The sequence below is a fragment of the Mauremys mutica genome, chromosome 16 (genome assembly GCF_020497125.1).
Source record: "Mauremys mutica isolate MM-2020 ecotype Southern chromosome 16, ASM2049712v1, whole genome shotgun sequence".
NCBI lineage: Eukaryota > Metazoa > Chordata > Testudines > Geoemydidae > Mauremys > Mauremys mutica.
In genome coordinates this window covers 6,269,596-6,330,658 of record NC_059087.1, presented here as the reverse complement: position 1 = coordinate 6,330,658, position 61,063 = coordinate 6,269,596, and the positions used below count along the sequence as shown (strand labels likewise).

The window sequence follows — 61,063 nt, the reverse complement described above, 5'->3', positions numbered from 1 at the left end:
TATAGATAACCAGCACTCTGAACTACTCTTAGAAACAATCAGTAGCCAGTCTAATAGCAAAGATTAAGCTGCCTGTAGCAGTCTGCATAAAATAAAGTTTCAAGAGCACTTGGGACTAGAATGAATCATACGAATTGAGCCTGGAGATGACAAAAGCATGAACTATAGTAAGGTCTGGATAGGAGGTAGCCTTTAGAGCATATGTAGATGGAACTAAGTATTACAAGCCACCAGTGTGACCTGCAAATCCTGAAATAATTAACTTTGTAATAGTTAGGGCCACTGAAATCACAATTGTCCCAAGGTGAAGGAAACTCTCACACACAGAGTGGTAATATGTATCTTTAAGTACATTTTAAAACTCTTAATACAAAATGACATTATTTACCCTCACTGTCAAAGAACAGAAAATTTGTATTTTCAATCTCCAACTAATTTAGGATTTTAAAATTCAGTTACTGATGTTTAGAATACATGGATTGTCTCACATTCTAGATCGGTACAGATATACTCGCTCTTTAAGATGAACTTGGAGAGACTGTTCTATGTGGTAAGCAGCATTGTTACTTATTTTAGTTCCCTTATTAGGCATCATATATCCTTGTTTATAGATTTCTTCCCTCTTCACCCCGCTCATTTTCAGTAGTGCCTTTAGCAAAGAATAATTTATCTTCATTGTTGCTGTTGGTGGCAGTAATCCATCAGTCAGCCTAGACACTAAACATGAGCCAAGTGACCAGTTCTAGGCAGATGATATTACAGAACAGTTTTCTTCATAGTAGGAAAAATGTAATTTCCAGGAGATATAGAAAGTTACTGTTTGGGGACTGGAGTTTCCAGTAGTTATAGTTCCCTAATTCATAGTTTAATAGAATTTAAGGCCAGAAGGGACCATTAGATGAGGTCTGACCTCTATCACAGACTTGAATTTCACCGAGATAACCCTGTATTAAGCCTATTGACTTCAGTTAAGATTAAAGCATTTCAAATCCTTAAGAGGTTAACTGTTCAGTGTACCACAGGCAGAAAACAGGAGACACCAAGGTGTCACCATTGCCTTAGGCCCCTGCAATAGCCGAGAAAACTGATTAGGTGAAATATGCCCAGATGATCCTAGCAGTCAATTCATGCTCCAGAGGAAGACAAGCAACTGCCAACATCTGACCTGGGGGAAAAATTTCTTCCAGAATCAAAATCTGGCAGTCAGTTTAAGACAGACTATTTAGGGGCTGTCACAGATTCACAGGGTCAGTGCTATGCCCCAGCCTTTGAACAGTTGCCTAGGAGTACCCCTTTAGTGGGGGCAAGGGGGGGGGGAAGGTTAGTCACACCCTGAGCAAGATTCACCAGGCAGGCATCTACATAATAGGATAAGATTTGTTGTACTCACCTCAAGGCAAGGCCCACCACATCTTTATCTGTGGAAAATTTGTTTCTTTCAAGGAATGTAAAACACACCCTGGATACATGTTGCCAATTATGCATAAAAAATAAAAATCTTTCAAGACTGCTGCAGGTAACCAGCTGAAGCCTAAGTTTTGATTATAGGGATTGTCAATGCAGAGGTGCCAGTGTTGTAAGCGTACTGAGGGCAATGCAGGCAATCCTGTTCTCCCCATGGGTCATGAAGGAAAGGTGATGGGGAGGACCTCATGGCCTGAAAGGACAACCAGGACTAGCCCAAGCCCCTGGACATACAAGCTGTAGGAAAGTACATCTTTTAGAAAGGTATCTAATTTTAAAAACTTCCTAGTGATGGTGATGACTCCACCTCTGCTGTAAGATATTCCCATGTTTAATTATCCTCACTGCTAGGACATTGTGTCTTATTTCAAGGCTAACTTCCAACTCCCAGCCAGTGGGCCTGGTTATATCTGTCAACACAAGTGAAGAGCTCCCCGCATTAGATATCTTGCATGGGTCAGTACCTACAGTACTTAAGTCACCTCTTAACCTTCTCTTTGGTAAACTGCATAAATTGAGCTCCTTAAGCTTCACATCCTAAGACATGTTTTCCAGGTCTTGGATAACATTTGTTATCCTCCTTTGAACTTTTTCCACTATTTCCACATTCTTGCAGTTGTCTTGTAGCAGTCTTACCAGTGCTGTCACAGGCCTTCAAGAAGTCCATGTATACATCAACATAACTGCCTTTATCAGAGTTGTAATTTTGTCCAAAGAGACAAAATGGATTTATTTTCTACTCCCCTATTCAATGCAAGTAGAAAATAAGTTGTAAATATTACAAGGTTAAAACACATATGGTATGATAGGAACTTCACCCTGAGATTTTCCTAATCAAATCTCCATTCTGACTTACATTAAGCCAGGGCTACATGACCCAACTCTATTGGAGGAAATATCAGGCAAATGGTTCCCAGCTGTGATGTAGTAAGGCTGTCTCTGATAGGAGCAAGAAGCCTCCATTCCTGGTTCCCATGTGCTCTAGTAAGAGACAAGCTGAAGTCTGAGTAATACTCAACAGGGACATGCAATATTTAAGACTATATTTTAACTGTCTTAGCTAGTTAGTGCTCACCATATTACTCCAGTATTAGCACTGTATCCCATTAGATGGGCATAACAGGGAGAAGAGATGAGCCTCAGTAGATGCAGAGACTTACCATGATGGGCATGGAATAAGAACCGTGCCTTGCTGCAAGTTCTCTTATACAAAACTGATAAGGGGAAAAAAAAACCTGTCACTACTGCTTCTTATTCCCCTTCATATGAAGAAGGTATCTGGTACTAAAGGGATTTTTTAACCTATCTGTAAGGCCGAACAAGAGCCAATGGCTAGAAGTTACAACCAGACAAATTAAAGTTAACATTTTTTGCCTTATTGCGAACAGCTAGGGTGATTAGCTATTGGAACAAGCCACCAAGGAAGTGGTGGATTCTCAATCTGTTGGAGTCTTCAAATCAAGATTAGAGGACTTTCTCAAAGATATGCTTTACTCAAATGCAAGTTATTGGGCTCATGGATCCCTTCAGTCCTATCTGCTGAGTCCAGTCCCCTGCTATCACAGCCAACCCTACTCATATAATCCCTTTCAGATTGGAGTAACAATGAAGTTCTTCAGTCTCACTCTTGTATCACACAGGCTAATGATCTAATGGTTCCTTCTGTCTTTAACATCTATGAATCTAACATTCACAGTGATGGAGACTTGTTCTGTAATTACACAGCCAGATAACCAAAGACTTATATAGGAGCTAAGAGTTCTTCCTGACAAAGCTGTTTGAAAGAAGGCTGGTGGTACTGGACAAACTAGTTTATTCTACTTTTTAAATCCTACTCTGCAAGGTCTTTCAGAAAAAATGTGTGGTGTATTTTCCCCATTAGCATTCTTATCAGGGAACTTCATCACCAGGAATTTACTATCATTTAAAGCTTTGGGCTTTAACTATAAACCTCCACTCCCTCTCAGATTATACTGCTACTAAATGGAAATACACTATACTAGTAAAGCCTACTGAAGATATGAGGCCAAGTTTTGGGCTGCAAAGGTGAAACTGGGGGCGGAGTATCAAAGTTTGAGGGGAAAGCAAAATAGCACAGTTCAAGGCTGCAGGAAGATCTTACAGCACATTCTTTCCCCATTCCACTGGAAGGCAAACAAAACTGTCTAGGAGTTGTGTTGCAGCTATCTTGATCTATGGAAGACATTATAAATGTTTAAGATGCCTGTATTTTTAGTGACAAATTTAGAACTTAAGATTTACTTTTATACTATACTGGATCTACAGGAGTGTGTCTAGCAAGTTAGTCTGACAGCACAACTCTCCCATCTCGCTTTTAATTGGGAGGCACTCAAGTTTTACATATAAGCATGATGGATCTATAGCAAGACCTTCCCTTTAGAAACATACCGCAGGTGTGTGAAACTCAGACATAATTCCAAGTTGAGTTTGTGGGTTTCCAGATCAATTTATTGATCTAATTTAACCAAATCTTCTGATAACTCTGGTGTGTATTGTGCTGATAAACAGACACTGAGAAGATTTAACAATTTCTTCATTTAATAAGTGAATTATTTTCACTACATGGTATTGTACACTGTCATCTGTTCAAAAAAAGATTAACAGTTTTGTTTTTAAAAACAAGAGAGACTTAGATTTGTATAAACTGGTGAACAGAAATAACTCCTGTGCTTGGCTGGTTAGCAAGTTATTTTCTACGCTTCTTTGCAGAAGCAAGTCTTTAGGCCAGAAATGGACAAATTCTCAGGCAGATCTAGAACCATTTCCACACGTTACTGCTTTCTGGAACTGGCTGCCCCAGGACAGCTGCAACTGTAAGAAGGTTCACTCAGTAGAATATATTGAAATTGTACAAAATGTCTTTACCTTTACCATTAATAGCACAAACAGCACAGCATTACAGCTTGCTATTGAAAGTCAAAACTTCCTTTTATGTCCAAGAGAAAGGCATGAATGTAAAGTCCTGCCAATTCATCTTGATGTGTTGTGTAGATACAGCTTTTTAAACAGAAACTTTGGCTTCAGGAAAGAGACACAAACATTTAAAATAATGGCTTTAATTTTCATTTAAAGCATATGGGAGGGGAAGTGTGCTTTAATTAAATATACATCATACCAGTGATGCTGGTCAGGTTGAGGGTTATTTCTTATGTTGACAGCAATAAAACTAATGTGTACATGACAAGACATTAAAAGAAAAGCAATCCCTTTAAAACAAATTTTTAAAGTAAAAAAAGTTCACAGTGGTTTGTATAAACAGTATGTAACTTCAGACAATAACAAATTTCTAATCTCACAGCACACTAGTGCCCTCTTTAGTTCCTAAAGAAGAAAACAAGCATTTACACTACGCATTGTACAGATTCAAAAAAGTCAGTTGTACAATTACCCATAATGACAGGATAAGATGCTGTGGAGTGTACAGCTGTAACACCGACATAAGGGAAGTTTTAAAAACTCTTCTTGGGAAGGGAGAAAAGTCTTTCATTTGCTGTTACAACCAGCAAATGCCATTCATTAAATCAAAATGAAAAACCACAACACGTTATCTATTTTGAGCAAGCCGAACAGTACACGTTACAGTTTTAAAAATGGAGGTTATATACTATAATACAAGTCCCAACTAGGCAGTACCAAATTTACTATTTCTTCGCTTGTTTTGTGATCATACCCCTTGGTGGCGTTACAGGTCTGCTAGCATTAGGCTTCTTTTTCTCTGCAGGTTTCAAAATCTGAAAAGACAATTCAGCCATTTACTATGGTGCTTTAGCCAGCAAATAACTAGCCAATCTGCTAATCTGCTTGTAAAAAACATCATACATGATGAGTAAAGTCAGCCAGCAGCTCTGCATGCTCAATGCTAGGAGTAGTGTGCTCCTTGCCCACCTAACAGTTATGCTAGTACTAGACCAGACGATCTAGAATCACGTGACAGTAAGAGTCAGGAAACAGACGAGACTTCAGTTGGAAAATCTAATTCAAGGTGAGAAGTGTGCTCTACTTTATGCTAATGTGGACAGAACCTAAATCCTTTCTGAGAAGAGAAAGGGTAACTGAACTGAATGTAGCCTTTCCAGCCACCTTTCACTTTTGTAAAAAGTCTATTTGCAGTGAGAACTATTTCTATAATAGTGGGTTTTTTTGTGGGTTTTTTTTTTAAAATAAAAAAGCAAATTCACTAAAGGGCAAAATCTTAAGATACTGTACCTGAAAAGAGCACATTAGAGTTTCATCCACACTCATCATGGCACCAGCATTGTCAAATTCTCCACAGTAATTTGGGGCAGAAAACAGAGTTACCAATTGCCTTTTTGCAAAGAACTCATACCCATCTTCAACCACCTTTAAGAGAAAATTAGCTCTATTAGAGTAGAACAATTTCTTACCAGTCATGTAATTATTTCTCAAATGACATGCATCTAAGTTAGCCCACATACAGCTGCGAGATGGTATGACTGTCTAGCACAGACAACTGTAGAAGAGCCATTTAAGCCAAGACAACAGAAGTTTTAAATTAAGTAGATCAAAACAGAATTAGGAATGGATACTGGGCCCACTCTTGGGGTGTGATCTATTAGCAATGAAATTGTGGGACTCTGCTGAAAAACTAGGATCCCACTGGTAGAACAGGGCCATGGATTGTACTTGTAAAATTAAAATACCTGATGAGCTCTACATATAAGATCCAAATCATGTTTATGGAGAAACTTTGCAACCACTTCAGCACCAAATGTGAAGGACACTCCTCTGTCATTTTCACCCCATCCTAAGACGTCTTTGTCAGGGTCAGACCATAACAGATCACAAAGAAGACCCTGATCTGGTACATCAGTGGGGCGCATAATTCGCCGAATCTGTTCCATTGACTGAAGGTCTGGCGACAGGCCTGTTAGGAGTTTTAAGGTGTATAAATGGTTAGTGTTTTACTCAAAGTATGTTCCACACATTAATAAACATTTTGACTCATCTATTAAGACACAAAAAGCCTTAAAGTCCATCCTGTTGATTTGCTGGTGGCGATTAGTATCTATCAAGTTTTATGGTGATTCTTGATTTTTATCAAATTTTAAAAGTTTTCTGTAACAGGGTGGTCTGTCACCATCAAGAAGCAGTGGGGCGCAGGGCCAGCCAACCCTATTCCATGACATGGCCTCATTAAGGAAAAAATGCAAAGGAGTAGCATGCAAGCCAGCAAATGACCACCAAGTGTTATACAGTAACTAACTCTTGAACATGACAAAGCCCAACTGTTGGGGGGCAGGGGAACAAGAGAAGACGAGGGTGAAAAGCCTGGTGAGGAGAAGCCTGACTGTTGAAATACAGCACAACCCAACAAGGAAGGCTAAAACTTCTTAACTAAGGGGAAGGAACTGAGTGGCCTACAAGCATGAACTGGAACTCTCAAGTTGGACAGGCTGGGTCTGAAGGGCTAAGAGATACACTATTGTATAACAACTTAATAAATTAGACTCCAAGGAGGGGGACATTACTTTATGTACCCCAGGCTTTAAATGAATTATTGGGAAAAATCAGGAAGGGAACTGAGTGCAGGGTACTTTGAAGGGCCACACCATGCCACAAAGAGGTTTAAGTGACTTGTCTTCACAGCTTTACGATTTAGCAGAAACAGTGGCCTATTGTGCATGTTCATATATTTAAGTATAAGGATGAGAAAGGTCACTTCCACATTTTACAGAATACTTCATTCTCACTGCTTAATATTTGTGAACACCTACAAAGTGTGCCTTTAAGACACAAACTGAAAGATATTTAAATAGTAGAACGAATACTGTACTTGTCAGATTGTTCAGGCATAGTAACATGAAATACTAAGATGGGGAGATATACTAAGTTACTGTAACACTAAGTAATATTCATACTATTTTTCACTGTAGTGTCTAGGTAAGCTATAATTGTTGCAAATTATAGACAGATACCAATAGGCCACATGTCACTGCTAAAATACTTGGACTGTTTTACACATTAGACCCATTCAGTTATTGAAGTGGTATAAACAGCTGTAAAAAAACCTAGCTTAAATACACTTCAAAAAGGGTAAGACTGACTTTTAGGAGTAGACTAACCCCTTGGTATGTCCTGGGGGTCCCCTCAATGACCAGGAATTTATTGTCCTTTGTAGAATCTATATAGGACTCTGAGTCCATCTATTTGGCAAATTACATAGATTCTCTATCTGAAAGGAGAGGTGAGTGCAGATGAACTTCTATAGAACAGGAAAAGCAGACCGCCATATATCCCCAATGATACTAAACTACTTGCTCAATTAAGTATTTCAATGCCTAAAAATAAGCGCTCTGGAACTTGCTGCATGACAATCTATTTAGGGTTCATTTACTTAACTTACCCTTCAATATCCAGCTCAGTGCATGAATTGAGCCTCCTATATTCCCCCCGGGAGAACAGGTGTTCCAGAATTTCAGCAACGAGGATTAAACCAACAGGGAGTCATTTTCCAACTATGCAAAATGCATAAACACAAATATGGAACTAGCACACCTAGAAGTAAGAGATTAGCAATCACTTGAATAACCACTAGAGAAGCACTACATACCTCCATGACAGCAGAATATTTTCTCATCCACAATGGCTGCAATTGGTAAACAGTTGAAACAGTCTGTAAATGTTTTCCACAGCTTAATATTATATCTTCTTTTACCTACAAAAGTTTTAGGGGGAAAAAACCCAATTAATATGGTCTCCGAATGAGAACTAGAAAGGATCCAACAACATTACAATACTACTATTGCTGTCTTAACTTTGCCACGGTGTAGAAATGAAGCCTACACACACACACACACACACACACACACACAGCTCCTTTTAGACGCAATGCATTTTACTGCTGATGAAAAAAAGTTTTAAGGGGTCTCAGACTGTAGCGAATTCAGAAAAGCCAAGTGGCTCTTAAAGGTTTCTTTTGGAGTGGTAGGAGTTTCCATGTGTAGAATGAGACTGACCTTTTATAGATTAGGGCCAGATTCTCTGGCGTGTTGCACTTCCATTGCATTGCTCATACCTTCTCAAACAGGCACAGAGCCAGTTCAACCAACTCCTACTCTCCACCCTCATGCAGCCCCAATATAGAGGCATTTTGGGAGTATGCTGCACTCTGGAAATACATAACTGAAAGACTGTCCCTTGGAAACCACTGTTGACTAGTGTTCAGAGCAGCCTTGAGACTACTCTAAACTTAGCAGGGACTGTACCTGACCAAAAAAACAGTCAAGAGAATCAGAGCTGCAACTGTCTCCATAACACCCCTCTACTCTACTGTACCCAGTTGAAGATAAGCTTAGAAAACCTGGACCTAAAATTTAAGCACACAAAAAAACCAAGAAGTTGTGTTTATACAAGTTATCCTAAGCAGCACCACAGAGGTACATGGTGTTTTATATAAAAACATCTCAGACTAATCTATGTTGTCCAACAGTGAGTTTGTAGAAGATTTAAAAGTCTCATTAATTCATCCAAATAATGTTCTGGATGAATCAATGAGAGAAAGTTGGAAGAGACCCTCACTCCCATATGAAGTCTATTGTATTTTGCATTAAAAGTATCATGTAAGCAACTAGCAAAGCAAATAACCCACAACACAAATAAGTTTAGGGCAAGATAGCATGTTTTCCCCATATTTTCATTCAACTCTTTAAAAGTGAAGTTATCCAGCTTGTTAGGTTTTTGTTTTGTTTTTTTAATTACACCCCTGAAGCCTTTTAAAATGTAACTTTAAGTACATTAAAGTTATGATTAACCAAGCACTTGTTTAGAGACATTCTTAGCATAGATCAAATATATTCAGAGTTTATTTTGCGTACTGACCCCCTAAAGTTGGGCAACTTGTGTATGGAATTATGTTAATATTTACATTGTATACTTACATAGTCTTTGTCCTAAAAGAGCCTAATTAATATAAGAATCAACACTTTCTCCCAGTGGCAAGTGATAACAGTATACAGCAACACTGTATGTGGTTCAGAGTTTACCAAAAGCTACCCTCAACACTATGGTGAGATACTGGGTCCACACCAACACTCATCGAGAAAGGCCGCCTATTGAATTAGCAATCTAATTTCATGGGCCACCTAGGTTTTCCATCCATACACATATTGTCCAAACTGCTCAGCATGCAATATCAAATCAAATCACAGCACAAGATAATATAGGACAAGGTACTCCCGTCATACTAACATTTTGGTATATAAACCTAAATTATCTTTTTCCGAGTTCAGAGGACACCAGTACGCCTCAATTGTATCAAAAGTAGGGGGTTCTTATGACTTTTAAAGTGTTTTAATAATGAAGAATCTAAGTTATGAAGCCAGCTCTATGAAGTGGGGCGAAACAAAAAACCTCTATTTTCTGCACAATTTGTATCCTGCACAATTTGTAACCTTATTCTCCCCATAGTATAAAAAGGGCTAAGGGATTTTAAAACTTAGAGGTAATGGTTCTCCGAGCAAAGTTTATATTTTGAAACAGCATATCACTTTAAAAATCAAATGTATATATTGTGGACAGCACAGAGGAAAAAAATTGTCTTTATGCGTGCTTTTAGTCCACACATAGCCAACAGTTAAGGTCACAAGACACAATAACTAGGAAAGCTGCACTCATTTAATCAATTCCATTTGAAAGGTTGTGTAATTACTGATCATGTTCTGCTTGAAAAATGTTAAAGTAACAAGCACATCACAGTTTCTATCCTACTTTCATATAGTTTCCATGAACATTCTTTTTAAGAGTATTGTTGCTGGTTGCCAAATTTACCACCAAGATCAAACTTGCCAATCTGATAGATCTGAACAAGACATGAAAGATTCCACATTCCATTGCCAATCTATGAATATTTAAATCTTAAGAGTTTTCTTTTAATAAGCCAGTAGTGAAGTGGAATCAAAACCTTTCCAATCAGATTTCCCATAAACAAGTCACTTGTCAGCAAGATTATTTTCACCAGGAGACAAGAATGCCAGTAACAATTTTAGTTTAGAAGTAAAACTGCAAGCCAAAGACAAGTCAATTTTAGTATTTATTGTTCCATTAGGATGCACAAAGATAGCTTCAATTCTCCCCCTGCCTCCAAAATATATACAATATTTGAAATGTATCAGATCCTTACTGTCTTCCAAAGATCACAATCAAGGTCTTCCAACAAAGGGAACAGATGAAACGTGTCAATCCTGTAATCTGAGCTGCCTCTGTCTCCTCTAATGAGAGGGGCAGCAGAAGGTGGATAAAATCTGATGACTTTTTTAAAGTCGACTTATTTGAATTAAATACAAGTTCATTTAAAAAAATTACCTTTGAATTTAATAATCTATTAAAATTAAATACAAAAAATATTAAGTATTTCCTGCCAAGTTTTAAAGAAAGCCAAACCACTAAAGTGGTGGAAGTCACTGACTAAGCAACTGGAACCAGATATCACTGAAGTGCTAAACCAGCTTTTGGACAGCAGTAGCCACTTCTACAGGGTGCAGAAAGATTTTTCCCTTCATTTCAGTTTATTCTGCTAATTGAGTTTTATGATTAGTTCATTTGAAGTTAAGAAACCAACTGGAAGTTGAAAAAGCTGGGAAGCTTGTTTTTGTCTTCCAATCTATGAAAAAAATAGGTGCGAGGATGAGTCTACTAGGTTGAATCTCGAAAAACATAGGATAGGATTGGACCCAGTATGTTTTAGCTCCACTACAATCCACAAAACTCCCGCTGAACCCTATAGATGCCTACATTCATTTGACGCCTATGTTTTTGCTGTAAGAGTTCCCTAGGAGCTTACTGTTTCTGTCTCTGGGAATGCCCACTACTGCCTCGTTCTAGGTGTCTGGAGTCCTAGTGCCTGCCAAATTCCCAAAGCGATTCCTGAACCAGGTAAAGACAGGTATTTGGCCACCTAAATTGTGTATACGGCCCAATCTGGTAGGCATGCTCAGAGGCTGTTTATAGGATTGGACTTATTCAAAATCCAGATGGAGGAGAAAATCCAGCCAACAGAGGTGGCACCTATCTTGTAGGTTTTAGCTAAATAGTTAGTGCACTTGCCTGGGTTGTGGAAAACCCAGATTCAATTCCCCCATTCTCTGCCAGGAGATAGAGGATTTGAACAGGGGTCCTCCCACCTCTCAGGAGAATTCTTTAACCAGTGAATTATGAGATATTCTGATGTGGGGCTCCCTCAGTCATGCTATTCAACTGTAGATAAACAACAAAAGTGTCTCTGGAGCATGGAGGGGGGAGAATTGAACCTGGGTTTCCCTCATCCCAGGCTAGTACTCTGGGCTAAAAGTTATTAGGTGGGCAGCACCATCACCATGTATGTTAAGTTATATCATTGCTTAAATACATTTTTATAGATATAGTGTACCCTACTGGTTCATGAAAGGAAGCATCAAATTTAGTGTAAAGGCTATATTTAGTTACAAATGGTTACCAAAGAAAACCCAACCTTTTTAGTTATTTTCCTAAAGAAAGTACAAATGCATATCATGCTGTATCACTATTCAGGTCCTCCTGAAAAGCGGAAATAAGGATCAGCTATTTCTAATATAAACAGTTTTGTAAAAAGTCAAATCTTGTATTTATTATATGATAAGCAGGGTATAAGACAGGGGTCCCCAACGCGGTGCCTGCGAGAGCCATGGCGCTTGTGGGGGCATCTAAATGCGCCCGCATCCTGTCCGGCGGTCGAGCATCCACCGAAATGCCGACGAATTTCGGCAGCGATGCCTCTCTGACGCCGCTTGCAGCTGACAAGCGGCATCATTGAGAGGCGTCGCCACCGAAATACTGCAGAAATTCGGCTGCATTTTGGCGGATGCTCGACCACTGCCACGGTCCTTCATCTGGCGCCCACCAGACAAAAAGGTTGGGGACCACCGGTATAAGATAAAGGACCATTCGCTAAAGGATTTACAATGTAATTACACACAAGTTTTATACTTCAGAGAAAAGGTAAATATTTTTGTGCTGCAATTTAGAATTTCTATCTAATACAAGATTAGATAGGCTTACAATTTGAACTTTAACACAGTGTACAGAAGTGAGAGCTGTGATCAAATAGGAATAAAATTATACCAGTCATTCTACTTTGCTGATCAGACCATAATTAGATCATTGAGGGTACACATTTCCAAGAGGCCACCTGAGCTATGCAAGAGAGAAGCTGTAAGTTAGTACACAGTTCAAATAAAACCAGACTGGGAGAGAATTTTTGTAAGCTAGCATAATTAAGTGCATAACAATCCTCCTTCTCCCATCCACCAAAAAATAAATGTTACTTACATTCATCATAAAATCCATAAATTCTATTAATGCTGGCACATTCATGGTTCCCTCTAAGAAGGAAAAAATTCTCAGGATATTTGATTTTGTAGGCCAATAAGAGACAAATTGTTTCTAAAGACTGTTTTCCTCTATCAACATAGTCACCAAGAAATAGATAGTTGCTTTCTGGTGGAAAACCTCCATATTCAAAGAGTCGAAGTAAGTCATAGTATTGTCCATGGATGTCACCTTAAAAACAAAAGCATTCATAAGCGATGGTACATAAGTGAGACCTTCACTACAATCACCAACTGACTTGCTAGCCAAATAAAACTTGAGAAAAGCTATATCTATTTCTGATATCTCATGTAAAGCTACATGCTGCCCACCACAGATGTCTGAAGAATCAAATGGTCTCGTCTATTAGTATGAAAATTATGCACATTCAGCAGTATACAGAGTCGTTGAAGTTGCGTAACCCAGCAAGTTGTGCTGAATGACCAATGAACTGCTATTTAAGAATATCCATATATATTTTTTAATACCTCAACCCAAAAGTTAAAGCTCTTTGTGCCCAATCCTATAGTCTTTACTCAGGTAAACTCCCATTCGACTCCACTGTGAGTTTTGCCTGAGAAAAGATTCTATGATCAAGACCCTTTATTTTGGTCTTAATGCCTCCTGATGGCATCCATCTGCAGCTTTTCATTTCAGAATGCTGCATATGTAAGTATTAGAAGATCCCTCCTAGATATAAATCTTAACATATCCATAAATGGCACTCAAGAAAGTAACAAGATTATTCAAATCCTAGCTGCAAAGTTGGCTTGGAAGTGAATGCTACTTTCACTTCTGGTCTAGAATTTTTTTAAAAATAGAGCATGCCCAACAATCATACTTATAAAGACTACTAGATTTTAAATCAGATGTGCAGTTATAAGAGATAATGGACAAATTACTCTAAATTGAGGTAATCTTCAGTCTTAGAAAAGGATTTAATAAAACAACCTAATTTAAGAGCTGTAGTTACATATTCTTACTGGAGTGGTTTCTATTTTGCCCTTTATCACAATATAAATTACTTAGATAGGCTAGGAATCTATGCCTCAAATACCTTGCCTAGAACTATTATGGGTCTCTGTTCTACCCCTAGATTCAATCAGGGCGGTGCTGAGGGCAGGGCTTTCTTCACACAAGGTCTTCTGTTCTGGGACTCCCCCGGGCCCCCAACCCAGAAGTAGCCCATTCTTTTTTGGTAGTCTAGTTTCAGCAAGCTTATCTTTGTCATTGGGGTTACTGCTCCTCATCCCCCACTTTTTTACTTCTGTATTTGCTACCCTCTTCATTACTATTCTTTATATTAACCAGACATTGGTTTGTTCATGCCCTCATGCTATAGCCTTTTGTTCAGATCGGCTGATTAGAACTAATATAAAACAACAATTGTACTGTATTTAGATTTAAGACACCTATCAATAGGTATGTAATAAACAAAATATTTCCAAGTTAATGCCTGTTCACTGAAAGCCAAGTGTCAACTGACCAATACACAGTAAGTCACAATACTTACCACATATTTTAAGTGGAGCTTCAAGTTCTAGTAGAATAGGCTGACTGAGAAAGATTTCTCTGGATTTCAAGCACAGTCCTCTAATTTCATTCTCTTGAAGTTGGACGTTTTTACCTGGTTTTGAACCCCTCACTGTGGGAAGAAGTTAAAACTGGTTAAATGAATCAAATGACTTGCTAAGCACTCCTGTCACTGTTCTTTTATTAGTTGTCCCCCGAAATTAGTGGGTTTGAGGGTCCGTAGATCCTCCCCTTAGGCTGGGGGGATCCTTTAGCATTGCCCACCCAGTTCCCAGAAACCCAATACATACTCCTAACCTCCAAGGCTGCAGTGCTGTTCAAATTTAGTCTGGTCCCACTGAGGAGGGAGCCATCCAGGCCAAATCAGAGTGGCATTGTGACTAGGTTTATGGGATTGCCGCACCACTCTCTCAGATTTGGCCCAGCCAGCCCTGTCATTATGACAGAGAGGTGGCTGGCCAAACCTGAGTAAGAACATAACATAAGAACATAAGAAAGGCCGTACCGGGTCAGACCAAAGGTCCATCCAGCCCAGTATCTGTCTACTGACAGTGGCCAATGCCAGGTGCCCCAGAGGGAGTGAACCTAACAGGCAATGATCAAGTGATCTCTCTCCTGCCATCCATCTCCATCCTCTGACGAACAGAGGCTAGGGACACCATTCTTACCCATCCTGGCTAATAGCCATTTATGGACTTAGCCACCATGAATTTATCCACGGCACAATGCCGGAGCAGAGAGCCCAGCCCCGCGGGACTGAAGCCTTTGTAGTCGATGCTGCAGGGAGAGCTCTGCATCCCTCCAGTGCATTCCCCCCCCCTCCATTTTACGCATTCTGGTGACAAACTAAAGTTTTTCAAAGTGATCATCAAAATTCATTCTGAACGAGACTGACCGACTCAAGATTACAAAGAATTTAATTTAAATTTGAGAGGGAATCTACTCTACTCTTTTAGACAGCAGATTTTCTAGACTTTCCATTTGAGTTTCTTGGCTACATGATTGATAGCCCAGACAAACTCTTAAAATCCTCTCTAACACAAAAACCAACAAAAAATACAACGTACCATTGTTTTTCCTAGCTTCCACCCTAACCCTTTTGGATTTGGGTTTCTCACTATCTTATTTCTTACCACCGGCTCCATATATCCCATCCTCAGTTCTTTTCCTGCTTTTCCCCCCCATCCTCTACCCCTTCTGTTACAAGCTTCCAGTATCGACAATATTCTCCTCATCCCTTGCATCCCAACATTTCTGCACTACCCCAAATGGCTCCCTCCCCAATCTGTCAATAATACTTCAGTTATTGAAGGGTGTTGAAAGTTAAAAATAAAGGTGTCCCCAACCTTTGCTAATTTAACAGTAAGAACCCCAGCTCAGTCCAATTCTGTTCTGAATAACTATGCCACCAGTTCAGCTTTCCCTTCAGTTTTACTGCCTCCCAGTGCTCTTTGAAAATAAACATTAAAATAACACTATGACAGTACGATAGCTCCTGCTAGGGATATGCCCTGTGCAATAACAGCAGAGTGAAGACAATATTTGTCTCCTCCTTGCCCTGTTAAATAGAAAAAAAAGGATGTGTGTTGTAAATGTCCCTCTTAGGCAAAGTGTTTTACCTCAACAGTTGACTCATTACAGGCCCATCCCTCCAGATCTCAAATGGCATTCCAGAGTGTCCTGGGGATTTAAATACCTTAAGTCTAACAGTGGCAGTATCCAAGGCTGTGTCTTCGAAAGAGAAGTTTACAAAAAATCCTATTCACCATTCAAACCAGCTCCATAGTGTTGATAAAACTCAGGTGGTTTCTAAATTTTTAAATCACTATTTTAGTCAGCAGGTTTAGCTAAAACATAAGCTGCCATTAGAACTTGTCTACATTACTGCTCCCCTAGTTCAGCTGAACCAGTGAACACGGTTAGGATCAACCCCCAAACACAATCAAGGCCAAAGAGGTCTAACCTTCATGGATTAGTTTCTCAATGGGGACTAAACTTTTAAAGCCTAAATTTCAGTAAATTAAAAGCTACTATCAGTGGCTAGAATTGTATTAGAGGGAACTCAAAGAACTAACTTGTCCACTATAATTACAGCCCTGCATGGATACAAATTTATATCCGTGGACATAAATCGGTATCCGTGGAACCGCAGGGCTCTCCTGGGAACCGCAGCAGTGAAAGGAACAGAACGTGGGGTCACTGCTCTCAGAAGCCAGTGCCCCATGCCAGCAGCTCCTCCAGCACGGCTGTACCGGCCCCAGCCCTGCCTCCAGCCCTTCCACACAGCTGTCTGAGTGTCCTGTCCAGGGGCATGCGCACTGCACAAACACAAGAGCGCGACCAGGGACAGTTGCCGGTGAGCCTGGTGCCTGCCCCAACGGGCTGGGTTGGGGGCAGTACAGCCACACTGGAGGAGCTGACAGTGTGGGGCGCTGGCTCCATGTTCTGCTCCTTTCGCTGCTGAAGTTCCACAGATACTGATTTATATCCATGGATATACGAATTTGTATCTGCGCAGAGAGAGAGAGAGTTTGCATAGAAGAGGGTCTTCATCTGGGCTGCAGCGTGGCCATAGAGAAGTGGGTTTTTAGCAATGGACATCAAAAGACTAATTACAATTCTGAGTTGTGAAGAAGGCTCTAGTAGTCTTCAAATGCTACTCTCCTGTGAGCGCATCTCTGATCACACACTAGATGTCGGTGGTGTTTCTGAGCAATCAGAGAGGCACTTAGGAGCAATCTACCTCCATTACATAGAGAAGGAAGTAGCTAGGTGCTCTGACAGTCTGCAGAAAAATACATCAGCTGGCAAATGGCCCAAGTTGTATATAAGGCAATCCTTACAAGAGACTGAGTTGCTGTCCTATAGCATCTGAGTCTTTAGTGAACAAGTGGAGCCTGTTGACGTTTGTCTTCAACAGACAAATACGCAACACTGAGTATTGTAGCAGAAACTGGTGCCTGAAGCTGGTGCTTGAAGCAACTAGAGGACGCACTTTGAGATGCAGTCTCCAACTGTATATAATAGGACATTAAATATTACTTCATAGTCCAATATATTAAACAAAACATACTAGGTCAGTGGTATCAACTACCCAGGCCACTTGATGCACCTGTGGCCCACATGGCATTCAGCTTATGCAGAGTGTAAAGTTCTTCTTTAAAAGTTTTTTGCCCTCAGTTGCAAGGAATCTTCCAAACATGAACCTAATGAAAACTGATACAAATGTTGTCCGAGACTGCAGACAGCCTGAGATAGCGACTCAGACGTTAAACTCCTCTACCCCCTTTAACCTCGCTGGAGTGTAAACTCTAAAGGCCAACAATGATACAAATATCAACTTTCTCATTGCTGACTACTGTAGTGCAGGAAATGGAGAACGGATGGGAGATGAGAAGTTGCGGTAGGAAAGGAAATGCAGATGGAAGAACAAGAGAAACAAAATGCAGAAACAGTCGAGGGCCTAAAGGTGAGCGTATTTTACTATTGGGTGATACTGTCTCACAATAAAGGGACCACACCAACAAAAGTTTCATTAATACATAGAAGTACATACCTATAATCTTTGTGCAAGCCTCCCACTGACATTGCTGGGCATTTTGCTGTGACTGAGGGGAGTATTCAGCCCTAGATTTATACTACAGACAACTATAGTTAAAAACTGAATTAAATCCTTTCCTCTGAATGAGCTTAACACTGTCCTGTTTTAGACCATGTACTTGTAGTGTGGTAACAAACATTCTATAACCATGGTTCAACTGAACTGCTCAAAGTAGCGGGTACGCTTTTTGGCAAGAGTTAAGTGAAAAGTTCCTTCTGACTATTGAAGTAAGATTACATCTATCCTGCAGTATACTTGTGCAAATTAGACATTGCCTGAACATTTAGTGAGAAGTTGTAAATCAGTTTCAAACACCTTAAACAGGTGGGATAAGATTAACAAGTAAAGAATAATGCATGCCAATCTGTATCCATTTTAAATAGAAGAGCAAATAAGCATCCAAGTATAACAAGGTTATTATTACATCAATGGTGACCTAGAGGCAAAGAAAAAAAATCTGCTTCGTTGAACCCCTTGTATTCACAGAGATAACTTTTAAATTAATTTTTACTAAAGCTAAAATTGGAACTACTATCCAAGAACCAGAGTGTCATAACACAGAAAGTTTAACAAATAAATTTGACAGTGCTTAGTCTTTAGGTGTGATGTTTTCCAATTTGAAAATAAGTAGCACAAAGTCAGGAATTTAAAAAAAGGTTTAGATTTTAGTCCAGTCAAGGTGCCTATACTAGAAAAGAATACCCATATTATAGCAGCCAGCAAGCATAATATGGATACTCACTTTTCTATATAGACACATATAGCCTGTTTAACTCTTAATGGACTAAAACATACCATTCTTTGACCCTAGCGCCCCCACCCCACTTGTAATTTTTATAATGAAGTTCAGTTTCAGAACTTTAAAAAACTAAGTTGCCCAATTCCTTTCCGGAACACCTTTTAAAGTATGTTACTTGTGATTCTGCAGCCTTGTCTATTCTAGAAAAATTAGGATCTGTGTGACATCAACTGTCATACCAGGTACAGTCGCAATGGTAGTAGCAATAACCTAACCACTAGTGTAGACAGAATTCCAGCATACGAGGCTTGCCTACACTTGTGGTTTAGTAGTATCAGTTGATGTCACAGGTACTAATTTTTCCTACTGTAGACAAGGCTGCAGAATCACAAATTGAGTTTTTTGAAGTTCTGAAATTGAACAGGTAGTGGGGGCCCCAGAGCTCCCAGCCTCCCCACAGTTGCCCAGTCCCTTCTCATTTTATCATTTTTAGTAAAAGTCAGGGACAGGTCATGGGCTTCCATGAAATTTTCTTTACACGGGGTCCCCAGTATATGTCGGGGTTGTGTTCTGAAAAGGATGACTGATACTGAAACAACGGATACCGGGGAATTTTTCCCCATAAGAAATAGTGGCCTGGGTCACCTCTTCCCGCCCAGTTCCGCCCCCTCCTCCAAGCATGCCACATTTCCACTCTTCCTCCTCCTTCCCAGCGCCTCCTGAACGCTGGGGGAAGCACCCAAACAAAAGTCATGCAAAAGGTGAAGCGATGAATATGCGGATCAGGACTGATGTGAATCAGAATACGTTCCCCTACTGATGAGCGATGGGATACATGAAACGATAAATAAGGCGGAGACGTATACCAGGGACCCCCTGTATTGCCAGTGACCTGCCCATGACTTTTACTAAAAATATCTATGACAAAATCTTAGCTTTACCCATAATCAATGAGGACCCCATCCTGAAATAAAGTTTTCCTTAACCCCTTCTTCTGGCCTTCAAACATCCCCTCCAACCTCTCAAAGCTCATCATCAGAAGCCAGCTCCCCACAGACCTGGACACCTACTCAAAATCGGCACCAGACCCTGCCAGAACAGATACAAAAGCTGCAGACATATCTCCACTGCTACAATGATCAATAGCCCCCGTAACATAGCCTTCAAGATCCATGGGTTCACACATGCCTATCACAACACATGGTGTACCTCATCCAGTGCACTAAATGTCCCAACAACTACGTGGGTGAAACCAGATAATTACTATATCTTGAATGAACTCACAGGAAAATGATGAGACAAAAACACCACATCACCGGAGGGTGAAAAAGACATCACTCAGTATTTGACTTATCAGTCCTCATCCTCAAAAGATGAGATTGGTAGCTTAAATTCATAACTTTGCTGGATACTAAAAAACATGGACCGAATAGAGACACTGGATGTATGGCTTATTTTACAACAATCTATAACACACACACTGCCCGCCCTAGCTGCCTTGCCCACCTTCCTTTCTCCCTTATGGGCAGTATTAACAGGCCACTTCACCTGGAATTGCCCTTTGAAATGCGTTAACTACTATGATAAACAACTGATTCACTCTTGTGTTTAGCTGTGACACTGAGGGCTTGTCTACACTGGCAATTTACAGGGCAGCAAGTTTCAGCGCTATAAAGTGTCAGTGTAGACAGTGCGCCCAGCACTGGTAGCTATGCCCCCATGGAGGTTTTTAAAAGAGTGTCGCACCCACACAAGCCACATTAGAGCGCTGCCACGACAGCGCTTTAGCATTGCCAGTGTAGACTAGGCCTGAGCATGTTTCCCAGACCTGAAGAAGAGCTCTATTACTCCCAGAGGAATTCTGTGCTACTGCATATGCACAGAATTAATGAGATGTACCTATTTTTATTTTTTTGCACAGAAAAAAGCTTCTGCTGAAATTTTGCTACAGTTCTTCCTTTTTCCCACCAGCGGGCAAAGTAGCAATAGTACCACACAGCTGCTCCCGGCCAGCAAGGGAAGAGAAAGAGCCTGTAGTGCCTTCTTCACAGCGCCTGTCAGGCCAGGTTAGGAGACATGAGCTATGGGGTGCTGGTCACACAGGGGCTCATAAGGGCTAGTGAGTGAGGACAGACTGGGGCAGAGGCTGAATGGGAGTGGAGGCACAGGGCCACAGGGGGGTGCAGAGCTACATAAGAACAGGGGAGTAGCTGGGGGGGGGGGGACAGAGCCACATGGGGATGGGGGGATGGAGAAGGGGGATGGATGTCTGAGTGGGAGCAAAGGAACACATCTGGACAGGTGGTGCAAAGACACATGGGGGTGCAGGAATACATGGGAACAGGGGCAGATGTGCCTGACTGAATAGGAGAGGCTAGGGGTCAGCCAGGGTCTGCATGGGGGAAGCTCCCTAACAATCCCTTCCCCCCCATCCCCCTCCCCCCCAAAAAAATGTTCCATACTTTTCCCACCCATACCCAACAACCCTCCAAGTTCACATCCAGGTTCCTTCCCAGCAATTTACTTCCCTCTCCCTCAGCTCCTCCATTACCCCCGACTCCCCCAAGCCTTTGCACTGCTTCTGAGGGGTGTGAGGGAAACGGTTCTGTATTGTAGTTTAAATGAATTATTACTCAGAGTTCTGTATGCCTAGTAAGGAATCTATTTGTCAAAAAAACATTTCCTGAATCTTTTTTGTTGTCTGTATTGTTACAGACATACTTGCTGACAGGTATTTTGAAATAAATGACCAAAAATAATTGAAACTGGTGTGATTATGTGGTGTTATTTTGACAAATAAAATATGCAGAATTTTAAAATATTGTGTGCTTATTTTTTAGGCACAGAATTTCCCCAGGAGTAGCTCTACGTAAGCTTGAAAGCATGTCTCTCTCACCAACAAAATTGATCCAATAGAAGATCTGACCTCACCCACAGTGTCACTAATATCCTGGGACCAACATGGCTATAACACTGCATATCTATATCATCATACATCATTGACATTATATGGCATTACTGGAATTGCCACTAAATTTCAAGTGTTGCATTAAAATGTTAAAAGTCATGAAGCATGGAAATGAAAGTTAAATCTTTATTTCATAATAGTTTATTGAGCATGAAGCTACTCAGCCATATAGCAATTTTCTAAACACTTTGAGCTGAGCAAGTTGTCCAAATTGCCAAATATCCAGCAGCAAATTAACAGAAATTTATAGAAAAAGTGATCAAACTTAATTGCATTATAAAAGAGAGCAAAATTAACATTTAAATATTAAAATTAAACTTTGCTTTAAAAAGCTTAACAAGTGTCTAGTCTTATCTGTAATTTCTGTAGAGAGGAAACAGATTTAACCTTGCATTAGTCAGTCTTATAGGTACTACTACTACTACACTGAAACCCTGCATCCCACATTCTAAAAAAGCAAGGAGATTAAAAAGGCTTAGAATGAGCAATAAATATGCTATCCACAGGCTCTCAATTATATTTGTAACTAGACCAAACAAAGATGGCACAAGTCTATTTTTGCTAGAAGTTACGTGATAATTTGAAACTGAAATCAGTATTAAATTTTCAGGGATTTTTCTCTCCACTGAAATGCCAGAATCTTTTATTTTCATGTAAGAACAAGCAATTTCTAGTCCTTTGGATGCCGACTGTCTTGAAAATAGAAACTGATCACTCTGTTGCCAGTGCACATTAAATTCATTGCCATAAAATGATAGACTGAAAGAGAGAAGTGGGGAAATCTCTTGAAATTCAGTGAGGTACTTTTTTTTTACATGACCTTTGGAATGCTTTGGTCCAAAGGTGAAACCAGGCCAGAGAATGGAAATTTTAGTTCTCTGTAGTCTTAATGCTTCCTAAACTAGCAAATATGGTTAATCTGCTTGAATTGCTGATGGCGATATGATACTTCTGTCTTGATGTGTTGGAAAGGTACTTCCTGACTCCTGCTGAGTTGGCTATTTCAGATTCAGAACTGGAACTGAAAAGCTACTCCTAGATGCTTGAGTCTCTATGGGTATGTATACACAGCAATTAGACACCAGTGACTCAGGCTCACGGAGCTTGGGCTAAATAGCTATTTAACTGTAGTATAGATGTTTTGAATTGGGGTGCAGTCCAAGTTTTGGGACCCTCCCACCTCACAGGGTCCTAGAGCCCAAGTCAGCTGGCACAGGCCAGCTGTGGGTTTTTAACTGCAGTGTAGGCAATCTAAGGGTATGTCTATACTGCAACATAAGCCCAGGATTAGCAGAACTCAAGTTAGCAGACCTTGGGTTTGTTAACCAAGGGCATGAGTATCTATGCTCATTATAACCCCATGTTAGGGACTGCTGAACTGTTGATCCCAACCTGAGGCTCCAGCATCTACATTACATTATGCAGGCCCAAGTCCAACCATCCATATCCCAGGCTTCCTAGTGCAATCCCAAAAAATGTGGCTGCTCTAGCCCTCTGTTCATGGTGCAATGTGGGAAAACTTAACTGCTCACTAAACTTGACTGTCCAGAGGACAAAGTGTCACCTTGTGAGATTTGTGGAATACTTTTGGCAGACTCCTAGAGCATGAGTCCAGTAGAGCAGCATCTACACTGCAAAACAGTAAGGCTTGAACTCTGGGTTCTGGCCTGACTCAGGCCCGGACCCTCCTCCCCCATGGGGTCCTGGGACCCTTTGAGCAATTTGTGTGTAGACAAAAAGAGGGTTAGGTTTGAGTCTGAGTTTGAACCCTGGGCTTACACTGCAGTGTATACATACCACAAGAGAGAAAATTCTAGAGCTATTAACTTTGATAAGACTAAAGCTCACAGTAGCACCACCAAATTGAAAATGTGTACTTCGCATACGACTGCAAAACAAAATAGCATTTTATGTAATATTTACTCAGACTGTTATAAGTAGTAATGTGCATTCACTGAGGTAGAGGTTAAGTGACTTGTCCATATCAGTGATAGCGGCAGAAATAGAATCCAGGTCTTCCAACTTTTAAGTACCTAATTCTATTAGACACTGCTGCATCCCTGCAGAATGTAGTCCACTAAAGGGTATGATCCATTCCAAACTAGAGGTTTCCAAACTAGTGAGCACTCCTTGTTAATTAGGAATACCACGTGTACCACATGCACCAGGCTTGCCCAGTGAGCTTTGAAATAGGGTTACTTAAATAGCTTGCTTAATAAAATGCTCCTACAATTCTGTCAGCAGCATGGGATTTAAAAGAAAGCCAGAGAAGTCTCAGAACAAGTTGCCAGATCTGAGTGCAGTGAACTTTTAAAAAGACAGATGAGTTCATATTCAGAAGTTAACGCCTGAGCGCTCCATGCAGCTGACCTAAATGCTACAAATACAAGATTAGTTGGCAAGAATATGTCTCCAAGCTCATCTTCAACAACAGCTTCACCACGCTAGCTCCTTTGTGAAACAAGACTGACTATGGAGCAAACATGGAGACACCTCCACACAAACACTGTTGCTGTTTCAGTGATCACCACTAACCACCTCAACTTGCATCCCTAGCATTATGACCAGCTACAGGAGCACATGGGCAGTGGTTCTCCTTAGAAGAACATGGTGGAGTGGCTGTATTTGTGAAAGACAACAATGATTGAACTTGGTGGCTTGTTTTGAGGAAGACTGCACTTTCATTTCCACAACTGCATGAACTCTATAAGGATCTTCACAAAAAACAATGAAATGCTTGAAATGTTAGATGCAAAAGTATTTAGAACTCTGTTTTTTGAAAAACAATGAAAAATATTTGCATTTACTTCTAGAAACTAAAGGCTTTTTTTTACCTAAGGATGAGTTAGGAAATAAGAATTCCATGTAATAACTTTTTGTGGGAAAGGAAAAGTTTCTTCCCAAAGACAGACACCTTAGAGTGCTTTGTAAGGCTAAAACATCAATTAATAAGTTATTCTATGTATTGCAGTAGCACCTGGAGGCTCCAACCAGCACCAGGGCCATATTGTGCTAGGTACTGTACAAACATAGTAAGAAACAGTTCATGCCCTGAACACCTTTTTATTCTAAATTGACAAAACATGGGAGAGCAGTGTTACACATTCAAGCAGAAGCCTGGGAACAAGGCTCAGAGAAGGGAAATGACTTGCCCAAGGTCACACAGGATGTAATAGGAGGCTGGGTTGAATTTCTGGCTCTAAGTCCCAGCTCAATGCACTAAACCACTAGAAAATGCTTCCTACCTAACCAGAAGTTTAAGGAATGAGTAGATGCAGTTTTAAAGAGGGAGGGGGAAAAAAAACCAACAACAAAAATGTACAAAATCAAATTATTTGCTTTAGGAAGAAGGCAAAACTTTATAAACACTGCCTATGCAAGTTTATCCATTTTCCCCTCCCACCTAAGGCCTCCCTTTCTAAGGCCCAGGAAATCCTTTTCCCCCATTTACAGAGATAGATGGATGTCTCCTCAAACCAACATGTAAGAGGCATTACTAGGAACAGAAACCTGGGTGTAGTAAATGTGCATATTTGATTTGGAGTCTTTCATGTATTAGCCGGGATCTCAGCACTCTCTCTAAAAAACAAAAAAAGTAGAGTTTTAGCTTTCATTGGCTGCATCTACACCGGCAAAGTTGGGATGCATAATTTACAGCTCCCTTTTGGTAGTAACTGTGGAAGCTCTAGCACAGAGAGAACCAAGATTTTCAGAAACAAATGGTTTATAATAGGTTTAGGAGCCTACCCTTAGGCACCCATTTAAGATCTTGGTCATCTGTTTTAACGTGTCAGTTAATCCTTTTTCCTCTGATTGTTTTATTTTCTTTTGCCACCTCAGTAAGCTGAGCAAGTTTCAATCTCATTTTCAAGATATTACTGTGGAGTCCAGCTGCATGAATAACCAATTTCTCAGTTTGCTGACCATTCCATAAAATTGAAAAACTCATTCTAAGTCAACCCAAAGCAATGTTTGGATTTCTCAGCAAATGAAAGAGTAAAAAGATTTGTTCCAGGTCAAATGAAATGTTTTGTTCAAAAAAGCAGTTTCATTTAATCTTTAAGGTGTTTGGTTTTTTAAAATAAAGCAAGTACATTTTGAAACAAAGCCATTTTGAATCAAAAAATTATTGTATTTGATTTAGAAAGTGTCAACACAAACTACGAAGTTCCCTTTTTGATCAGCATCTACTTTTATATTGTATGTAATAAGATTAGTGATATGCACTAAATGCAGAAAGCAGTTAGAAGGCTAAAGTTATAAAAACAAAATATCAGAAGTGCACGAAGACTGGTATTTCAAAGCCATGCTTCAGCTTTAAAAACCCTGGAATGTCTTGATTAAAAATCTCTGGCCTTAAGAATGGGAGTTTAGGCATTTCCTAGAACCCCTTTTCATTGCTGTCTGATCACTACTGACTCTTCCCAGTGTAGGCGTCATTCTCTCAGAGGCATCTTTCCTAGAAACATTCTTGTAACTAGCCCTTTTAATTTTACAGACAGGCAACTGCAACCTTGAAGTGGCAATTTCAGAAGCTGACTAAAACTCCTTTCTTATTCTTATACAGCTGGTATATGCTCAGGTATTGCTGAACATATTTTTGTACATCTCATTCTATTACTAAGGGGAATTTTAAGAAACGTCTTTCTTCCACGTAGTGTTCCTGTTACTTACTCCCCACTTCAAGTCTCGTTCTTCTATCAATGTATGCTGTGAAAGTTACTGGAACATTCTGCAAACGGGAATAAGCAGCAAGAGTATATAAACTCTAAGTGCCCTCAGAACAAGGGAAGAGAAATAAAGAGTCGATTACAGGCAGAATTATCTATAAAATAAGTATTATATTTTCATTGAATTGTCCTTTAAGGTTGTGACCAGTCAAATGGCTTTGTACTATACATGTTTGGAGGAATAAAGGAAGCGTCAAATATTTACATTACAATGAGAAGAAAGTTTAAAGTGTGTGCGCAAGTCTTTAAAATCCAATCATACAGATTCATTTTTTAAAGTGTCAGCTACTTTGAAATGTGGTCTCCATAAAACTACTATATTGTGGGTGTACAACTTGTTAAACATTGTACTCAAGTAGTTATCAATGGTTTGTTCAATCTAGTAGGGCACCACAGGGGTCAGTTCTGGGTCCAGCACTATTCAATATTTTAATAAATAGCTTGGATAATAGAGTGGAGAGTATGCTTATAAAACCTGTGGATGACACCAAGATGGGAGTTTGCATGCACTTTGGAGGACGGGATTAGAATTCAAAAAGATCTTGACAATCTAGAGAATTGGTCTGAAATCAGCAAGAAGAAATTAAGACAGACAAGTGAACTACTTTGCACGTAGGAAGGAAAAAAATCAAACTACTAAATGGGGAATAAGTAGTAGTACTGATGAAAAGGATCTGGGGGTTATATTGGATCACAAATTGAATACGAGTCAGTGTCATGCAGAGGCAAAAAAGGTTAATATTCCAAAGTGTATCAATAGAAGTGCTGTATGTAAAACACAGGCGGCATTTGTCCCACTCTGTTCAACACTGGAGAAGCCTCAGCTGGAGTATCATGTCCAGTTCTGGGTACCACACTTTAGGAAAGATGTGGACAAACTGGAGTGACTCCAGAAGGGAGCAACAATGATAAAAGATTTAGAAAACTGGCACTACGAGGAAGGTTAAAAAATCTGGGGCATGTTTAACTCTTGAGAAAAGAAGGGGGATGGGAATGGACTCGATAAGTGTCTTCAAATATGTTAAGGGCTGTTTTAAAGAGGACTGATCAATTGTTCTTCAAGTTCACTGAAGGTAAAACAAGTAGTAATGGCCTTAATCTGCAGCAAGGGAGATTTAGGTTAGATATTAGGAAATTTTTTCTAACTGTAAGAGTAGTCAAGCTCTGCAATAAACTTCCAAGGGAGGTTGGGGAATCCCCATCACTGGAGATTTGTAAGAAGAGCTTAGACATAAATTGGTCAGGTTTACTTGGTGCTGCCTCAACACAGAGGGCTGGACTTGATGACTTTGAAGTCCCTTCCACCACTACATTTCTATGGTTCGATGAACATGGGCTAGATTACATTTATAAAAAAAAGGGGGAGGTGGTATACCAGTAACTTTTTTTTAAACTGTCTTTAAAAATTTCAGCCCAAGAACTACAAATTTTAACTGAAATTAACCATAATCTGTTTAGATTTGAGTTTATTAATTTAACACATTTCACACTGACTCTTTCCTAGGTATCATATTAATGTGATGCTTCAAATGGGTATTAAGAATTGGATATTCAAGACAAAGTATATTTCTGTTTTACACGTGAATCCATGTTTTGTCACCGCAGTCTTTTCCTTTATATTTTGAATGTGTGACTATAATCTGACATTAAAAGTTATAGGTAACTGCACAATCACTATATTCAATTTCTACACTGAATTTTTAACATAACTTTTATCCTTTTTATGAAAATTCAATTACATTAACATTCTATTATTAAAACAAAGTAATTTACTCTTTACCATTAAATCACTTCATTCTGAGTGGACAATGAAAACAGATTTTCTGGTTAGTTTCACTTTGAGTCTTCCGCAAAGAGCACAAGACTAAAAACTATGTTATAAATAATGAAGCAATTTTTAAATCCCAACACCTTCTCATTGATTTGAAGTGTTTCACAAAGATATTTCCATTGATATTAGGTTCTGTTAGCTCCAAATTACCTGTCCGGATGCTTTAATTTTATTAGCAAAACATTTAGAAATCTGACTATTACCTACAAAATGCAGGAGTATGTAGTTTCTAAGGACAGGTATACTGAAATACAAGATAGCTCTAAAGATTAAGCCTTCACTAAAGGGTTTTAGGATTAAATTTGAGAGATGTGGTAATCCATCGGAACAAACTTTTAATCAATGGAGAACCCAGTCTGAAGTGTTATTCATTTGAGGGGAATTTGATTGAGATATAATTATATGAAGTTATGCAATAGTTTCAGATATATGCATGTGCGCACACCTAAATATTAGCACATTTTAATGGAAGTAAATGTTTGGTCATGCTACCAGTGCTACTGTAGTTATGGTTGAGGAGGAGCTTTATCCAGGGCCTCTTTTTAGACGAGTTATAATCCAGAAATCATCATTTGGGTTTCACTCTCTCAAATTTGCTCAGCAAAGCCCAAAGAACATTTACTGAGTGGAAGAAGAAAAGAATGGTAGTGAGGCTTTTGGGATGAAATACACTAAGAGAATTTGAGCATAAAAACATTTTTGTATTTAGATGAAATGCATCTGTTCAAGTTAACTTTTAAAATGTTACCTACATAGTTAATGGGGATGTCGGCTTTCCCAAGTTTGGAAAAAAGGGTTGGGAAGTTGTAAGAACTAAAATAGTATAGTGGGTTTTACATGTTATTTCCCTTTTAAGATACACAATCACACCTTAACACTTCTATTCAAAACACAGCTATTTACTTGAATGCAAAAATGGGTCTTTGGCCTTAGTTTATTAAAAATGGTATTAAATACAGAAGGCTACATTAATCCAGTATCACTGAGATTTATAACAAAATTAAGTTTTTACTCCATGTAGCAACTGATTGCTATAGCTCATATTGAAAATAGGAGTAAATATATAATACACTAAATAAATATAAAGGGGCAGAACTAGCTGTTGTGGGAACAACTGTTAATATTTGTAAACAGTGTTATATGTAATTTAAAATCTAGAAAAATAATACCTGCCCCAAGCAGTTTAAAATCCTCTCTTTAATTTCTTGATATTATATAAAGTTTCAATGTTAAAGCTTTGGCATTTAATCAATGCAACACTAGTTAATACTGCTAATTTTTGTAGTGATAAGTACAGTGACATGGCCATATCCTTTGAGTACCTTGTTGGTGAGTTCTTTAAAGTACTATTTATGTAGTATTTCAAGTAGGGTTGTCGATTAATCGCAGTTAACTCACGCAATTAATTCAAAAATTTACATGCCAGATATGCTAAACATTCATATACCCCTTCATGATTCGGCCACCAGTCAGAGGACATGCTTCCATGCTGCTGATGCTCATTAAAAAAATAATGCATTAATTAAATTTGTGACTGAACTCCTCAGGGGAGAACTGTATGTCTCTGGCCATTTTACCTGCATTCTGCCATATATTTCATGTTATAGAAGTCTCAAGTGACTCAGCACGTTGTTAACTTTAAGAACATTTTCACTGCAGATTTGACAAAACACAAAAGGAACCAATGTGAGATTTCTAAAGATAGCCACAGCTATTGACCCAAGGTTTAAGAATCTGAAGTGCCTTCCAAAACCTGAGAGGGATGAGGTGTGGAGCATGCTGTCAGAAGTCTTAAGAGGACCACGCTGATGCAGAAACTACAGAACCCAAACCACCAAAAAAGAAAATCAATTCTGCTGGTGGCATCCTGACACAGATTATGAGAATGAACATGTGTCAGTCCACTCTGTTTTGGATTGTTATCAAGCAGAACCTGTCATCAGCATGGATGCAAGTCTTCTGGAATGGTGGATGAAACATGAAGGGACATATGAATCTTTAGCACATCTGGCATGTAAATATCTTGCGATTCCAACTGCAACAGTTCCATGCGAACGCCTGTTCTCACTTCCAGGTGACATTGTGAACAAGAAGCAGACAGCATTATCACCTGCAAACGTAAACAAACTTGTTTGTCCAAGCAACTGGCTGAACAAGAAATAGGACTGAGTTGACTGGAAGGTTCTAAAAACAGGGGTCAGCAACCTTTCAGAAATGGTGTGCTGAGTCGTCATTTATTCACTCTGATTTAAGGTTTTGGGTGCCACTAATACATTTTAACGTTTTTAGGTCTCTTTTAGAAGTCTATAATATATAACTGAACTATTGATGTAGCTAAAGTAAATAAGGTTTTTTAAATTTTTAAGAAGCTCATTTAAAATTAAATTAAAATGCAAAGCCCCTCAGACTGGTGGCCAGGACCTGGGCAGTGTGAATGCCACTGAAAATCAACTTGCGTTGCCGCCTTCGGCACACATGCCATAGGTTGCCTACCCCTGCTCTAAAGTTTTACATTGCATTCAAAAATAAAAACAATTCTACATTTGTAAGCTCAACTTTCATGATAAAGAGACTTGTAGTAGGTGAACTGAAAAATATTTATTTTGTTTTTTACAGTGCAAATATTTGTAATAAATATAAAGTGATCACTGTACACTTTGATTCTGTGTTTTAATTGAAATCAATATATTTGAAAATGCAGAAAACATCCAAAAATATTTAAATGGTATTCTGTTATTGTTTAACAATGCAATTAATCACGATTAATTTTTTTAATCGCTTGACAGCCCTAATTTCAAGATAGCAACCTTCACATTCCCATCCAATCCCAAAAAGTCTTAGACAGCAAACAAACATTATATAAAATATCAAATAAATCTTACTACTTGTTCTACCTTTTAACATTTGAACTACATACTCCTCTACCCCGATATAACGGTACCCGATATAACACAAATTCGGATATAACGCGGTAAACCAATGCTCAGGGGGAGCTGTGTGCTCTGGTGGATCAAATCAATTCAGTATAACGCGGTTTCACCTACAACGCGGTTAAGATTTTTTGGCTCTCGAGGACAGCGTTATATCGAGGCAGAGGTGTACTTTTTCTTGTTAAAGAACTTTGACATATTTACGTTCTTTTCCTGGAAAAAACTACTGATAGTTATGCTATAGCAAGGCAAACAAGAACTACAGTAAGTAGTCACGATACAAACAACTTTTAAAGACCAAATGCACTGAAACAAGGAGCTGACACCTGCAAAAAAGCAGCGATGTTTCAGGAACACTTCTGCCTAAGCTTGTCAAAGAAAGGCAATCTATATCTATATATATCTATATATCTATATATCTATATATATATAAAAACAAAAACCCTCCCCATTAAGGAGAGAAAAAACAAGAGATGAGAAACACTCTCTCTCTCTCTATATATATATACACACACAGCACATTCACAAACCAAATCCGCTGGATTTGTAAATCCTAAATTTCTATAGCAGCACAACTGTCCCTTTGCCCTGGCCTTTCATTATCCAGGTCAAAGATACCTTACAATAAGGAAGAGATGAAAGGCATTTATCTAGTATCTGGCTAAGCAAAGTCTTAGATTACTTTGTAACAAATGGGAAAAAAATTAAAATCCTGGCCAAGCTCTTCCAGGGTAAATTCATACATATGAGTGCATGGACGGACTTGAGACAGGCTAGATAAATCCAGTTTTCTTCTTTAACCAATTATTTTGCTTTCTATTCCAAGGAGAATATCCATTGGCTACTTTGCAACCTTGTACCCTAGTCAAAGATTAATAAACCATTTTAATCAGATGCTGACCAAATAAAAAAATTAAACCCAGCACAACCCCCGTATTTATTTAGGAAAGTCTAGACACTGGATGCACCTCCCTATCGCCTACCCTCTAATGGAATACAGATGGACAGTAAGACAAACCATCTAAATGCCATTTTATTTAAAACTGCAAAACCAGCCCACTTTCACTTTAAAAAAAAATCAAATATGAGTTACAGTTTATAAAGCCTTATAATTACACACCCATCATCAGAGGCTTGTATTCCTACAAGTAACTGATTACAGTGTTTTAATTAAAAATTATAACCCTTCCCACCTGAACAGAAAATCTCCCAGATTATGCTAAAAAAGGCTGCCACAACAGACTCAGTCTCTGTCCTTTAGACCAGGGGTTCTCAACCTTTTTCTTTCTGAGCAACCCCCCCCCCCTCAAAAAAGGCTATAAAAACTTGCGCCACAACCACCGTTTTTCTGCATACAAAAGCCAGGGGATACATTAGTGGGTAGCAAGCAGGGCAACTGCAATGGGTCTCATGCCACAGGGGACCCCACAAAGCTAAGATGCTTTGGCTTCAGCCCTGGATGGCGGGTCTCGGGGCCCCGGGTTTCCACCCCATACCGTTGGGCTAATGTCGCCCCTGCTTGGCAGAGCCCCTGAAACCTGCTCGTGGCCCCCCAAGGGACACCAGAGCCCTGGTCGAGAACCAGGGCTTTATACAGAGACAAGCTGCACTTGCACACACACCCCCCCCCCGTGACTGCCCAGCCACTGCGCATGTGTGCGGCGGGCAGGCTGCTGGACATTCAGCTTCTTAACCTCTCTCTACCCCCCCACCCCCCAAAAATCGCCCCCCGCTTGCAAAGAGGTGGGGGGAGGGGAACGCACCCAGCAGCCCCACGCAGGACCCTGGTTTTCCCGCGGGCGGGCGCTGAAGGAAAACCCGGCGTTAACACGCAGAGGCCGGCCAGGCAAAGCCGGGGGGGGGTCCCCGGGGCACACACAAAGCGCCTCTCCGCTGCGGCCAGCCCTGTTCGAGCGGGGCCGGGCACCAGAGGCCCCCTCACCGCCCGGGCTGCCCCCACACACCGCGCCGGCCCCGGCGTCCCCGCCCCCTGCCGCGAGCCTCCCACAGGCTCCAGCCCCACCGGACCCTCCCTCTGCTGCAGCCGGCGGGGCCGAGCGCCTCCCCTCGGGGACCCCGCCGTGCTTACCCCCAGGCCCCCCGCTCCCTCACCCTCCAGCAGCCGTTGGATGATGCTGTCGATGTTGAGCTTGTCTATATCCGCCATCGCCTCTCAGCGGCAATGCGGACCCCGCAGCTCCCGCTCCCGAGTGGCCCGCCTCGCCCTGCTGCCCGCCGGCCCGGCGCTCGCTCGCTCGCCTGCCTGCCTCCCGCCCGCCGCTCTCAGCAGCGACCCAGCACCGCACAAAATGGCCGCCGCCGTCCCCTCTCAGGAAGCTTTGGTGGCGCATGAACACTAAGTGCTACGGCTCGGCAGCCGGGAACCGTTTATAGGCAGAGCGCCGAGCGCGGGTTGCTTTACCAGCGTCCCGCACTCACGGAATCCTTCCGCCGCGAGGGGGCGGGAGCAGGGAAATAGATCCGACCTGAGCTTTAAAGGCGGCATGTGCCCGTAGCATCGCACGGGGATGGTGTGTTCGGAAAGCCCCTCGCAGCCAGATTCCCCAGGTGTGCAAATCTGGTTCCTAATCGACTAGATGAGTGAAGATTATTATTACTGTCAATCCTGCATAATTAATAGAATCAATAATAATTAACAATCCATAAATATAATACATATAACATTAATATCAATCGTAATTTGCCAAACAATGCTAACTGAAAAATGATCAATAACTATGTCAAGTGATTATTAAGTGCTGTTATTCAGACATCATATTTTGAGACTATTTGCTCTATTGCTTAAAGGCTCCCACTTTTTTCTTTTAAACAGACCTGCCCAACCACTTAGAACATCTGGATTTACCCTGGAAAGCAGCTGCCTGACAACCACAGATGTGGGGAGTTTGTGTAAGAAATGTAGTCTGTTGGTTATAGGGTGACCATATGTCCCAATTTTATAGGGACAGTCCCGATTTTTGGGTCTTTTTCTTATATAGGCTCCTATTCCACCCCCCCCCCCCCCATCACGATTTTTCACATTTGCTGTCTGGCCGCCCTAGCTGGTTAGAGCACAGACTAGAGCCTCAAGAGATTAAAGTCCTGGTCCTGCAAGGTGCCCAATATGAATGAACCCCAAATGGAGCGCCCCATGTCTTCAGCAGGGCTCTGCATGGGTGCAGGGCTCTGACTGTGCAGAGCATATTGCACAATTGGGTCCACAGATTCTATTCCTGGCTTTGGCAATGACTCACAGTGTAGTGCTGGGGAAGTCAATTTCTCTGTTTCTCAAACCCTTATCCTCCAATGAACTCTATAAGAGTGTAGAGGTGTGGCCCTGGGGCTCCCATGGCACAATTGGGGTCTCGGTTGCTCCATCAATAAAATGGGGTAAATCATACTGACCTACCTCCCAAAGGTGATCTGAAACTTAATTCAGTAATGGCCTCAATCCTGCCAATACTTCTGCAGATGAGTAACTATGCATGCGAGTCTCCCTGTGCCTCTAGTTATTTCCAGGATGTTTGTTAAGTGCTTTGAAATTCTTGTAGGAAGGCACAAGACATTAACATATCCTTTAAAAAATATTTTATTTTAATCCATATTTAAAATTATTTTATTCTATATGTAGTAGAAACACATTGGAGGCAAAGTCAAAAACAATTAAAATCAGCTGAGTTTCTGACAAATTAAATTGCATTGGCAGTGAGATGGTCTGTGCTGGCCTTTACTGTTGCTCACTGCTTTGCATGTATGATTGAATATTGTTTAATGGGTTTATTTACTCCTAGTTTAATTTGCAGGGACGTCTCTGCCAATCCAGTTTCCTCCTCCCCTCTCCAAGATAAATTGCTTCCACTGTACACATGCCGCATTCTTCACACAGCAGTTATATAATAATCATAACAACTCATTATCATGGTGGGGCCAGAGCAGAGTTCAGGGTGATCATGGTGATGAAGGAAGAAACTTGCAATCTCAGCACATTTTAGAGCCAATAACGGAGAAGCAGTTGAAAGGAAATAGATGTAGAGACCATAGGTAACCACAGGCATTTGCTGATTACAAAATGCACCTTCAAAATTAAGCTCTGGAGTGAATGTCTATCCTAATGGGTACCCCAGAGTCAAATGCTAATCTCAGAACACCAGTGTAAATCCAAAGTAACCCCACACTGATGTAAATCTGGAGTAACTTTATTGTCTTCAGTGTGACTGAGATCAGGATCTGGCCAGCCACGTGCAATGAGTTGCTATGAGAAACTCAACTTTTGTATTTTCCAAATTTGTGTGTTTAAATTCAAACCTCATTTCCACCTACTCCTCCTTCACTCCCTACACTTCTTCCTTCTTCTTCGTGCTCTATTTCTCTCCATCTTCCATTTACAGCTTTGCATCTGTTTTCATGCTGCCTCTTCCCTTGGAACAGCTTCCCAGTTCTTGCCCACCGAACACCCTTTCTCTCTTTTAAATCTCTCCTTTAATTCCATGGGTCAACTTCTCTGCCAGCTGACTCCATTGAACTCAGTAGAGTTACATCAGCAGAGAATCTGGCCCCCTGTTTCCAAGGAATTTTTCCTGTCTTCTTCTCCTTGCCAATAAGGTCTCCATCCGCTCTCATATTTCAACTGCTGTTCCACATCTTGTTTCTCTTAGAGGCCTAATCCTGCAAGGTCCTGAGCATCTCCTGTGAGGTGCTGAGTACTTTCAACTCCTGTTGATTTCTGTAGGAGTTGGAAGGGCTCAGCACCTTGCAGAATCAAGCCTTTAGGGTTCAATCCTGACAGCAAAGATGTCAGTGGGACCACTCACCTGTGTGAAGTTACTTGCGTGAAGCAGGATTGGCCTTTACAACATAAACTCTTCTGGGCAGGGACTATGCCTTGCTCTGAATCTGATCATGCAAAGTGCAGAGGACTAACAATTCCCAGTGGCCTCAGCAGGGGCTGAGGGTGTTCTGCACCCTGTTTAGGATCAGGCCCTTTTTTGCAAAGCTCTATGTACACTGACAGTGCTACATACACTCTGACTGTTCTAACACTAAACCACAATTCATATCCATAAAATACATTGTTTGCAAACCACAGTCATTACTGTGACATTTTAAAATGAATTTTTCTGAAATCAACTAATTGTTCTTTGCAGAAAATAGCAGGTATCACTTGGCAACAACATCGTTGCTTTAAAAAAAGGGCACAGCCAAAGTATTTTTAATAGTTTTAAATTATTCCCCTCCGTTATTTGCTTCAGGGTGTTTGTGGGAGAAAGAGGCAGGGAAATTCCTCCATCCTTTAAACTCTCAGCTTGCTGGTTTCAAGCATTCAATAACTTTCCAGCCTAGAGAACATATCTCTCCCCTCCTCTCTGTTTTTCTGAGGTTTTCATTATACTTTGCTAAATACATGATGACATGCTATTTGTCTCACTCCACAGCTTCAAGACCTTTGGGTTGCTTCCTCCCTCTCCTCTAGGAACTAAACCAGTAATTTATTTATTCCATAAATAAATCACTGGTTTAGAACTCCTTGGCAGCCTGAATATGAAATGCCCTTTTCTACCCATTTTTCTCCTCCATTACAAGCATATAAACTGCATTATTTTTAGTAGACTGTCTCAATCTGCGCTGTTGGGGCTAATTGTTTTTAATTAATGCTCTTTTTTATTGCCGTGAATGGGTCGATCATAAGAAATGTGAATTATCCACAGTCCCCATTGACTTAGGTTACATATTTGCTAAATCTACAAAATTCCACGTGTTTTAAATGAAGAATTACCTGGATTTTGCAAACATTCTAAAAATAAAACTGAGTCAGTGTTGGCTTTCCCAAGCTAGACTTTCAAACTAGTGAGGAGGGATAGCTCAGTGGTTTGAGCATTGGCCTTCTAAACCTAGGGTTATGAGTTCAAGCCTTGAAGAGACCACTTAGGGATCTGGGCTTGGGGGGAAAAAGGAAAAAAATTGGTCCTGCTAGTGAAGGCAGGGGGCTGGACTAGATGACCTTTCAAGGTCCCTTCCAGTTCTAGGAGATTGGTATAGCTCCAATTATAAAAATAAAACATGGCTTGTGTGTTTCCATGGCAGCTGCTGTTTCCATCTAGGGAAAATTTCTCCACATTTTTATTCAATCTTGATGTCTAAAAAAAGTTTGCTGACCCAGAAGCCTCGGATTTTTAAAATAAATAAATAAATAAATAATATATGGAGATATACCCATCTCCTAGAACTGGAAGGGACCCAAAAGGTCATTGAGTCCAGCCCCCTGCCTTCACAAGCAGGACCAAGTACTGATTTTGCCCCAGAGCCCTAAGTGGCCCCCTCAAGAATTGAATTCACAACCTAGCTCCCAGTGCAGAAATCCCAAGTAAGAAACCACTGCCCTGTTCCTAGAACCAACTAGCTTGAGCCTCTGCCCCCTCCATTTAATTGGTGCAAAAAATGAATGTAGACGAGTCCATAGTCAAACATGTGTAGTCTGCTTCCTTCCAGAAACTACACTAAGGGTAGGTCTACACTTACCTGCCAGGTCGACGGGCGGCGTTCGACTTCTCGGAGTTCGAACTATCGCGTCTAATCTAGACGCGATAGTTCGAACTCCGGACGTGCTCCCGTTGACTCCGGAACTCCACCAGAGCGAGTGGCGGTGGCGGAGTCGACGGGGGAGCCGCGGACTTCGTTCCCGCGGCGTCTGGATGGGTGAGTAGCCCGAACTAAGGTACTTCGACTTCAGCTGAAGTCACGTACCTTAGTTCGACCCCCCCCCTTAGTGTAGACCAGGCCTAAGTTCTCTCTCCTAATGCTTAATACATAGTTCTGTTTGAGCCCTCAGCCCCTATGTATGAAACCTAGGAAAGCACATAAGCTTCACATTTTCCTTCTGAACTGAAAGGTCTCACAGTGGTTGAGGCATCAGCCTTTTCCTTTGCATGCAGTTGTTTTGCACTAGACAGGGCTGAGCTGTTCTTGTCTAGTGCTGTGGAGGAACCAGAATTTTCACCTTGTACGAAATGCCACGGTTTTGACATTTGTTATTGTTTTGAAATTTCCCACAATGTGACATGTTTGAAAACTATTTACTTCAGGTCAGTTGAAACATTTTGTTTCAAATTCAACATTTTTTTACTAATATCAAATACAAGAAATTTAAAAACAAAAAGTTGTTTCAAAACAAAAAAAATGAAATGTTCTATTCTGAAAATGTCAGAGGAAGATTTCAATCTAATCAAAACGCTTTTTTCAATATTTTCTCTAAATTAAATTTTGTAAAAATTGAAATGTTCCCACAGGAAGTTTGTTTCAATGAACCAGTATTTTCTGACAGAAAAGCATCCCACTGGAAAATTTCTGACCAATTCCACTCACGCTGTTGGTCACAAAGGAAAGCATTTTAAGCATACCCCTTCACTTTAACAAGTTGGTCAGTCTGTGATCACTTTGCATCCAAGAACTTCTCAACATATTGTGATAAACTCAGGACAGACAGCTGCAAAGGAGCGGTAGGAGTCAGTCCCAGAGGGTTAAAAGGCCCTCCCCCTTATCAACTGGGAGACAACTACAGGTCAATCAGGTTCAGCTGAGAAAGGGTTACCAAGGTAGCAAATTGGAATCAGCTGAGGGGGAGCTACCTGAGGGTAATTAGGATCAACTGATTCCAACTTGGGGCTGCCTGAGACCTTTTTAAACCCCTCCCTGGGAGGAAGGAGGGGGGAAGAGCAGAGAGAGAAGGAGCTTTGCTGCCAGGAGTGCTGGAGCAGTAAGACAGTGAGCCTCACCAGGAGGAGAGGCAGTACTCTCTCCCAAAAGGGAGTAAAAATACTTTAAAAAGGACTGGTGGAGAGATGGGGGCAGACTTCCCCTGTGTCCTAAGGGGGACCACATTACCCAAGCCTGTCTCACCAGGGCTAAGAGCAGCAGAGGCTGGGGAGACTGAGAAGGTGCCTTGCCACAATATGTACTTACATGCTTTGTAACATAGGGAACTGAATTCCCGCAGTGAAAAGTCTGGATCATATGCTGAAACAGGAGCAGTGGCAGCTCTAGCTCAGAAATGCAGGTGTGGCACTGTATCTTGCGTTAGTTTCACGTGGATTGATGAAAGCACTCAATGAAGTGCTCCTAGATGCCTTAATGCCGTGGCCTGGTTGTTCAGGAACAACGTGCAGTTGCTTTGCAGCCCCCCAGTGAAATGTGCACTATGCAACTGGGACAATGGAGTGGCTGTCCTGAAACATGACCCATTTCTCCACTCACACTGATTTTACACCAGTGAAAACAACTAACTTCAATGGATTTATTCCTGATTCACACCAGTGTGAGAGGAAAATCAAGCTCTCTGGACATTTGTCTGGAAGGGCTATAAAGAAGAGCCATGTATAGAGTTAGGATGAAGGTACATTTTGCCTTGAGTTTTGTTCTCCTGGTTTCAAGGGGGGCAGAGCTCCTTTGTACCCTACAGTGGAAAAACCACCACTGAACAAGAGGAGGCACAAGAACAGGGCCACCCAGAGGATTCAGGGGGCCTGGGGCAAAGCAATTTCCCTTCCATAAAAAAAAAGTTGCAATACAATAGAATACTATATTCTCGTGGGGGCCCCAGCAGGGCCTGGGGCCTGGGGCAGATTGCCCCACTTGCCTCCCCCTCTGGGCAGCCCTGCACAAGAATGAAAGAAGTCAGCCTGGAACAAGCCAGCTGAGGCACTTGAAAGAACAAAGCAATGAGTTGCAAGAAACCAGAGACCAAAATTGGGGCAACAAAACATCGAGGTGAGGGGGAAATCCCTAAACATTGAACAAAGGGGCGTAACAATTTGTGAGTACAGTAAGTGCAATGCCAGCCAGAGACACAGTCACACGTTTAGGCTGCCAAAAAGACAATTGAAAGGGGCCTGACTGTCCATTTCTATGCATCCAAATTAGCACTGGCTCCAATGAAATGCAAGATGGGACTGCATGAGTGCTCACTGAGCTACTGAAGGCAGGAATCTCAATACAGTCAAGCTATTCCCCATGCTGAAGTTAGATGACCATAGTTAAGGGGATGTGAAATCACCGTTCCCTTTCCCTCCTTTCCTGTCTGTGGACCAGATTCTGATCTCACTCACACTGGTGTCAGTCCATAGTCACTCTATTGACTTCAATCAGTTACCTTGGATTTCCACTACCATACATGATCTTAGAACTTGGCCTTATGTAGGTAGCTGCCTTTATTTTGTTTGTGCGTGTGTTTATTTGTTTTCATTCTCACCTCCTCCTTTCAGCTCTTCTATTAGTGTAAACTGGCAGATTTTCAGGAGCTAAGCTGTTATTACATAATGTTACACCAAAAGGTATATGAATGAATTCAGAGGAATGTGTGACTCAAGCCAATTTTGAATCACTGAGCCCTCTGAATTCATTCAGATGCCTTGGACATGCCATTGCAGGCTGTTTCTTTGCCCTGGAGTTTCCTGGAATCCAGCAGTAATGCCATAGGATGACGTCTTTCAGATTTTGGCTCTTGCCTTTTGTAGGATCAGGCTGTCAGAAGTATTGATCAAGTGCAACATGTGCTGTATCTGCCTCCTGAGAGAGCTGCCATGCTCAGCAACCACCTACTTCACCCCGAATTAAGAGAGTTGGATCTCTCTAATACAGTTATTTACAAAAGGAAGCATCTCTGCATCCCACTGAAAGAGGTGAAAAATGAAAAAATCTGCAGGGAAACCACAGGTGACTCAGTAGGCCACACTCTTCCATCTGAATAAGGGTCCTATCAGCTTGCCTGGTCGTTGCAGAACGATAAATCCTGCTGTGATCCAGCGGGTGGTACTACCAAACAGGCCAGTTCACCCCTGAGGTGGCTTCATTTGAGTTAGGTAAGCTGCAGTCAGTTACAAAAACAACAAGGAGTCTGGTAGCACCTTAAAGACTAACAGATTTATTTGGGCATAAGCTTTCGTGGGTAAAAAAACCTCACTTCTTCAGATGCATGGAGACAGTAGGCTATGCCTCTCTAGTGCCCCCTTGGGGAGAGGGCAGGCAGTGCTCCTGCCTCAGAGTTCGGGGCACAGCCCTCCAGCTGGGCTATTCAGGGCGTCTGCACCCGTACAGGGTGGAGTTAAAGTCGCCCACACCAGAAGTCAGGATGCTTCTCCCACCCACAAAAAGCAGTCGTGGGCCTTTGGGAAGCCAGAGAAGAGAGAAAAGTACCAGCCCTTCTCCCTTCTGAGAGGGCCTGGGCAGCCAAGGGGCTCAGGCTGTTTCTCCAGTCAGCAACCCCCAGCTGTGTGGTCACAATGCCACAGAAATTTGATCTGGCCACCCCTCCCTACTGACAGGGGGGCAGCAGGGCCAAATTTCCGTGAGTGATGTTGCAACCCGGTCGCACGGGGTCACAAAGCCACTGAAATTGACCTGACCGCCCCTCTGTGCGGATGGAAGGATGTCCAGGCCAAATGGTGTCGCAACCTGCTGCGCGGGGAGTCTGTTCCTACACAGCAGAGCACAGGGAAGACCACTGAGAAGTAAATTCCTGGCAGCATTGTCTCATGCATTGTGTGGGTTAGAGAGAGGGGAGACCCAGGGTCCCCGTGGAAGGAGGGGAGATGAGCGGGGACCAGATTGGGGTCCCAGCTGGCGGAGGTGGGGACCAGAATTTCCTCCCCTGAAATATCTGAATTGGCATCACTACAGGGAACGCTGAGTTACAATCCTGCCACCCTGTACTTGGCAGGGATCCTTCTTTTCCAGGACCTGCCCATCTCCAGGCTTGACAGCGCTCACAGGTGCACAGAGCAGAGGCTGCCTGTGCCCAGACGAGCTCTTTAACGCCTTCCTGACCGAGGTGCGGGATCTGCTCCGCCACATAAAGACAAGGGCTTCAGGATCCTTCTGAGGGAAAGCTGCGATGTAACTGTCATTGACGCTACGGGCCCCATCCCAAAGCCTTCATCACGTGTTTAGTCCAGGTGGAATACACTCCTATGTACAGAGACAGCACAAATCCCCAACACCACTTACATCCTCACTGGAGGGCTTAAGTGGGATAGCGCTGGTTTCGGCCCTCAGCGTAGCAGAGAACGGGACCCCCAGTCTATACTCGGGCAAGTGTCCCACTGATTTCAATAGGAGCAGGACTGGGCCTCCGAAAAGGGGAATGTAATAAAAAAATCCAAGGCAAAACGCACAATGAGAAGAGCATCTATTTTAACACGGCAGCTGATAATAAAATAGCCAGGTGCCTACATGAAATTAAAATTCCTTTGTAAACAGGTTTAAGCATTACATTTCCAATGGGTTATTTGTACTAACAGCAAAGGAGAAGGGGCATTACAAGATATGAAGAAATCCTGACAAAGGGGTTTTTAGGACTTTGACACCCATGTTTCAGACGGAGATATTGTATACTCTGGGGTGAAATGACCATTGTTAGCAACTGCCGGTGACATTTTTCAATTGTCGGCAGTGAATCTCAACTTTACCTAATCAGTGCTGGATAATGCTGCAAAATGGGTTGCCAGACTGCACCAATGTTAGGGCAATGATAGATTTCCCAGAGTGTCTAACGCAGAGACAGCCATAGTCGGAATGTACTTATATTGGTCTTGGTTATAGTGAAAGCCTTTGAAACAGCTCAGTACATTTCAATGGATTTTCACTCCTTTCAGTAAAGCTGCCTTCCACTTCCAATGAAGTTTCCCTCTGCCATAAATGGATTCCACTGGGTTGACACTCCCCCTGCTCTTTGAATTCAACAATTGTGACTAGGCAAGTGTGCTGCATTCCCAAGGGATCCTTTGGCAGAGCAACAGAGGAGAAGGAAGTTGCCACTACCTCATGTGGAGATGGGGAAGAAGAAATTCCTAGGGCATAGTCTTGCTGCAGCTGCTCCTAGAAAGATGCACTGTGAAAAGGAACCAGTCTGGCTACAGCTGCTCCCCCCCCCCCCCCCCGGAATCAGTTGGGTTTTTGAGAGCCTGTAGATCCTCCCCTTGAGTGGGGGGGGGGAATCCGTTCCCAGAAACCCAATAGGTACAGCTGCTCCCCAATAGAAGAGGAGAAAATAGCTGCGAAGAAGCTCTACTAACAGCTTTCTCTGGCCCCTGAGGGATTATCTAGATTATTATTACCAGGGTTTGTCTGCACTAGAAATTTGTAACAGGAGTGAATTCATTGCCAATTAACTCAATGTAGTAACAAATATAAAAGCAAGTGAATGGTGCTCCTGAAATGTCTGAGGTTTATGTTAGGGCTTGGAGGCTTTGCCACAGAGTTGCTAGAGTGAAAAGTAGGGGACTTTTTCCTGTTAGGTCCTCTCCTGTTTCCTGGACCACTCAATTCCTATCTGGAATGCTTAAGTGGGATCACACTTGGTCCCTAGACCTTGTTTTAGCCCTCCACACAAGAGTAAAAATCACCCTTATGTTTCTCCACCCCCGCTGTTATAGGAGACCACATTAGGGCTGTCAACTTTTTTTTTTAGTTTACAGCTCTGCAGCTGCTTGGCTGTATCCCTTTGACAGCAGCTTTAGCCATGCATGAAGGGGACAATTAGATGTCTTCATTTCAGCAGGATGCAACATACCTGCAGTATTCACCTCTCCTACAAACTTACTGCACTCTGCCAATGAATTTCATCCACCTTTGTCACTGTAAGCTACTGCAGTGGGGTTTCTTTTCCCCTCAGTAGCATGTAGGTCACCAGACAGCTTTAGGAACCCACCAGCTGACAGTCAATCCTTAATTTTGAATCTGTTTGTGCATCAAGCTTTCTGGAGGCAGTAGAAGCTAAGGCTGACTTCTTTTTGCATGGTCATAATTAAATGTCTTTCCCAGGAAAATATTGTTGCCAGTATCATTTTTTAAAGAAACAAAAATGAAAAAGGTTCAACAAGGTCCCACTTGCCTTTGTTTTTGAGTGGCTCAGTCAAAATGTAAGGAGCCTGTATTCCTTCATGAAAAGGTCATCTATATTTTCAGTTGAAATGTCTCTTTTTCTTTGTCTGCCACTTAACCTTGCAGATTAACCATTGTTAATGTCAATGCCCATGAGCTTGTAGGGGTTATTGCTTTGCGCTCAATGGATTGCTGAATCTGCTGGCATTGCAGCCATTCCACATGCAAGCCCAGAAAGTCACTCAATGCTCTAGACAATGATTTGGAATAAAATACATACAGGACAAACAAAATGTATATTAAAGCTAATACAAGACAACGTAAATTTAGAGCGGGGCAATACAAAAGTGACTGGCTGAAGGACAAGCATCTCAGAAAGGGTTAGAGGACTCCGTACAGGATGTAAAAATAGACCTGTAAGGAGATGGTTTTGTCACTGACTGAATATGGAGATGAAGATAATAAAAATAAATAATTAGCATGTCCCAAGTTCCTTCCTTCTGAAATCTCAAAGAACGTAGCAGAAGTGAATACAGCCCCACAGTCCCCCTCTGACAGAGGTAGGTATTACCATCCCATTTTACAGGCTCATCTGCCTTCATGCATCTGTTTTCAACAGTGGTCTCCAATGTTGGTTGTCCCAGTTTTTGGGTGACCAACTTGAGACGTTTAGGATCTGATATGCAGAGGTGCTGAGTGCAGCTTCCAGCGGCCACCCAAAAGATGGAGGCCACTGAAATTAGAACCCACTTTTCAAATATATGCAGTTTGCTGAACTAGTGTCTTGTTATGTGCTTTCTGAATCGTTTGATCATCTTGCTACCTTGGAATCCTTTTTGACACTAAATTGCATGATGTGCCAGTTGGACAATAGAGAAAAAAATACATTTTCCCAAATGATTTTGTCTGTGGCTCATTTCGTTGCAGAAGCTACAAGGACCTTTTGTAGGTCTTGCTCTTCTTCCCTCCCATGCCCAGTGGCTCCTGGTCCTCTCTGTGCTTTTGCTGCAATGTCCGTCCTGTCCTCTGAGCCTGGTTTGCATGTTCCCAACACCCCCTTTGATGCCTGTGTGGCTTCCCTGTTTTTCCAGTGTGTCTCACTTTGGAAAAACCCACCATCTGCCTCTAACAGACTGGGTATAGAAGGTTCAATGACTCATCACTCAGTCATATGCACACTGCTTTTTCCAGATATGCTTATTTGGCTTGAACTGAACCTTACAGCTAGAGGAGCTTAGAGATCTCTGCTTGGATCTTGGAATACCTATGCTCTTGTAGTATTGCAAGATCATATTCCAGAAGGGTTCACCCTAGCCTTTATCCTCCTGAAATAATTAACTAAAATGAGCAGCATGCAGTCTAATGTGTGGGGATCATTAGAATAAGATTAATCCCTCTAAAGCCTACCCACTTCATGTAGAGCACCTTTTGTTTAGGAAGAGGTGTCACTGGCCAAATAATGCCTCTGCTCTAGTGTTGGCTGGCTGGCTGCAGCCTGCCACCCCAGAAGCCTGGCTGGCTGCATTTCAAAGAGGCTGTATGTACATAAGATGTGCAATTCTTTAGGATGAAAGTTACTAAAAATCAAATATATGTTAATATCAAGTTCTTTGGTATCTTTTGGTTTGATGCATACTGCAGCCACTTGCTCAGGCCATCTTTGGTGGGCAAGCTTTCTCTAACTGTAGCAAGAATTTTGTTGATGAAAGTTGCATGCAAGGGTAGGAATGTTCCCAGTTAGCTGCAATACAGCAGGTGCCAGCCATAACATTTGCATGAGAAACAGAAAGGTGATGAGGAAATCAAATCTAAAAGCAAATGTAGTGAGTCACTTGGTGAAACTGTAATAACTCTGCTGTTATTTGCTGTACCCTGAAACCAGGGCAATAGGAGAGAGCTGTAATAATAGTTTGGGTGTAAGCAGCCAGGATAACAAGAACTCGCCCAGTCTCTCACGCAGCAGAAGAGCTGACCAAGTCAACTAGCCCACTGCTGTTTGCCTCAGTCATCAGTGCTTTAGCAGCACTAGTTGATTAGTATAAACATTGTAACGTGACAACTGAAATGTCTATAATTTTATGTGAGACAAGGTGGGTGACTTCTGTTGGGGAAAGAGACGAGCTTTCAAGCTCCACAGAGCTCTTCTGCAGGTTTGGGAAAGATGTTTTTATGTGACTATTATTATATTTTGGAATTTGACCTTCAGGTTGATGAATTCCTCAGACAAAGCCAGCATAATTTATCTGCAAAGCAGGTGTGGTTCAGAAAAATAGCATTTAATGCCTCTTGTTGGTATGCTCTGGGTTCACCTGGTAAAAGATTTTGAGCGCCATATCATTAAGTCATTATTTATGCTATGCTCTTCAGTTTCACCTTTCTTGATGATAAAGTTATGATCTTGTTAGTAAAAAAAATTAATACACCTCAAAGGATGATAAAAAATGCCTGTATTGAAACATGTTGGATTTATACTTTTATTGCACTTCCAGTTTTTATACAGGACTTACTGTTTGTGGCGGTTATTTTTCCTGATTCACAGATTAAAACAACCTTGAATTTTTGTTGTGCATTGAACCAGCAGGTTCCTGCAGGGAATTTGGTATTTGACTTTTAAATGGAAAATGAAACAACCACTAAATAACCATATTTTGTTTGTATATTTCTCAAGATTAAAGGTTGTCAGCCTGGCCACTCTATAACATTATAGTCATGTATTTCAAAACCAGTTGCATTAGATTTCATCCTTCACTATTTAATGTCTGATTCTGCAGCCTTTACTCACAATAAGCAGTACTTACACAAATAGCCCCACAACAGGAGTGTTGTGCTAATTTCGGGCTTTGAGGGTCTCCAGAAGCTAGATGTCACAGATAATAACAAAACTTCTAGGATACTTTGATCCGAACAAAGTCTAAAACAATGCTACATTGCAAGGGGAGGTGCCATACGTCAGGGTTGAAGATTACTTACTAAGAAGGTGCCAGGTCATTATATGATATAAATAGGATTATTGATTTTAGGTTAAAAATAGGCTGGGAAGTATTAGAGTTTTATCAGTAAATGTTGATTTCATCATACGCACACAAACTGGTGAACAAATATTTCCAGCAAGAATAATCAAAATGCACAGACAGGCAAAGGAGAAAAAATGCTGCTTGAGAACTTATCACAGTTTGATTTAAGGATAGTTACTTTGCATATTTTGAAATACGATGATGACAACTTGTGTTTTAATGGTTATAAAGCTTTAACTTTTTGAATCTCAATGTCTACTATCATGAAATAGTTATTGGCTGACCCCCTTCCTCCATAACTTCCTGCCACTGTGAAAATTTAAACAGATGAAAATAGAAAAAAGCTTGAAAATAAACATTGATATTATCTGTCAAAATTAGAAAAAAATAAAAATTGAATTCTGCCAAGCCTTGTTAAAACAAATAAAACACACACACAGCCTGAAAGCAAACATATCAAAATTAAATTGTTAATGGAAATAATACAGTGAAAATCCCTCAAGTGTACAGTTTTTGCAATGTTGAAAATGTTTTGCATAGTGGCCAGATGGACCCTAAAAAGCAAGCTAATACACTGACAGCTATGGGAACTGCTTGAGTTTGTAAGGGCTTTTCAATACAAGTAAAGCATGCAGAGCCAGGATCATTACAGTTCCTTAGAGTATACACAGCAGGCTCATGGGAAATGGAAAACGGTTACTTATCACTCTGACAGAAATTAGTGGCTAAGTATGTCCAAGAAACACAAGGGATTGTAAAACAAGTGTTGAACCATATGTATTCTCAAACACACACACACACACACACACACATACTCTCTCTCTCTCTCTCTCTCTTTCTTGGACAAAAGGGCTCACTAATACGAAGTCTCACTGGTAGCCTCTCACTGATGCTGAGTTTATTATTCAGAAAGCAGCCTCTTATTATCTGTTCCAGACCTTTGGCCAATTTCCAGTGCTTGCCTTAGCAACCATGCCCACAGAACTGTGTTTAAATATGGCTCCAATGCAGTTGCTCCATAAACAGGTTGTAATGCAGTTGAGCTGCCCTGTGTAGACATAATACAAATTTAAGGTAAAAAAACATAGTGGAGGCTCAGCTTTGCAGTTGTGTTTGGTCTATGTTTAAATATAATTTTTCCATGTCTTCTTTTTCAGTCATGGAGGAGCCCAGCTTTGGATTAAGTTACTCAGGAAAGTGTTCTCTCTCTCTGTCACTGCCACCTCCACAAGCATCTTTTGATGTGGCTTCTGTCTTTACTTTCCAAACAACAGGTGAGAATAGCCACACACCCTGTCAATCTGGCTTCCCGCTCTGTGCTTCCACCCCAAGGACCAGCACATGTTGAGGATTCCAGCGGTGCAGTGAAGTCTGGAAGTTGATAGCTACCAAAAGATGCCTTGAATGTGCCTATGTAAGAACCCCCTGTTCAGTGGGTGTTACATGATCCGCTCTGTGTTTCGTGCACAAAGGATGTGAACAGAGGCCAGAGGACTTAAAACCAGATTTTCAAAGGAGCTCAGGGGCAGGTTTTTAAGTGATCAGCCCCCACAACTTCGGCCAGATTTTCAAAAGTGTTCAGCATCCAACGTACACCCAACATGCTGAGAACTTTTAGTAACATGGGACACTTATTTGGGTGCCTAAATGAGATCTGAGCTTTTTGAAAAATCTGTATTTTAGTGCTTTAGCTCTGGACGTCATATGCTATGGTGATAAGCGTGGTATAAATATCTATATTGACTAGAAAAGAATTGGTCCTTGGTTCAATCCCTGGTAGAAACCAAGATACACATGCTGGAGATGCTAGGCCAAGTGCAGTCCTGCTATAACTTCACTAGCTTTGGTGGAGTTACACGAGGGCTGAACTGGGTGCACTGTGTAGAAATTTCTGTACTGGGAGAGCAGAGAAGAAATTGTTGTTGTAAATGCAAACTCTACAGAAGCAGGAACACCCAACTTGCTTGAGGCACAGAGAGGGAGTGCACTAGATCTGGTTCTTATGCAACCGTACTCTTTACAATACCCTCGGATGTTCCTGTACAAACAGGTGTATCTGTGCTTAATTGCTCCCATCAGTCACAGAAAGAGGACATGTGTATTCAGGAGAGAGGACCCCGTCTTGTAAAATGCTGCCCTCCAAAAACACCAAGCACTTTCTGCTATTAAATCTCTTAATGCATACATTGCTCTCCGGAGCTGAACTGCAGAACTAGATTCAGAGAAGACAAGACAAGCTGTCAGAAGCTCTGCACATCAAAGCCACAGCGCTGCTGCTGGGGCTTTTTTCTTTGCAGCATTACAACACGGTGGATTACGCTTTGATCTCTGCAGCAGAATCCTTCCAAGCTGAAGCTCCTCGGCCTCAGTGCTGCACAAAATACTGTACCATTGGGCTTTCCATCTGACAAGGCTTATTTTGCCCTTGGATGCTCGTGAGTGAACCCCAGTGTAGTCAACAGAATCAAGACTCAGGGGTAGAATTTGACCCATTGTACTTAGCAGGGAGACTGAGTTTTCGCTGAAAGGGTGGGATCCCTTTCACAGAATGACTGCATGGTAGAGCACCAGACCCCCATGGAGAGTTGGGGCAGGGATATAGTGTTTAGCACTGTTGCTGGTGCTGTGACTACCCAAGCCAATGGGCCAAATTCATCTGGGCACCAATGCAGGGACAGAGGAGAGGTGGCTTATATCTCCCCTATTTTGGGACTGCTGGAGGCTGGTTTGGCTCCCAGCACAGGCTGCCTTAATTTGTACTTAATTCACCCTCCCTTCTTGTCAGCCCCCAGGCTTCTCTGCAGAGGGAAAGCTAACCTGGGCAAAGGGGCCACAGTGGAGTAGAAAACTCCCTTGACTGTGTTCAGGGTGCTCAAATGTCAGATGGCTGCCCTCTGCGCAGGTGTGCAGGTTGGGACAGGCCCCCTTCCTCCCCATGCCTGTGATTTAGGCAGCCGGAATGGTTCTTTCATTGTAGCCACGATTAACAGGCATCTATCTTAATTTGCTAAAAGTTCCGGCAGTCATACAGCTGCACTTCTTACACCGTGCCATGATGCAGCAGTTCCTTTCATTTCAGGAAAGCACAGAGGTTTGTAGCAGTGTGTGACTTGGAGACCCAGCTGCTTAATTATGGCTCAAATATGGAGCTATGCATAATGTACAGTTACTGGGACTACAGCCAGCTAATATATGGATGTTGGTAACACAAGGCTTTCCGATTCTGAGAAGTGCCAACCTGGGGCTTCCCTCTTCATGTCTTCTTCGTGATTTCAGCGGTCACTTGATCAGCTTCCCATCCAAAAGAGGATTTTTCTATCTGCCAAAGCGACAAGCTCCCCGAGAGAACAGAATGTTCAATTGACTCTTCTGTCTCTTGCAGCACTGTCAATATTAAAGGTTCTACAATTAGAATTTAGCTGACAATGGTGCTAATAGCAGGAGAGACAGAATAATGGGGGTTTTATAGCTGGTATGTACAGAAAGATACACAACTGCCCTGTGCAAGCTTGTATCTGATCAAAGGGAAACAGAGGAATTTGGGCAGTGCAATGGAATAAACTCCAAAGGAGTGTTTCTAGAAGCATCACAAGTAGACCTTGTAAATTATAAAGCGCCATACTTCAGGGATGTTATATAACGTCTCTTTACAGTACTTGGTAGCTAAATATAAAAGAGAGAGCGATTGCGCGCTAATATAAAATGATGCTACAGGATTGCTTCGCTTGGGAGGGTATGTGAGAGCGAGGGACTTAGCTTCAGCACCACTGGATCTATTTCCATCTCACCCACTAATTTGCTATGTGACTTTGGGACATTCATTTAATCTCTCTCTGCCTCAGTTTTTGCCTCTCTTTAAAATGGAGACAATAATATTTCATTCTCTTACAGCTGTGTTGTAAAGGTTAATGAATGTTTGCAAAGTAACCAAGATTCTCTAGACGTGCCGGATAGTATACTATTATCCTGATGTAAGCTTCATGTATAGTATCAGTGAGCCATATTCTCCTCTCACATTGGAGCAATCCCACTGAGGTAGATGGGGTTGTATCAGTGTAACCCAGAGGAAAATTTTGCCCAATACCTCTGAGAAAAATCTATAGGAAAAAAAAGCCGAGACCTATGTCATCCTGTTCTTTATGTCTCACTTTCTACAAATCAAGACATGGTGAAAATTCAGTCCTTGATTAGCTCCAACTAAAATGAACAGTGCTAGTTCTGGGTAACTGACAAACCAGCTAATTGCAAAATATGCAGTAGCCCAGCAGAGATTTTTGATCATTCATTTGTCTTTCCCCTCTGGAAATATTCACACCTATAACAAACCTGATGAACTGAGACTTTGGAACATTGGATATTTACAGGAGCAGCAGGTGCTGCTTTCAGGTTTTTAGCTAAACATTTCAGAACATATTGCCAATCAGTTGCTATCGGCAAGTGTGCTGCTATGAAAACACAAGGTGCAATGAAACAAGTGAAACATAAACCTAGAGAGACACTGTGTGTTCAGACACTTGCTGAATGCTAGAGAATGGTTCATACAGAGCCAGTTTGCATTTCCTTGGTCCCCTTCCTTGAATTGTATTTCTGTACGCAATGACCTACCCTACACAAACCCAGACGGGTTAATCAAAGTGAGTTCTGATCCCAGCAGTATTCTATTCCATATATATCCCCTGTTCTGTTTTCCATGTAAATGGATGAGACTGAGATTCAGATTTCAATCTTCTTTGTTACACTGGTGTATTATGATTAATATTGCCACAACCCTAGGAACTCCAGCAATGGACCCAGACCCATTGTGCTAGGTGCTGCACAAACACAGAACAAAGAGACATCCCTGCCCCAAAATCTGGAGTAACTCCACTGCGGTCAATGGAGTCAGCTACAAATCCTGATCCCATTTAATTGAAGGGAAAAGTCCTATGAGCTTAATTTAAACCAGGATTTAGCTCTTACTCCAGACTTATGGTGGTGTGAGTGAAATCAGATTCTGACCCAGTGTTTGTAAAACAAGATATTGGATACCGGGGATTTAGTCAGAAAAGAGCTAAAATAAACGATCCTCACTTGCACTCATTTCCTGACCAATTTCCAACTGGCATTTGACTTCCACCACTGTTTACATCCTCCCTGAAAATGGTCCGAAGACCTGCATGGAGCTGCAGTTGCTTGCACCAGGTCTGCATCGGCCTGTGTGTCTATGAGAGAGCAGCCCCAAATGTAAGGCATAAAACAGTCTGGATATAGACTGAGGGCCTGATCCAAAGCCTATTGAAGTAAATGGAAAGACTGGCATTGATATCAGTGGGGTTTGGATCAGGCCCAAGTTCAGTCACAATGTTTGTGTCTACGTGATGACAGTGGTGGTTTCTCAGAAGACACACATATGAGTCGACTATTTCCCCACCCAGATCAAGGGCAATGTGGTTTCTTTTCCGATGTACAGCTGCAGCTGTAACCATACAGTCGGTTCAACCCTGAGTTTAAATGTGCACTCTTCGGTTGAGGGAGGCTCGCCAGGAAAGTGCTAGCACTTCAGTTAATACACATGGGCCAGTTCCGACTTCTGCTTGATTGAATTGCCAGCAGTGTCACTCAGAGCTGATCCATGACAACCACCATATACTTGTGGTGCAGGCCTAATTAAGATGTAACAGAAAAAGAGAGAGAGAATGGCAGATAATTGATACAGCTTTCCAAGCCACAAAGGCATCAGGTTCACTCCAATTGCACAGACATTTTTCACTTGCAGAAATCACTCTTCTCCTGCAGCTGTACTTGCTTAGGTTATGATATTATCAGATTCCCAAAAACTGAACAGGGCCATGTGTGGGCTGGGAGACCAGGCTTTGGGTGCTGCAAATGCTGGTGATGAAGTAGGAGACCTTCTGTCCTCTGAATCAGTAGTGAATCAACACTGCTGGCTGCACTCTGTTTCTGGAGATGCCAACTTTCTGAGGAGGAAATGGCAGACATGACCACTTAGGATCATTAAAGGCCTTATGGCACCTTTCCCAGGAGTAGAAGTGTTAACCCCTGTGTCCTTTTGGCCAAAGGGTAATTACCGAAGGTTCCTGCTGGATACAGCATTAGTCACTTCCCATTCTAAACTATTGCATTGTGTTGCTGTGCACTAGCAGCTGCTGCGTTCCATCCCAGAAGTGGCCACGTTTCAACTGTAAGTGGATAAATAAATACATAGTGAGGACCCATGGAGTTGTGTGTAGTTACACCAACTGAGGAGCTGGCCCATAATGTAACAAATCTGTGGCCACATAGGACTTCATGGTTGTCATTATGACACACACCAAGGCCCCTGAGAACTCCATAAAGCTCAATGGTATCTCAGCTTCTCTTCCACAAAAGCACCCTTGGGTTAAAGGAGAATCTCCTTAGCTGTGAGCCATACAGGGCCTAACATGCAGATTAACAGTTCTGCTTGTGTCCAGCAGGCAGCAGCAGTACACCTACACTCTAGCTACAGGAACTCCTCACTTAAAGTCCTCCCCGGTTAACTGTTGTTTTTATGTTAAGTTGCTGATCAATTAGGGAACATGCTCATTTAAAGTTGTGAAATGCTTCCTTTTAAAGTCTTTGGCAGCCGCCTGTTTTGTCCACTGCTTGCAAGAAGAGCAGCTCATTGCAGCCAGCTGGTGGGTGGTTGGAACCAGCATGGACCAGCAGCCCCCCTATCAGCTCCCCACTCTCCTAAGTTCCCTGTGCAGCAGCTGTCACTCCCCCCCCCTGCCATGTGCTGCTCCTGCCCTCTGCCTTGGAGCTGCTCCCAGAGACTCCGGCTTGCTGTACAGCGGGAGGGGGGCTAATGTTAGGGTGTCTCCCCCTCCCCCCTGCTCCTGCACCCCGCTTCCTCATCTTCCATAGAGCAGGGGGGACGAGGGAGCTTGTAGGCAGTAGCTGTGGTCTCAGGTCTCAGCAAGCTGATTTAATTAACAAGGCAGTGTACTTAAGCCTGAGGTCAGCTATTTAAAGGGGAAATGTGCATTTTTTCTCTCACAGAGGGTGTGGGTCTCTGTCTGCCCTCCCTCCTTTCCTGCTGCCTTGTAGAGTGTTGTGAGAGTTAACCCTTGAGGGCTCAGTCAATTGCTAGTTCATTTAGCAGTAAGGCATTCCCTGGGAAATATCCCATCCTCTGACTCCTCCACCTCAACCAAGCTTCACAATCATCATCACTGTGTATCAGTATTAAATTGTTTGTTTAAAACTTATACTGCGTGTGTGTGTGTGTGTGTGTGTGTGTGTGTGTGTGTGTGTGTGTGTGTGTGTATATAAAATATAGTCTTTTGTCTGGTGAAAAAAATTTCCCTGGAACCTAACCCCCTCATTTACATTAATTCTTATGGGGCAATTGGATTTGCTTAACATCGTTTCGCTTAAAGTCGCATTTTTCAGGAACATAACTACAACGTTAAGTGAGGAGTTACTGTTGTTAATTCTATACTAAAGTGCTTTGAAGTCCTGTTGGATGAAAGGTGGTTATATCCAGGGCCGGTTCGAGGCACCAGCTGAGGAAGCCGATGCTTGGGGTGGCCAATACAAAGGGGCGCCGAAGAAGTGAGGGTGTGAAGGACCCACCTGCCGAACTGCTGCCAAAGAATGGAGCGGCATGATTGAGCTGCCGCCGAAGTGCTGCCGATCGGCTTTTTTTTTTTTTTAAATTTTCCGTCGCTTGGGGCAGCAGAAAACCTGGAGCTGGCCCTGGTTATGTCAATGTGAGTCTTTGCTATTCTTCTCCAGTCAGCTAGGAAATATAGCCCTCTCATCCAGAAAGTCATGATTTAGTTTAAATTTCCTTTCAGTACAAGCATCAGGTAATTTCTTCCAACTTCTGTATATGCCACATGGCGTTGCATACAAGTGACAAATATTGGTTAGGGCTAAATAATTCCAAACAAGTCAAACACCATACTGCCTTGTGTACTTTTGGGCATGTCACCATGAGTATTGCTCCTCTGCCTTGTTTGAATGGTTATAATGGCGTATACTTCAGAGTTTTTTTCAGAGGAACACACCACAGCCATGGGATAATTGTCACCTGCTACGTCCAAAGCGCTAAGGCAATGGCTGTTTGTTTTCAGATACGGAGACAGTGATCCCATGCCAGCGATCCGCTCCCTGGATGTCATTTCTGTAATTCAAAATGAGGTGTGTGCATTTAATAATTGTAACCGATAGAGAAATAAACCAGGAGAGAGTCAATTACAGGGCTAGTGGCGTGCACGCCTTCAGTGTGTGGTGAGGCCTCCTGCCTACAGCCATTCAAAAATGGCCATGTTCAGCCTTCCTTTGAAACCATGGATTTGCCAGCCAGCTGCTGCCCCTGGAGCAGGAAGAACAGCAGGGAGCTCACCTGCTAATGCTGGCCCAGGAAGCATCAACTTAGTTGAGGAATCCCTGTGTGGTGTGAGTCCTCTGCCTCCCTCTTTAGGCAGATCTCAAGCCCCAGTGAGCACCCACAGATGGGTTACCATGAAGATGAGGTGTGTGGGAAGAATCAACGCCACAGGGGTGGTGCTCCCCCTTCTGTGCCCCTGGCCTTGCAGATCCAACCCTAAATCTAGGATAGTGAACCCCTCCCAGTTCAATTTTTACTCTAGTAAGTGGATTCAAAGTGTCTGGAGGTCCCTAAACTGCTGCTGAAAGGGCTTTGTAGGAGGGTTGTTGTCATGGCCACAAGAACAAAGGGTTGTTATTCCTTTTGGCTGATGTTTTCAAAGCCACCTAGGGGATTTAGATGCACAGCTTCCATCACTGGGAACTGTGTCAAAATCCCCAGGGCACTTACAAAATCTCAATCTCAGCCTTATGAATTAATGAAATTCTGGCAGACCCTTCACTTCTCTGAGATGGCTGTAATCCTCGTCCCACTCCAGGGCACTTTTTGTCTTCATTCTCCAAACCAGTCCTGCCGGTGATTCGCCTCCCCATCCATTCAGCACTAACTGCTGCCTTTTTTAGTTTGGTCTGTTTGTGCAGCCCTGTGGATGGCAGCTTTCCTGAAGACCAGATAAATTAGATCCAGAGCCCCCTAGGTCATGTGTGTTATTTTTGTAACCCATCTGATTAGCTAGGCCTGATCCTCCTTTTGTGAATCTAGTCCAAGTTGCTGAAAGAAATGTTTTCTGACAGGATGAAAATTTGCATTCAAGTTGCTAGGCAACTGCTACAGTTCTGCTGCCTATTGAACTTGTCTATGTGGCCAATCCATACCACCCTGCCAGCGATCCAAAACCTGATCTATATGTTTTGTACAGAGGCCCTACTGAAGGTAAAATAGAAGATTGTTAATGATATTTAATACATTTAATTGATGAGGGAAAGAATGATCTTGTGGTTTCTTCACTGCCCTGGGACTCTGGAGATTGGGCCTCTGTTGCTGACTCTGCCGCAGATTTCCTGTGTGACCTTGGTCAAGTCACTTAACTGATTTACCCATAGACATGAAGCCAATCAGTGGCAAAAACAGGATTAGAATTCAGGACTTTGCTTCCCAGCCCTGTGTTATTCCTTCAACTCATGCAGCCTCCCTTTGAGCTAGCCACCAGAAACATGCATACTAACGTCAAACAAAACATACAGTGATCCTGATTACAATCCCACTTTCACTAGAGTTATACTTGTGTCTCTATGGAGTGATTTCTGATTTACACTGATATAAATTAGTTCAGATTTGGTTTCAAGCTGTCCAGAGAAATATGCATCTCAAAACCTTGGAATTTTTTAAAGTTTTTATTTAAAGAAATTATTGAGTAACACCAAACAATTGCCAACAAACAGCAACCTCACTCTTGAAATTCTTGCAGCCGAAAGGAGAAGGCAAAAACCAAAGGATTATGGGAGAAGAGGTGACCAATAATTGTGATCTTGCAAAAGCTCAGTGGCTGAGCATGTGGTGACAAATGGCAAATCCAGCCAGCAAGCATAAACAGCAAATGGACCAGAATGTTCTGAACAATCTGTTCCTTTTATCGGGGAGGAATAACATGTTAAAAGGAGGCTGGGAAAACTTCTGTTCTTTGGAATGAAAACCTGAAATGTCTGTTCAGAAAAATGGAAGCGGGAGTAAAATTCCAAAGTAGAGATGGTCCACTTATTTGATGACTCAAAAAAATGTGTGAGTTGATCACTTCAATAGAATCACTAATCTCTAAGTTCCCTGATGGCTTTGTTGTTCTTTGCTCTTTACACAATAAATGGAAGATGAAGGAACCACACAGGCACAGTGGGGTCCAAATGATTGTGTGTATTAACTGTATACAACGTGCATGGCCTAGCTACATATTGTTTCCTCTTTGGCCCAAGTGGTTAGCTGGGGCTTTACAAGATTGTTTCTCTTAGGAGGAGAATTTGAGACCATGAGTCAAGGGAATTCTCAGTGTAATCTTTGTTTATTTAAAAAAATGTGTACCCAAAGTCCTGTTTCCCTGAACACAGTAGAAACCAGCAGGCAGTTTCCTTGCTCAGAAATCCCCAAGTCTGCCATTCTAGCAAGCTCTGTGCTCAAGGAGCTCTGACTTTGCTTCTACGCAGGGTCATGGTTACCACTGCTTCTCTGGCTTTCTGCTGCAACATACACAAGCTGGAACCAATCTTTTAGCCCTGCATTTTCACCTGGGGAAAGCACTGTTAGTCTTACCCAGGTTAGCTCTGCTCAGGCCTGGCCATGCAGTTTAGTGCCTCATGGGGAAGTCTCCATTGTCTGTGGTTGTTTCACTGCTATTAAGCCTGAAGGAAAGTGCTTGGCAAGGTGGGCATCAACAAGTCTTGGCCACTATATTTGTATTGCTTTCAATGTTGTAAATTAGAACAATTCAAGTAAACACAGTCTGGACCTGGTTCTGATCTCCCAGCAATAAAAAATAGGAGAAACTCCATTTATATCAACAAAACCACACATGCAAAAGTTTAACCAATGTGGGGTTAGAATTTGGCTCATGGTGTTCAGATAACTTTTGAGGGGATGAGGGGCTTAAACACCGTTGGTCAAATTCAGTGTTGGCAGAAATGGGCACAACTCCATGACTTCAATGGTGTTAAGCCTACTTACACCAGCAATGAATTTGGCCCTCTGACTGTTAAACATTTTTGTGAGGAAACAAGCGCATCGGAGTTGCCATCCCAGGTCAGGCCATGGTCAATCTAACTGTAATCTTTCCTTCAGCAGTGGCCAATAGCTGATGCTTCAAAGGAAAGTGAAGTATTCCCCATCTCCATCTGCCCATCTAATGCATGGAGCCAACTGTGTATTGGGGGTAGAGGGAGAGATTTTCCTTTCTGACACCCATAGCAATTAGTTTATTTCTCTGATACAAGACAACATCCCACTGGTGTTCTTGCTGCAATACATTGGATGGGACCAGCATTTACATTCTCTGTCAACAGACCTAAACCCCTTCCTCTGCTGTAGCAGCTAATTCAATTCCATGATGACAAGTGCCATGTAAGATATTAATTATTATTATTAAAACTGTACTTATTGTTAACACTTCTAGCCAAGTGCCATCACTTTACACTCAGACACATGGCACTTCATATTCCACCGTTGGGCTGGTTTGCCTAAGCTCCCAATTTTAGCCTGTAAAACAGCTACATCCCTCTGAGACTTAACCACTCTTTCTCTTTTGGTATCATCAATCCACTGATGGTGTTAAGTTCTTACAGCTTTGTCTAAATCATGAAGAAAAACATTTCAAAGCACTGATCCCAATATACAACCTTGCAGGACCCCATGACTCCTCAGCTTTCACAAAAAGTTCTTGCCTTTAATTCCAGTCATCTGCTCTCTGTCTGTCTGTTTCTCTGTATGTCTAAATACTTATGTGGCCTCTATCATTGCCATGTCTGAGTGCTTACTGCTATCTAACCGGGGCCCTGATCCTAAGCCCACTGAAGTCAATGGGCATCTTTTTATTGACTTCAAAGGGTTCTGGGTCATGCCCCATATCTGTACCTGTCTTAAAAATGAATTACCTAATCCATATTTACAGTGTTCATACAGTAATTCATCATGTGAAACCTTACACTTGGTTTAACTTTCTGAACGTGCAGGCACATTAAATCTTACTGCTTCCCTGTTCCTAGACCAACAGCTATTTCCTAAAAAAGGAATCAAGTTTGCCTGACATGATTTCCCTTTCACAAATCCCTGCTGACTCACACCAGTTCAATTCAACATCATAAACCGAATATCTGCCACAGCCTAAGTAGCATGTAAGTTAGCAGAATGGGACAAAACTAATCTATACCATTAGGTTCACACTGCCTGACAGAGGTCTGAAGACTATAGGATTTCCTTTTAAAAATACCACATAAAATCATCAGACCCCAAAGGAGTCTGTCCACTGCATGAAATTCCATGTTGTTGGTTAATAATAATTCAGAGGAAACCTGTTTGTAGGGAATTTACAATTAGAAATTCAGAGGCAGATAAAATGGACAGGAGGACTTGTGGCACCTTAGAGACTAACAAATTTATTTGAGCAGAAGCTTTCGTGGGCTACAGCCCACTTCTTCGGATGCATGCAGTGGAAAATACAGTAGGAAGATATATATATACACAGAGAACATGAACATGAGGCAGATAAGTGGAGATTTCAAGTGAAAAGGAATTATTGATGCACAAGATGAGATCCAGAAAAGGTTCTTAGTAAAAATGACTACTAAGATGTGAAACAACCTGCTTGGCAGAGAAGTATCTATTTCACTTCTGATATGTAAAGCATAGTGTCAGCTGCTGTTATAGACAGTCTAGGAAAACCTCCAGAGAGGGGGAAGTTAAGCTTTGTTTTTCTGGTTTGGTAACACTACTGCTAGAGCCATGCTTGTTACTTTGTGTCCTGTAAGTTTTTGGGGTAAGGCCTGCCTGCCTTCATATCCTGACTGGGGCGGCAAGGTGTTATTGTCATACAAATATTAACTAATTACAATGATAATAGTTGCTTGCACCATTGGAGTACTTAGCATCTTTTATTACCCAAGGAAAGGCAGAGAGAAGAATGGCACTGGAATTCCATGGAGTGGGTTTTTCAACGTTTGTGGGGTTTGTGCGGTATTTTTATAAAGCAACATTTTGACTTTTACACAGCACCCACCAGGGGCAAAATTCAGCCCACTGTAAAAGCATGCCAATCCAGCTATGTCTTTGGAGTGGCACCCACTTACATCAGGGCTAAGATTGTCGGATGGAGACCAGCTTAACTTGTGCACACAAGCCAGAGAACTAATTAAGCCATTGACTATAGACCAAAAATACAAATCTACATGTACCGTGTCTCTGGCATGAGCACAGGAGCAGACTTGTCAGGCTACCTCAGTACCTGAGGCATACCTGAGATCAGAACCTGACTTTTAGGTTTTGCCTTTTGACTCTTAACTGGGAATATTCCTCCCACCATAGCGTATGCCTTACTGGTTGTCAGTCTTTTCATGCATCGCCCAGTGATGCTGCGGGAGCTGATCTGAGTTTGAATATGATTTAACCCAGGCAAAAAAGAAAGTTCTGACAGTTCCATATATAGCCCTCTGACTCACAGATTTCATGTGTCAAGGACTGAAGACTGGTTAAGTAGAATTAAGTTTTGGATTTGTTATAAATAGGGATTAAGTAACATGAATTTATTACATTTGCATTAAAAATATGGGCCTGATTCTCTTCTCACTTGGACTAATGTAAATCGGAAGCAATCTCCTTTGAAGGAAGTGCAGTTATGCCGGTGCACATGAGACCAGAACCAGGCCCAGTATCACTGGTGGTCACAGCCCTCTGTAGACACCATCTAGATAGGCTAGAGTGTGCTCTCAGGTAAACGGGTGTAATGCTGGAGTAATTCTGTTGAGGTCTGTGAGTTGCTCTGGATTTACACCAGAGTTATCGAGTTCAGAATCTGGTCCCCAAAGTAGCAAAAGTCATTTTAATTAGTCTAAATAGCTGCAATTGAAATAATTCCTCCACGTCAATCAGCGTTATGTGTATCAGCTAAATCAGGGCACATAGCTTTAAAG

At 41.8% G+C, this 61,063-nt stretch overlaps 1 protein-coding gene across 2 annotated transcripts; it reads right to left on the bottom strand.

Annotated features, from left to right (window-relative positions):
* Positions 1-4,525: 4,525 nt before the first annotated feature.
* Positions 4,526-33,488, bottom strand: PPP1CC (protein phosphatase 1 catalytic subunit gamma). 2 transcript variants are annotated; one of them, XM_044990228.1, is made up of 7 exons: positions 33,270-33,488; positions 14,339-14,470; positions 12,787-13,017; positions 8,057-8,161; positions 6,147-6,370; positions 5,692-5,826; positions 4,526-5,216 (listed from the first exon to the last, which is right to left on the bottom strand). In XM_044990228.1, exons 1-7 carry the CDS (start codon positions 33,322-33,324, stop codon positions 5,127-5,129), a joined length of 972 nt encoding a protein of 323 aa, XP_044846163.1. In that variant the 5' UTR covers positions 33,325-33,488; the 3' UTR covers positions 4,526-5,126. The 2 variants fall into 2 exon arrangements, with proteins under 2 accessions (XP_044846163.1, XP_044846164.1); XM_044990229.1 differs by lacking the exon at positions 33,270-33,488 and adding an exon at positions 26,341-26,360.
* Positions 33,489-61,063: the final 27,575 nt, after the last annotated feature.

What these genes read in the sequence shown, in the direction of transcription:
- PPP1CC (XM_044990228.1), bottom strand. Translation starts at nt 33,324, where the DNA reads ATGGCGGATATAGACAAGCTCAACATCGACAGCATCATCCAACGGCTG. An exon ending in AGCTCCACTTAAAATATGTG is followed by an intron (nt 13,018 to 14,338) that starts GTAAGTATTGTG and finishes TTTGTTTTTAAG; the next exon opens with GTGACATCCATGGACAATAC. An exon ending in AATATTCTGCTGTCATGGAG is followed by an intron (nt 6,371 to 8,056) that starts GTATGTAGTGCT and finishes AACTCCTAACAG; the next exon opens with GCCTGTCGCCAGACCTTCAG.